Genomic DNA, 57,610 nt, shown 5'->3' on the forward strand with positions numbered 1-57,610 from the left:
CTATCTGTCAGATGCAGAAACCTAGGTTCAGAGAGTGTAAGTAATTTGATGAAGGTTACACAGCTAGTAAGTGGTAGTGACCACATTGAAAGCCAGGTTTGTTAGACTTTAAACCTCATGTCCACTACGGCCAAGTTATTGTCAGAAATGGTGCTAGAGAAGCAAAGAAACTTCACTTGGGTCCTGGGGAGAGAAAGACAGACTTTGACTTTGAATAGACACAAGGAGAAAGAGAGGAAAGGAGATCATGCCAGATTCTGAGGGGGTGCAGTTGATGTGTGAGGGATAGAAAGTATTTTGAGTTATTAGAGGGCAGGAGCAAAACCTTATACATCACATTTGCCTTCAGTCCTAGCACAGAGACGGGAGCAGAGGGCTGGGAGGACTTCTATTCCCTACCTCTCTTTTTTCCATATCAAGGGAGTAGAATGAGTTTCTGACTGGTGAGCTTGAAAGAGGAACTAAATATGTGTCGCTCTGACCCCTCAAGTTTGGGGAGCTCGCCTGCCCTAGAAATCATGTGTTTTCTGCTTTTCCAAAAACTGCAAAACTGCAGTCAATTTTATAAGAGCAGATTTTCACAAAAGGGGTCCCTCTGCATCTCCAGGCTTCTATCAGTCATGAGGAAGTTGGGGGGCAGTTCTAGCTTCCCAGTGTTACACAGCAAATCGTCCAATCCCTCTTGGGACTGCCAGGTACTATGAGATCCATTTAACATGTCTTATTTCATTTAATTCTGGGGCAAAGTACATGCAGATCCATTGTCCTCCTAGATCCAAGCCATGGTCACCCTTCCAGTGCCTGCCCCCAGGACAAAGCTGAGATTTTCCCTTTGGTGAGTCTGACTCCAATGGCTATCTCAATGAGTTGCAAACCCGCACGGGGAACATGGGTGCTATCTGAAACCCCCTAAATCACAACAGTAAGCAATCAAGAAACCGATGCATATGAAAAGTTCAGAGGTGGGTGACAATACCGGCCTGATTTGAGCAAAGGGACTGTATTAAGTAGCTGAAGTACAGTTACATAAATAGGTTGGCCCGGGTGATGGGAGCCTTTCAGGAAAGGGGGAGAGTGAATGCGATGTGTGGAAGAAGAGTGCTAAAAGTTTCTGAGGAGAGGAAGAGCCTGAGGAGTACAGTTGAAATTAGGTAGTGAAAACACCGCAATGGGTTGTAGTGGAGACTAGGGGAGGAGAGTCTGGAGCCAAAAAGCAACCAGAGGTGGTTTCCAGAATTCCCGAACGAGGGAGGATAAAGGTCTGGCCCAGGGAAGTGGAAATGTGAATGGCCGTGAAGAGATGCACGTGAGATCTCGAAGGGAAACCTGCCAGCACGCGTTGAAACCAGGGTCTAGGGAATGGGGAAACGTTTTGATGGCGCTCCACTCCTTGGAAAGAAGTAGGTGAGCAGGCCCGGGAGCTGATGAGAAGGGGGAGCTCAGCCTCGGGCATGATAAATCTGTCAGGTGTCAAGGGGATTTGTTTCGGTACCAGGGACACGAGGCACAAAGTGGGAAAGACGCCGCAGCCAGGAGTTTGGGGAGTTAACATCTTCAAAGAGGCAGCGTAGGATCCTGGGAAGAAGTTGGTGGAGATGGGAAGCAAGAATAGGGAGGGGACCTGGGATGACGGGGGTGGGAGTAAGGGCACAGGTAATGGGGGGCAGACAGAAGAAAGAAGGGGGTCACCACTCTTGGACCAGAGGAAAGGACGGGATGAGGTTGCTGGCAAACGCTGGAGTCCATATCTTTTTAGCAGAGGGGGCCGGCTCCCAGCTCTCCCCCAAGGAAACTGACGGTTGAACCCAAAGCAGCCTTCCCCTGGCTGGCTGGTCTCCCGGCCTCTGCACCCACTTCCTCACACTCTGTCTGCCGTGACGCCCTGGTCCCTGGGCTGTGAGGGGGTCCCTCTGCACCTCTTTCCATCAGTCGTGGGGGGCGGCTCCGGCTCCCCAGGCCGCAAGGATCCCTTTCCTGCACACTGCCGCCCCAGACCCGGCCGGGAGCCCCCTGCAGCACCGCCCACCTGGCCATCGCCGCAGCCCGCGCCCACGGCCCGCCAGAGCTGCAGCAAGCCAGAGGGCCCTCCCGGGGGTGGGGTTTCGGCCCCCCATCCCTCTTCGCCTTTGTTGCAGCGCCCCCCGGATACCCCGTCTCTGCCTCTGCCCCCAGGTCCCCGCGGCCTGAGGAGAGAGGGGTTTGTTCGGTCGGAGCCAGGACGCACGCGGGCTCCCCAGAGCGAGGGGCGGGGAGGACCAAGCGGAGCCGCGAGCCGCGGGGGCCGCTGCTGCAGAAGGGGAGGAGAATGGGGAGGAGCTGGGGGCCAGGCAGTCGGGGAAGGAGGGGTCTTAAGGGGCGGTGAGCGCAGGTCGGATTTCCTCGGAGGCTGCCGAGCGGCGGAGCTCCCACCTTCCCTCAGAGCTCGCTGCGGCCGCCCTGCCCCGCGCCCTCAGAAGACCGGGACCGGACCATGGTGAGAGCTGGACGCGCGGCGCGGGGCGCGGTGGTCCAACCCCCTTCGCGCGGACGAGGGTGACCGGGCGGAGGGGGCGAGTCCGCGGGACCCCGCGAAGTTTCCCGGGTGGGCGCGGGGCCCGGCGCCTTCAGTCTCGTTCTTCTCTCTTCCGCAGATGTGGACACGCTGGCTCGCGCTCGCGCTGGTGGCGGTCGCCTGGGTCCACGCCGAGGTAGGTGAGCGGCCGAGGAGGTCCGAACTCGGGCTCCGGAGCCACTTGGGTGTGCGCGCCGGACGGGCGGGGAGTGCGTCCTGGGGATGTTCTCCCGGGGTGGGACTGGGAGTTTCCATGCGTGGGGCGAGGGGGCGCTCCGAGCAGAAATGCTACTTGCGAAACTTAAACCTCCAGATCAGGAAAAGTAGTTTGGGCCATAAGCGGGAGCCCCAACGCGGCTAATATGGAGGGAGAGTGAGGAGGGGGAAAGAGGACGAGCTGGGCGGATTGGGACGGAGGCGGTGACGAGAGCCGCCCTTGAGTTCAAAAAGGCGACTTTGAGTTCTTTCCTTTAGTTAAGAGGAAATTAAAAATAGTTGGGGGCTTTTTCCTAACTCCTCGGGGAAAGGGGAGGGGAGAGATTCTTCTTTAGGGCGGAATGCTTTTTTCTTTTTTTATAAAGTAAGATTGTGATTCGCAGCCCTTTATTTATTTATTTATTTATTTATTTATTTACTTTGTAAAGTGCCCTCGGATTTTGTGTTAATATCAGGGCCATATAACAGTCTTTTAAAAGCTCAATTTTCCCGTAATCCAGCGTTGCGCAAGTGTAAGAGATCCGTTGCTCTGCTCTTTGGGGGCTCCACGTTTCCAAAGTATTTCAGCGCTTTTTTGGTAATGTTTTCCTTTCAACTCCAGTGACCTTCCTGAGATACTACAAACAAACCAACAAACCCTTCACTCACAAGCCCCTCCATTAACTCAAAGGTTTATGGACAGAAAATAAACAATTCCAAATTCCCTGGGCTCTAGTCTCCAGAAGAGTGAGGTCAGAAACCAAACATTTGATAATTATGGCAGGAAATGTGGAAGGAATTAAAAAGCATGAGGGAGAAGAAATGGAATGTACATTACAAAAGAAATAGCTCCCTGGTGGGTGGTTATTCCCCCTCTTTGAATTTTTTCTTCGAGTTACAGTTTAGCCCCACCCTTTGCATCACAGATTGACTCTGCCCAGCAAAAAAAATCACAAAAGCATGCAAGGTCTTCATGAGTTTAAAAAAAAAAAAAAGCATATATTACTCTCACTTAATTCATCCATAAACTCTCACTTAATTCATTACTGTGTTATTGGTTGCACTGGAAACACAAACTCACAATGAAATTTTAAAAATAGCTAATATTTACTGGATATCTACTTTGTGTTGTAATGAAACCCCATTTTAATGATGGGGAAACTGAGTCAGAGGTTATGTATTTTATCCAGTGCCCTAAGATGTTACATGGTAGGGATAGGGATCTGAACCCCAACAGTCTGGCATCATACCCCTGGTTCTTAACCACTACCCCACAGAAGGTGTTCACATTTGGGGCATTGGACTGCATGTGTCTTTTCTTTTAAATCTTCACCAACCTTATGAGGTCAATTTTTTTATCCCCATTTTACAGAAGAGGAAACACTTTTAGGAGATTAGATAATGTGCCCAGGGTCACACAGCTAATTAGTTCTGAAGAAGGATCTGAATCCAGCTCCCTCAGTGTTTGGGGCCCATCTTGAACTCCAGATCTGCTTCTCATGCATTTTGTTTTCCAGGGTTTGAATTTGAGGGAGGATTGCTCTTCACTGGCTGATTTGGCCCTGGCTAGGGAACACCCTTCCATCCCTGCTATGGCCCTCAAAAGGCAGCTGCAGTCCAATGATGGATGAGGTGAATCCCTGGTTGGTTTTACGGGAGGCTTAGGAATTGCCAGCTAGTGTGTGAAATCACTCAGTGAACTGTAATGCAGATGTGAGGTACGAGGAAGCTGTTGGTTCCTGCACCAGAAGACTGAAAGCTGAAGGCCCTATAATACAAGGTCCAGTATCTATTCTAGGCAGGCTGCACTATTCCCCCACCCCACCCCCCCCCACCTCCCCCACCCCCCGCACCAACTAGCATTGACTAGCATTGCAGGGAAAAGTTTTGTTCTCATAGGAAACTCCCCCAGCAGCAATTTCCTGCTTTGGGTGGAAAACCAGAGAGTTCTCCCACCAAATTCCCAGACAAAATCAAGGAGCCAAGGCATGAAAACTGAGAGAGTTGGTGCAGAAAGTAGACACGAACTCAGAGTACCTGAGGAGTAAGGAGGAGTAGGTATGATCCTGGTTACATTTCATACCTCCAGATTATTAAGGATTATCCTTTTTTTTTTTTTTTAAGATTTTATGTATTTATTCGAGAGGGTGGGGAGAGTAAGCAGAAGGGAGAGGGAGAGAGAATCTGAAGTAGACCCTATGCCGAGTACAGAGCCTGACGTGGGGCTCGATCCCACCATCACGATATCATGACCTGAACTGAAACCAAGAGTTGGACACTTAACTGACTGAGCCACCTAGGTGCCCCAAGTGAACTTTTAATCAATCCAGTCTCTTGATGTCTGGCCTGAGTAACATGTGGCAAGTTTTTAATCCATGTTAGCAATTTGTATATTATTTTAAGTCTTTTATAATTGTGCTTGGGATAGAACTTTTTTCCTTACCAGCTATAAGAACATACAGCAAATAAAGCCAAATAATGATATTTACAACCTTTATTGACATGAATCCCTGTTAGTAGACCTTAGGGCTAAAGGTATACAAATACTGTTGAATTTTTTCAAAAAACAAAATTTTAAAAATCAACTTAGTTTTCTTGGTGCTTTTTGGTTTAATACAAGTGCGAGTACTTAATATATGTGATTCCTTGACAAATCATGTTGCTGTTGGAAGGAGCCAAGACTTCAGAATCAGAGGTGTCCCAGGCTTGGGAAAAGGGGGTTGTCATTATTAATGCCAGTCTGTAAATCCTGTTTGGTTAGATTTGGGAAACTATTAACAAATCTCATTAAGGGAAGTGTTCTATTTCAAATGTTTTCTATAGTCTCTTACTCACTTGGTACTACTTGCTTTTTTGATTGCTTCCTCTCTTTTACTTTCTCCTTTCTTAATACTCTTTTATCACCAATGTATGCCTTCTGGCAGCTTCCCCACATTCTGCTCCCTCCACCTGAGCTCACTCTTTGCAGTCTATGCTTGAGAGGGGATATTGGCGAGGGTAGCACAGGTCTGCTGAAGAGTATATGTTAGCATCTATATGGGTGAGGAAATGGGGGGGGGTTGGCAGCAGCTTGAGGGAATGCTTCAACTAACAGTGACAAGGCTACCCCTTTTCTAGATTCTGTTGGGAGGGGGGTATGTGGGCTTGCTCATTCTTCACCCATTCCCCTCCCACAGAGAATTACTGCAGTTAAGTGAGAGGTGTGGACAGAGGCTAGGAAAGTTGGACAGTCCAGGCATGAAAACATGTGCCCTTGGGCCTCAGTGGGTGGATCCAAGTCCACTCTAACATGGCAGGCTGGAAGGGACCCTGTGGCCCAGCTGCCTGCTTCTGAAAGACAGCCTTGGCAAGCACCCAAGCACACTTCCGCTCTCCCTCAGCGGCTGTGTCTGCTAATGCTCTGATTGCCAGCATCCCAGGTCTCTAAAATCACCATGATAAGTCACATGTGCAAGGGAGTGATGCACCAATCAGAGCACTCACTACATTAAGGCATAACTTGACCCATGAACTGTGAGTGCATCACTTCAGATAATAGTAACAATAATAATTACCCAGACAAAGGATTATTAGGTCCTTGTCCTGTTGAAGCCAGATTTCTCATTTATAGCCCATTATCAACGTACAAGTTAATCAATCACTAGTGGGGTTTTATTGGCTGATGTGGGATCTTCTCTATATCCTTCAGAATTATTCTAATGGTGGATTCATGGAGGTCCAGAGTCTGACGCACTTTCTCTGACTCCTCCTTAGAGCCGCAGCAGAACTAGGATTTTAATATTCATCTTGTACATTAACCTCTAAAATAATATCTTGTTTATCCATTCACAAATAAACTACTTGCTGTGATTCTAAAGACCATTATTGGAAATCAGAATGTTAAAACATAGCAGGGCTTCTGCTGAATAACCAGAACGGAAGGGCAAGCACCCTGCACACTGAGGCCTGGCCACTGAAGCTGTCTTTAGAAAAAGGACATGTTAAAGTTCCCATGCAAGCCTCTGGATTGAGTGATGGAAAGCAGGAGTCAGTTCCCAACCTCAAAGGAGCTAGTTGGGAAGGAGCGGTGAGGTGGCAATCAGTGGACATGAGGCTGCGATTGATGTAATGTCCAGGAGAAGAAAATAAAGTCTTCAAAGTCAGTGGGTCAGAAAGATGTGTTTCTAGGAAAACAGAGAAAACGATGAACTGTAAATACCAGTGGTCACACACAATGAATTGAAAATGTCAGTGTCATTTTCCTACTCCTCTTCAAATAACTGGACATCAAGATAAAATTCCTAGTAGCCATAAACAGAATGAATGTAATGACACCAGATATTATAGGACTGAAAAAAACCTTATACTTAGATGGATTAATTTTGTAAGCCAGGTGGTTAATGTCACGCAAGTCACTGCATAATTTTCTCTAAAGTTGCTGTCTTCTGGTGCCTGTGACTTTGGCGTGGGGTGCTTTCTGTGGGAGCGAGTCATTACCAGCACAGACCTTCTCTTCACAGAGCCCATCAGGCAGTACTGCAACGGGCTGAGCACGCCCTGCACACAGGGCAGAGTCATGCCTGAAGTGTAGACATGGTCTCTGCCCTCAGGTTGCTTTCAGTCTAAAGATGGGCCAGGTACTTAAAACTGTGGCAGCTATAATATTGTTATACCTACAAGATGAACAAGTGTCTTTATAATTGTAATTATTGCTCTTTTATTTTACATTAATGTAGGGCTTCCCTGGTTTTTAAAGTTTTGTGGTTTTTTATTTGTTTGTTTAACGTTAGTATAATGCACAAACCCTTAAGGTACAGCTTGATGAATTTTACAGATAGATACATCCAAGTAGCCACCACCCAATCAAGAGTGAGGGAATAGGTGCAGAAAGCAGGCTGTGAACTCAAGGTATGTGGAAACAGTTACAATGAAAAGAGTGAGGGGTTGATATGATCAGTTACATTTTATCACTCATCATTTAATTAGTCCAGGCTCTTCATGTTTGGCCCTAGTAATATTTGGCAAGCTTTTAATTCATGTTTTAACAGTAAACCTTTAATAATTATGAAAAGGTAAATTGACCCTTTCCATATGATAATTGCAATTTGGATATTATTGTAAGCATTTTAGCTTGTAGTTAACAGTGTTTATACTAGAAAATTTATTTTCTTGTTAACTACACAGGCGTAGAGCAAACACAGTTAAATACAGTCTTTATTGACATGAATCCATTTTAGCAGACTTTGGATCAGCTTTGGGGGAGCTGACTTGGCTATTTTGCAGCTGGAAATTCCGAGGCTCAATATAATCTACACTGAGAAACTAAATCAAGGAAGGAAACTAAAATAATTCTTTTTGACCACTTTGCCCTGGCCATTATTACTTTCAGAGGAACTACATAAGGTGTCCATTACATTATTTATGATGGCAGAAAACTTAAAATCTACTGCATATCCAACAATAGGAGAAGAGTTAAGGGTTAACAACAATACGTGCCACTAAAAGTTGTGTTTACAAAAATTTATAAGGCTCTGGCAAATGATTACAATTTAAATTAAAAAGCAGAACACTTGCCACTCTGCATTATCCTCACAACTGCATACAGATTTATAGAGAAGTATAGCAAAGTGCTTTAAAATTCATCTTGAGTATTCTTGTGACCCCTCTTTTTCAGGAGGAATTTACCCTCCTAATATATGCTATTCTATTTAAATTTTAAAAATGAGCTATTTTCTGATAAAATATGAAAATGTAATATGCTCCTGAAAAGCTTAGAGAATATAGAAAAGACTAGAAGAAAGAATGAAATTACCATGATTCTACTACCTAAAGATAAATCAGCCCTTTATCACTCCTTTCAGAGAAATTGTCAATCAACAGGGGTATGTGGTGAGCCTACTAGACACTGTAGGCAATAAAATTAAGTATCTCACAACACTGTGAGATAAATGGCCTACAGTGATGGTACGAAGATGGCATGCATGTCACAACTACCCTCTCCCTAACCCATGACAGACATTGCTAATCAGTCATAGAATACTGTCCTCCTGAGTCTGGAGAAGCTTTGAAAATCCTCAGCGAGGTTCTGGGTAGCCACTAGCAATTAGTTATTCTGTGTGTGATATAAAAGATACTTGCCATTCCTTCTAGAAACATCAATCCAATCTGACAGACCCTGGTATATCTTTAAGCAAAATTAAGGTGATTAGAAGGCAGAGGTCAGGACTATGTGAAACAAAGAAAACATGGGGTAATAGATGGTGTGACTAGGGTAACGAATAGATGAAAATGTCAAAAAAAGAAAAGGGGGGGCACTTTATTCCTTCCCAAGCTTTTGACTTCTTAAGACAAATTCAAACACCTTGAAGGGAGCCAAACCCTCTAATGCTGGCCATCAACAAGAATATGATAATGAGAATTTTCTTGGCTGTTCTGATGGAGTAAACAGTTGTTCTTGCTAAGGCTCTACGAGCTGCTGCTGTCATAGATAACAGCTCCTGCATTAGCAGCCATCTGGCAATAACTTGCTAATAGAAAGCTCTTTGGGTAGTTGGAGTACAAAATATACCCTATAAATCTGCATTTTCTGCTGTGGTTGGAGGAGTTCCATGAAATCTCTTCACAGACTTTTTATGTGCTCATTTGGAAACCATCACCAAGAAGCTATTCCCAGAATTAAGTCTGAATTTATGACCCTTAAAATGTTCCCTGAATAATCCCGGACACTATTTTTGACCAGCTTAACTGGTGCCAAAACAAGTCATGTGACACATGGCAAAAGCCATGGCATGTTACAGGCCCGGATTTATACATGTGTGTGTGTGTCATGGGATATTGGCTTCAATTGATAGAAGGAAACTACCTCTTTGTCGTTACTTTTTATCTTGTTCAAGACTTAAAATTTTTGTGTCTGAGGCAAAATTTGTCTTTTCCTCCTCAGTCTTTGACTCTGTCATGCAGTAATAGTAAATGAATGTAATTTATTGATCTATGGACATGCCAGGCATTATGCCAGTCCCTTTGCCCATATGCTGCTACTGAGAAGAGTGTGGAACTACAAGGCAGTACCGGGTAGATCCCTGTTCTGAAGGAGTTGCTATTACCATAGCTCCTGTGCAGCTCAATTGGATCTGGCCAAATTTAGGGGGCCAGATTTATGGCTTTCTCAGAAAGTACCACCCCCTTCTTCAACTCTGGCTGCTGGTCCAGAAACGCTGAAATGCAGCAGGATTTTCTGAGAAAATCAGAAAATCCTGTTGTATCCTTCTGAGAAGGATGCCTTCTCAGAACTTGGGAGGCCCTGTTTGAGTCACTGGGGCCATTTGCTGCCTGTCCACGTGGACTACGTGACCAACCTGTCCAGTAGGCGGCAGCTTTCTGTGTGGAAATTGTGTCTATTCCACGTGCTCATCTTTTCTCTTACATTCACATCCCTCAAGCCTTCCACGGAGTCCCTTTCTTCATCCTCTTCTCTTGTTTGCGTATCTGGGTGTTGCCAACTTTTATCTTTTACACGGAGCCTGCTACAGCTCCTTCTTATCACTAAGAAGGATGTTATAAAATAAGGAGAGTCCTTGACTTTGAAGTCCTGCTCTGCCCCTTTCTTAAGCCACCTAATATCTGACTTGCAGCTTCAGTTAATAGCAAGGGCTCTGGGTAATGGGCTGGTTTGAATGCTGCCCTTGTCTGGCTGTGAGACCTTGTATAAGTTACTTAACCTCCATGAGCTCACTTTGCTTATCTGTAAAATGGGGATAATGGCCATCTCTGCATATCTCCAGTTAGATAATGGATAAGGTTTCCTCTACTCATGGAACATAGTCAACACCTGCAAGAGATAAGTGCCTGTTACCAGCTCCTACAATGCACTGACAAAGGCTGTTTTTGACTCTGTAACGATTTCAGTAAGAGAATTCTCAATTTATGTATGAACATCCACTAGGCATGGTCTGTATTTGTACAACCTGTGTGCTGGTTCAAGGTCACTGTATTTCATTTCTGATTTATCTTTGAGAGGAAGGACAGCATAATTGTTCAGTGCTAGGCCCTTGAAGCTGGATTACCTCAATTCAGTACTGGCCCTATGACCTTGGGGGAGTTACTTAACCTCTCTCCACCTGTATCCTCATCTATAAAATGGGTTTTACTAGAGAGTTTTTGCTCCATAGGCTAGTTGTGAGCATCAAAAAAGCTCTTACATGTAAAGCAGTTAGAAGAGTGGCTCAGCCCATAGAATGTGGTATTAGCTACTAGTATCGTTCTTGTGGTGTCTATTTATTGGAAGAGCTCCAGAACTCTTGGGGTGTGGGAGTGGGTGAGGGTGTACACGCCCATGGCTTGCAGAAAACTCTCCTTGCCTCTTTTACTCTCTCCAGAGATTAAGGATCACCTGTTTTTGAAATGACAATAAACGACAAGTAGGATATTTATTTCAGTGGATGATTTGATGCCCAGAATTTGTATCAGAGCCCTTGCTTCTACTGAGCCAATCTTGCTTTCAGACTTCTAGATAGTATTTCCTATCCTGCAGGAAAAGAATTAGGTGCTCATTGAGCACCTCCTGTGCACAGGCAGTGGGCTGTGCCAACCAGCAGAGGTTCTCCCTAAAGGCAGTGAATGAGGGAGAATAGCAGAAAAGGAAGAAGAGGGAGAAGAAGCAAAGAGAGACTAAAGCTCCTGGAGTTTTTCCACATTCAGTTTTTCTCTCCCCTGGGCCCCTCCTTCTTACATATGGAGATGGCCTCCAATAGATTGGATTTTTTGTGGGATGGTCATTTTCATATTTTCTTGCTGTCATCCCTATAGCACACCTGTTAGTGGGACACGAATTCTAAATTTGGGGTTTGGAAACTATGATCAGGCAAAGGACTAGAACCCTTTAGGTTTCATTGCTCGAAACATAAATACCTACTCTCAAAGACAGGGTAGGGGAGTATTCCTGGAACAGGCTGCGATTTGTCCCTTTGGGAACCAAGGCAACGCTCTAGGTGTTTTGCACACAAACCTTAAGTCCTCTGTCTGGGCACTGCTGTGTCTGGCAGCGAGCCCTGACTGCAGCCCCACGTGGTCACTGATCCCAGGACCTGGAGCTGGGTCTTTATTGCTGCCCGTGTTGCTCTTTCCTCTTCATCTCTCCCTTCTACCTCCTTGTCTTTCCTCTTCTTTCTCGTTTTCCTCCAACACCGTTATGGAGAGGTCATCCTGGAGGGTTCAGGCTGCCTTGGGAGCTGCCAAAACATACACCGACCACCAGGTTCACGTTTTATTCAGAGACAAACCTACGCAAAGTGTTCCTGCAGTGTTTTGCTTCACCCCTCCAGGACAAAGTAAAATTTCACAAAGGTACAGAGTTAACTCAAGGAAAAAAGTAAAAAGTACCACAACCCTGTTCTCTGTCAGACACTAAGGTAGTGCTGGTCACTAAGATGTAGACCGTGTTCCTCAGGAGCCTGCCGTCCAGTGGGGAAGACAGACAGGGACAGAGGCTCAGAGTGACCCAGTGTGGGAAGTACCAGGATGGGCCTGAGAATCTACCCCATTACCGGGGGATCTGGGAAGGCTTCCAAAAGGTCTCCCAAAGCTGCACCGCCAAAGATGAGTGGTAGTTAGCCAGACAACTGCAGGAGAAGAGGGAAAGAGCCTTGTCTTATTTAATTCTCACAACCTGATAAGAAGATATTATAATCTTCATTACTTCATCAATGAAGAAACCGTAGCTCAGAGAATTCAGTTAGTTACTCACAATCAGCCACCTAGTAAAGAGTAAAGCTAGGATATAAATTCACACTTCAGCTCTTGAAGCAGTTGCCCTCTGTGCTAGGCCCATCATGTCTTAATTTTGAAAGGGACTCTGAAAACAAATGAAAAACATTTTTTGCCAGGTCACATGGACATGATAAAAACCAACCAACAAAACCCCAGACCAAAAACCTGTACAGGCCTCCTCGTGTTTTTAAATTTTTTAAAAAGATTTTATTTATTTGACAGAGATCACAAGTAGGCAGAAAGGCAGGCAGAGAGAGGAGGAAGCAGGCTCCCCACTGAGCAGAGAGCCCGATGCAGGGCTCGATCCCAGGACCCTGAGATCATAACCTGAGCTGAAGGCAGGGGCTTTAACCCACTGAGCCATCCGGGTGCCCCACTGGCCTCCTTGTGTTTTGTTCGTAAGTGTCTGGATCCAAATTTCTGTGGACCACATAGGCAGGGTATGACCTCCACCTGGTTCAGGTTCAGTGGCTTCTTTAACGTTAGGGCACCTGCTGCATTGTTTTCAGTGGTTTAAGGGATGTTTTAAGACAGTGTATTTGTGCTTCAGATGCATTCACCAGTGTTCCACATTGAGTCAGACCAATTTGAAGACCACTCCAAAGCTCCAGCTGAGCTGCTGTGGGTATGGTCGTTTGGAGCCAGTGCAACTGGCCAAGGAGAATGGGGTGACTCCATCCTGCACTCTCTGTGCCCTGGCATAGAGCTTGTCTTTATGCCCAGAGGAGGGGGTATTTTCTTTCTAACCGATACTCAGACTCTCCAAACCCAGCATTTTCTCTCAGATGTGCGAGGCTTATTGGACCATGGTGGCCATTTCTCCATCTGTACATTTTATAAATTGTTATCAGTAGTCATAAAATTTTTGTAACAGGCCTCCATTAAAAGCCAGTTCTATATCTTTGTGGGGTTTCCTCATGGATTTGGCTAAGATGATACAAATGAGAATTTTTTTTTTAAAGATTTTATTTATTTGACAGAGAGAGAGATCACAAGTAGGCAGAGAAGCAGGCAGAGAGAGAGAGAGGAGGAAGCAGGCTGAGCTCCCCGCTAAGCAGAGAGCCCGATGTGGGGCTCGATCCCAGGACCCTGGGACCATGACCTGTTCTTTTGTACCCACAAATGTGCTCCTTTGGGCTGCTGCTCAATTCCATCTAGTTTGGGGAACTATGATTCCACAGGAACTAGGAAAAGCATTCCCAGCTTCTCTCTGATTGCTGGATTAGCACAACTTCCTTCAGCCCACAGCTGAATTCCAGCCCCCAGGAAGAAATGTCTTAGATTGAGTGAACTCCCAGCCCGGAGCATGTCAGAGGCTGTGTCATGTGTTTGCATTAGCTGAACAAAAAGAAAGCAGGATTTCTGGCCCCGCTCCCCCACCTCCCGTAGCCCCCTCTGGAGGGGCCGGTTAAAGTCTAGACAGTGTCTGCTTGGCACCATGCCTTTCTAGCACGATCTGCACAGTTCTGTAACTCTGACTTGTGTTGCCTCTCCTCTCTCACTTTCCCAGTTTTCTTAGTCTGTCTCACACTGTCTCAGGGGGAGAGGGGGCTTACTGGCCTGAGCTGCATGCATAAGAAGCAGGTTAGTGAATTTATGAGACTGTCAGGTTTCAGCTGTCTTGAGACGGTGGGAGTCACGGAAATGCCAGCAGTGCTGGCCAAATCTGTAGCTGAGCTCCCAGAGATTCCTGATGTGAGCCAGCTTCAGACAAGCCTCCTCTTATTGGCCAGAGATGGACTGGAGTGAATGACTCACGTCAGACCGTGGCACCCGGGTCAGAAGCCTTGTGCCTTCCGCTGGTCGTATGACCTTGGGTAAGTCACCAGGCTCCTCATCTGCAAAATACTGGAGTTGGAGCAGGGGAGCTCTAGAACCCGGCCGACAAATCCTATCCATAGGAGAGGAGGCAGACAGTTAGGTTGGATTGTCAAAATATTCTTAATGAAATTAAGATATTGATTAGCTCCTATCTTAGGGGATGACCCAAGGGGGAGCAGTTTGAAAAGAGAAGCTGGCCAGGAATGGGAAGAAAAGAGCAACTAAAAGCAGTAGGCCTTTTGTGTCTCTTGGTTCCTCCCGCGTGTGCCGAGTGCCCTGTGAATAGTACAGCATGAGGCCCTTGAACAGTCTGCGTGCCTGAGAATCCCAAATGCTGGTTGCCCTATAGAGAGGAATCACTTGATTTTCCACTTCAGAAACCAGATGCTCAACATCACTGGGAAAGAAATGAAGGATGCTGGGTCTGCTTGGGGTTGAGCAAATAATTTTTTCAAAAAAGGAAAACAATTCAGAGTTCTAAAGTGTGCAACTTGAGCTTCTATTGAGCTTATTTTAAAAAAAAAAAAAACTACTTTCCTCTGATCTTTGTAAATGTTCTTTTAAAGCTAATGGTGCAGTATTGAAATGGCTTACAAAAATAGTTGTCTGGAATTGCTGTGTGGACCCCAGTTTTGTTTTTCTGGAATGCATCTTGCCTTCTCACCATGCCACCTGGCCATGACCAAGGTCCTAGGTTTCCTGACTAGGTATTGATGAAGTTGATGCCCTGGTCCCCAGGCCCTTCTCCAAATCAGTTCAAGGCTATTAACAGCTGAGGCCTTGACCTTGACCTCTTTGGTGTTGACTTCACCAGGTAAATCAAGTGACCTGTGAGGGTGAACTCAGTAAGGAAACAGAGGCCAACACAGATGTTTTAGTCCTACTGAAAGACTTGATGACTTAACTGCACTCCAAATCCTAAACCCTGCTGGATGACCCCAGTATGCTATATTATCAGTCCTGTGTGGGGACACAGCCCAATGTTGCCTGTGGCTTTCCTAATAAATCTACTTGTACAGTGTCAGAATTGAGTTAAAATTGGCTGTGCCCTAGAATAGACTGTATATACAGACATACACATAAATTTCACTACTTAATTGACTTAACTGATATTACTTAATTGAATTCGATTTCACTACTCAGAGAATAGGACTGTCAACCTGTAGCTCTATATACTTCCACCACAAAAAGAACCCCAAATTCCTATTGGAACTTATGAAGAGAAGCATGTATGTTATTAAATTTCCCTTAATGTGACCCTTCTAATTTAGTTTAGTATGTGACCTCCATTATACTGTCCTGATTCCTTCCTAAACCAAGGCACATAGAAAACAGTGATGAGGAGGGATTATTTTTGTGCGCGGGAAGTTGGCTTGTTAATGAACATTACGTAATCAATGTATGGTATTCATTTGTTCATTCATTCATGTCCTACCTCATTTTGAAAATTAGAAGTACATACTGTTTTTCCAGTCAAATCCCATAGCTAGCAAGTCCTGCTAACTTCTGTTAGTGTTAGGCTAACTATTTTCAGCTATGGAGAGGGACCCAAGTTTGTGGCATATTTGCAAGAGAGGAAAATAAAATACATAAGGAACTCAGCAACAGAAAAATTTCTGGTGACTCTCACGGGGATACCTGGCTCATCTAAAGCTTAGTAAGAAATTGATAAATGTGCAGAGTTTCTCTTAGAGCAGCTAAATCTATTGAACGGAGCACAGACTCAGACATGCCTGAGTTCCCTTCATGGCCGGGGTCCTTATCAGGAGAACCCAGGTAGGGTTTCTGAGGTAGCCCACTCAGCTCACAAAAGCCTGCTTTGGAATGCAGGCAGATTCACAAATGCTCAGAATGCTTAGCTTCACTTCTCCAAGGGCGGCCTTATCCACAGGTCTTCCCTATATGCTATCATTATGATGCTACAGTTGATTAGGGGCAGGCTAAGGTCTATGTCAGAAGCAAGAAATTCAGCTGGCTTCCCCTCAGAGTCCTAAGAACTGTTCTGGACTGTGTCCATTTGTGCTTTGTTCCCCTACCCATCCTCTAGTCTTCTATCCTTGGCATTTTCTGTTTTCTTTCCTTTCTCAGCCTGTGTGACCTTGGCCTTGCTGACAGCCAGATGCAAAGAAGCAGACTTCCTGGTTTAGCTATGTTATTTTAAGGGTAAAGACTTCTACTTTATGCATTAATTGGTGTTTGCATCATGTTCAACAGAAGCATAATTTTCTGCATGGCATGAACAGCTGGCTAATGATCAAAGAAAACCCCGGCACAAGGACCCCTACTTCAGGTGTGAGTTCATTAGGGGTTTCTCAACCTCCTTTCTTGAGGGGACGGGACTTGAAGGGAGAATGGCTTTGGGAAGTGTTTTGAGTAAAGAGGCCAGACACTGAAGTCTTTGCTAAATGTGGGATATAATAAATTCAGTACCCACTGCAGACTTTTTTTTTTTTTTAAGATTTTTATTTATTTATTTGACAGAGAGAGATCACAAGTAGGCAGAGAGGCAGGCAGAGAGAGAGGAGGAAGCAGGCTCCCCGCTCAGCAGAGAGCCCGATGCGGGACTCGATCCCAGGACCCTAGGATCATGACCTGAGCCGAAGGCAGTGGCTTAACCCACTGAGCCACCCAGGTGCCCCTGTAGACTTACTTATTAATAAATTTCCTGAACTACTTGTGGGCCATATTGTTTAAGGAACAAGTACAAAGTTAATACCATTTATGTCTGAGAGATACAACTGGGCAACTGTCCCTTATATGTAACAATATATATGGGTAATGAGTCTTACTGTAGGGATTATTTTGTAATGTATAAAAATATCAAATCACAATGATGAACACCTGAAACTTAAATTATGTGAGTTAAACATCAGTAAAATATTAATTAAAGAAAAAAGCATGTAGCATACAACCTGGATAATAAGGAAATATAAAAGTTGGGTTTTGGGGCGCCTGGGTGGCTCAGTGGGTTAAAGCCTCTGCCTTCAGCTCAGGTCATGATCCCAGGGTCCTGGGATCGAGTCCGGCATCAGGCTCTCTGCTCTGCAGGGAGCCTGCTTCCTCCTCTCTCTCTGCCTGCCTCTCTGCCTACTTGCCATCTCTGTCTGTCAAATAAATAAATAAAATCTTTAAAAAAAAAAAAGTTGGGTTTTTGTGTGTGTTCATTACATGCCTTATATGGGCATTCCCTTTGCTTAGACTAAAATAAGGAAGCCGTAAAGATTTGAAATCCTCTAAGAACAGCCAAGGCTGAAGGGTGTTCATCCACAGTGTTGGTCATTTTACAGCTAGGAAATTGCATTTCCCCACTAATTTCTCTTTACACATTGATCAAATAGAGGGCTGCTCATTTCCTGCCTAAGCTGTATCCTTGAATTGCTGGTGGATTAGAGTAGAGCAAGCTGCAGTCTTCCCCAGTGGCTATATTTCAGTTGGTGGTTGGGTTATTTTTCTAGGTAATGCTACAATTATTTTGCCCAGTGTAAAATAAATAGATTTGTCATTTAGTAACCATAATGACTCATGTTACAGTAGCCTGGAATGTCTAAAGACCTCCCCACTCCCCAGTTATCTATTATTTGAGTCCAGGAAAGGTCTTCTTTGTGCTGAAGTTGGTGAAGTGTGTGTGGTGTTTGGGTGTGTGGTATTTGTCTCCCAGATGATTGAAGGTGGGGCAAGGGGAGAGAGAGACAGACCTCCTGCTGAGTAGGGGGCCCCACGTGGGGCTCAATCCCAGGACCCTGGGATCCATGACCTAAGCGGAAGGCAGACACTTAACTGACTGAGCCACCAAGGCACTCCCAATCTGAGGGTTGAGATGGGACAACAGCCACATTCTGAAAGTTATGATATTTTCTTTGAGAAATAGAAAGTAGGGAAACCTAAGCCCAACAGTGTTCAAAGCAGGTGTGAACTGCTCGTCAAATGGTTCTTATCTTAGAAATAAGTGAGATATTTAAGAAGAAGGAAACTAGTGAAGAGGAGGGCTGAAGGAAGAGGGAGGCAGTGATAAGGGGTGAGAAGTTCTTACTCTTAATTTTCGTGGGGTAAGTAAATAAAGATAGGGCGATAAAGTGAAGAATTTTGGGTCTTTATATTAAGCACTGCAGGAGGAAGTACAGTGAATGAACACTACTGATCTATATGATCAGAGACGATATGTCTTCTTTTGCTAAGTGAACGCGCGGTCCGTAAAGTGAAACTCACAAGAACGAATGATAATGTAAAAGCTATATATTTAAATGGCACCTGTATATAGTGTCCTTAGCAAGGGAGATATTGATACACAGTACCTTCCACAAAGTAAGTGCTCAGTAAAAACGAGCTGCTCTTCTTGTTTTTGCTTGAATTTCAGGGGACATAAAAATACAGGGAGAGACCTACAGAGCCTAGACCCGTGTTTCTCAAACTGTAGTGAGTCATGTTAATCTATGTGCTAGGTTAAGTGGTTCTTTAGTTGCGGAAGTTTTTAGAACTTGACAATGTTCATGTGCATCATTTATTTTCTTTTCTGGGAGGAGAGTATTATAAGCAGTGTCTCCCAGACATTTCACCATAGGACACCATTTCAAAAAATACTATAAATACTTCAGTGCTGTGTTCCATGTAACAGTTGGGAACACGGGTCAACTCTGGAAAGATTTTCATAAGCAGAGTCTATTTACATCTGACACCAGGTCTTAGCAGGCTTGATGAACTCACTTCCTAAAATAATACAGTTTCATTGAGAAGGCATGAGACATATCTGGACCTCAGGGTCAGTCCAAGGGAAGATCCTTCTGGAAGTAACTCCATACTAGCCCATTGTCATGGCCATGTCCATACCTACCAAGAACTGGCTGCAGTATTTTTTGGTTATCAACTCAAAGTACCCAGGAATCTTCTTCAGGTGTTTTCACTCTTCCTATCCCTTTCCAGTCCATCAGCAAGTCATGTTGGCTCAACTGACAGAATATATTATCTCTCCTTTGACTGTTTTCAGTTTCCATCACCACAAACCCAATCTCTGCCATCATTTTATACTGGGCAATTGCAGTAGCCTCTAAGCTGCTCACCCCCTTTTCCTTCTTGCCTCTCTCCATGACACATATCTGATCACATCAGTCTCCTCTAGTGTTCCATTTCAGTAAGAATAAAATACAAAGTTCTTATCAGGCAAACAAGGTCCTATGCCTTGCCTGCTTTTCCCAGCTAACCTCTCACTGCTCTCCCTGATAGACCCTTTGTAGCAGCCACACTAGCCTTTTCCTGTTCCAGGAACATAACAAATTCTGCCCTGTATCACAACCTTTGCATTTTTCTTCCAATTGTGTGAATTGCTCCTTTCATCCTTGGGTCTTAGCTCAAGAGAGCATTCCCTTATTCAGTCTAAGTGGTTGTCACCTCTCCCAGATTTCTCTGTCAAACATATGCCATGTTCTTCTAAATGTACATCATACTCTGAAATGATCTTGTTAATTGTATTTTCACTCTCCTCTCTCTAGAATATGTACTTCTTCAAGATGTAGTCCTTCACTGTCTCATTCACCAGTGAATCCCCAGCACCTCAAACTGAGCTTAGCATATACTAGGTGCTCAGTAAATTCTTTGTTGAATTGATCCACTGATCAAATGGGTTAATTAATGAATCCAAGTGTCTCATATGTAATATGAAGAGATGCACAGTATCCTGCCTATAATCTCTGATCTCTATGTCAGATTCTGCAAGTATTTGTGTACCTGGGAAGATGGTTGACAGCATTTGCCCATCAACACTTTGCTTAACCTTGGACGTGGTAGTAATGCTGAGCTTGCTTTGTCTAACTCCTGGATTCTGCCTCTCTCAGCTCCAGGTGAAGTTGGAATCTAAGCAGAGGCTTACTAAATAGTAAATATTTTTATTCTTTCCTTCCATGAACAGCAGTTCTGATTTAACTGGGCTTCATTCCCAGAGTAAGCTAATATCCAAAGGACTATAACATAAAGCACTAAATTAAATTCTGTTGTTGGTAGGGACACTTGGATGGCTCAGTCGGTTAAGTGTTTGCCTTAGGCTCAGGTCATGATCCTAGGGTCTTGGGACTGAGTCCCACATCGGTCTCTTCTCTCAGAGGGAAACCTGCTTCTCCCTCTGCCTGCTGCTCCCCCTGCTTGTACACACTCTCTCTCTCCCTCTCCATTTCTCTCTCTGACAAATAAATAAATAAAACCTTTAAAAAATATATTTGAAAGAAATTCTGTTGTTGGTGATTTTTTGCCTCAAATTCTCTGGTTACTCTGTCTTCTGGCATCACCATATACTGAGACCTTTATTTTGGGGGGATTCTTTCTGCTCTTGCTCTCTCTCCTGTTCATTTGAATAGCACCTTTGATGTCCCCAGTATGGGCAAAACAGTGTCACTAGATTTGCACACTGGATCTTAGAGGTATCTTTCATACTGGGGAAGGTTCCACCAATGGCCCAGTCATCAGCAGTGGGTGGGTTGATGAACAGCCTTACTCCAAAACTCCCTTATTGTTGACCCACAGACCAGTTTGTTGATTCCATAGCATTTTGCTCCACTTTCCAGTGGAGTCAAGGTAATCAAAAGAGGTTAAATATGTGGCATTTCTCTAGTGTTTAGTCAAAGAACAGAGCTTTGAGAACTAAATAGCTACATAATACTAAGAAAGTGTTTTTACTGCAAATGATAATCTGTCTGTAGCAACTAAGCTAGTAGGTTTTTGTGTAGAGTTTCTAATGTAGTCCTTGGGGGAAAGCACAAATTGAACAGAAAAAGAGGTCTTTGTGCATTGTTGGTACAGTTTGAAGGTCTCACAGGATTTTAATCTTTGCAAAAATTGGGAGTTTTGCTACTGCAGTGGAGCAGAATACCTGGTAGTCTCTCATTGGTGGTTCTCCTGACACAGATAAGGCCTGATTGGCCAGCCCATGTACGTTTAACAGCTCCTTCCCCCACCCCCTGTGACTTCCCAACTACTCCAAGAAAAGAATGCAAGGCAGGAATGTCTCAAGAAGAATAGAATGTGCATATTTTCATTGACTTTAATCTCAAGGCACTAAAATTGTGTGTGTGTGTGTGTGTGTGTGTGTGTAATATTATTGAAAGTTGGCAGCGAGAGTGTAACAGTTGAGCCAAGAAATGGGAGGAAGAAAAGGTTTTAAGAAATATTCACTACATTGCCAAATTTGTCCATGGACTTTTATGCAAAAAAAGTAGAAGTATTGTTAAGAGAAGTTTCAAAATATGTAGTTTAATTAGGCCCTTAATTGTTTTATGAGATAAGCCATACAAAGTACTAAAGGAGGTGGCACCTCCTTTATCTTAAAGAGGAGACTAGAAGGGTGACTTGTCCACAGGCATTAAAAGCAGAACCAGAATTAGGCGTAAGTGCCCAGAACTGCCTGTTTTCAAAGGCCTGGATGTTCATTACCTCGGTATCCCTGTCCATGCAGCCCAGCATGCTGCCTTATGGAGGTGTTCAAATGTCTGTTGACCTCAATTATATACACCGCTCATAAAACATTCCTAGTTAAAGAAAGTCTTTCTCTTTCTACCTCAAGTCTCTTCCTCAATTCAGCCCTCAGTAAGGTGTCAGCATCCAGAACTTATTAGAGCTGGGCTGTTCTGTAGGAAAAGCCACAAGCCACAAGTGAACATTGAGCTGTTGCAGTGTGGCTGGTCTCATTGAGATGTGCTGTAAGTGAAAAATGCATGCCAGGTATCAGATACTCACTGTGAAAAAAGCGTGTAAAACATCTCACTAATGCTGTTGGTTACAAGCTAAAAAGGTCATATTTTGGCTATATTGTCTTATGTAAACAAATTATTAAACTAATTGTTTCTTTTGACTTTCTAAAATGTTATTAGAAATTTTCACATCCTCTGTGAAACTGATATTATATTGCTATTGGACAGGGCAGCCTAGACACTTGTCACTTAACCACAAACTACATTTAGCTACACATTGTCTTGAGTTTTCGCTTATTAGATTGTGTTGTTATTTAAAATTACACATATTGGGGGACCTGGGTGGCTCAGTTGGTTAAGCAGTTGCCTTCCGCTCAGGACCTGATCTCAGTATCCCGGGCTCAAGCGCCATGCCAGGCTCCCCGCTCAGCAGTAAGTCTGCTTCACCCTCTGCCCCTCCCCTGCTCCTGCTCTCTCTCCCTTTCAAACAAATAAAGAAAATCTCAAACAAAATAAAAATAAACAAAAAAAAATTTCATGTATTGGGGCGCCTGGATGGCTCAGTCAGTTAAGTGATGGACTCTTGATTTTGGCTCAGGTCATGATCTCATGTTTGTGAGATCATATATCTTGCTGGGTGTGGAGCCTGCTTGGGATTTTCTCTCTCCCTCCTCCACTTCCTATTCCCCTCCTACCCCCTCTCCCCCTCTCAATAAATAAATAAATAAATAAACAATTGAATGAATTATTTATTTATTTGCTTATTTATTTATTTCCATGTATTTGTATCCCATCTCCTCAACTCCTCGACTAAACTGTCAGCAGCTTAGGGACATGGACTGTGCTTGATTCTTCCTTGAGTCCCCACATCTAGCTCGATGGTTAGTATTCTGTTGCTCAATTACTTGCTTGGAAATAGGTTTTGTCCAGTTCCACTCTGGACAGTGATAAGGAAATGCAGATTAATTTGTATCTGCAGTGTTTTTGTTCTTGTTTTCCCCCCAAAGGGATTGATTTTATCAAGTTCTTAATTTGTTCCAGAAAGGTTAATGTTCCTCTAAATTGGACTATTAAAATGCAGGGGAGGTGCAGTAGGTGTTAGGACTTCCCACCATACACGCCTAGCAGAGAGCAGTGGTGGTAACTGCTGATTACAGGTTGTAAGTAGTCTTTTATTGCCATCCAAAAATCTTGGGGAAGCTCCACATTAAGTTCAGAGTTTGGCACTCTAGTCTAGAACCTGTCTGCATTTAGGTGCAGGTAAATAAGGCAAATTGGTCCCAGTGGTTTCCCAGCCTTGAGCCAGGGTTGAGAGAAGAGGCCCATTACTAGTCACGGTTGTCCAGGAACTGCCAGAAACTTTTTTATCGAATGGCTGTGATTCCCACAGTCCCTGAGAAAATGCTAGGGGATGCACCCTGGGTGGGCCTTACCCTCTGAACATCCCACAGTTCTGTAACTGAGCTTGTGGGTGAACCACATTCTCATAATTTCTGGGCTGGTTATATTGTGCCGAAAATACAACCATTTCTGCTGGTTCCCTGGGAGAGTCTAACCTTTCCTTGGGTTTTGTTACCACAGAATCCCTGAGCCACTGTTTCCGGTTCAGTTGTCAAGGAATGTGTAAGAACGTACACCTGGAAACCTCCACTCTTCAGCGGGAGATTTATTAGGTTTCTCTGCTGTGGAATGATCCCACTCTACTGACCACATTAGTGCCATAAATCCATAGAGAATCATCCCTCTTTGGCAACAATGTGTAAAATGAAGGTTTTTCTCTTTAGAGAAGCAGCTAGAAGGATTTGTAAGACAAAGAGATTTTAAAGAAAAGCAGTCCCGTCTGCTCAGGCTCCCCAGCTTTGCAACAGCAGAACCCCATGAATAGCCTCAGGTTGCCGACGAATTGAGAGATTAAGGCAGTTCATACCCAGAGTAGTACTTTCTTTGAGTTTTCTCATCTTTTCTAGAAACCCATAGCTGGGTTTCTGGGGACTCATAGACAAGGTTAAAATTTCCACTCCGTAAAATAAAAGTAGTAATTTCCCCCTTAGGTGGCCTGTTAGTTGAGGTGACCAGATGTCACAGTCTATGCCCGTTGTCCAAGTAGATCTATTTTAAAGGTCCCCCTTTACTCTCAAAATGTTCCAGTTTGGCTGATAAAATGCAGGGTTGCCTACTAAGAGCAGACATTCCCCGGCTCAAACTCACGTACCCCTACTTGTCCTGTGGTACCCATCCAGCCTCTGCCTCATAGAGGAGCTGGGTTCCAGAGTGATATGTAAATTAAGCTTTCAGCTTCTCTTAGCGATCCCCACACTCAGATCTAGAAAGCCCCTGGGACCAGAGACTGCCCAGAGAACAATGTCACCTGTACAAACTCTCCCAAGATTCGACTTCTCCTTAATTGCTGCCTTTGGATGCCATCTGAAGGGAATGCTTCATCTGCATTTGAAGTTGCTCTGGGTGCCTATCTGGGGCCTAGGAAGTGGGGATGAAAAGGAATTGGAGAGGGAGGGTCCCCAAGAGTGTAGGACTGTGCAAGGGTAGGGAAACAGGGGCAGGGGGGTGGGGGTAGAGAGGCCCTGCCTGTGGAACCGGAGGATGATGAACACCACCCGCCTCTGGTATTTCCTTGGAAGACTGTATTCCTTGGACTCCAGGTTCTCCTGGCCGACAGTTGCCATGGCAACACAGTGTCTTAAGAACTTCTAATTACATCTGTCTGCTTCTCCTAGAACCATACGGAGCCACACATATGGTGACTTCATTTAGCGTGGAGTTTCTTGCTGTGTTTTAACCCTTATGCATTCCACGAGCTGGAGAATAATTGCCAGGATGCTAGAAACTTGACAGCTGCCTTGGAGCCACACTGCCCCCTGAGTCCCAGGACTTTGTCTATGTTTTTAAAGTAGAGATTCACACTGGTCTCTGGGGTCTCTCTGCTCCATTTTGTTCCAGTCAACCCTCACCTCCTTGCTATCTTTCCCCTTGACCCCTGCCCATCTGTCACATGGTCTCAGCTCTCGGTTGGACAGCACAGTTCCTTTCAAGATGCCCAGCACCCTGGAAAATAAAACGGTTGGGCACAGCAAAGGTCTAGCCCTTCCCTGGCCACTCCCATTTCAGTGTATTCCAGCCCACAGTAAAGTCAGCCTAGCAGATGGGCCAGAAGGGAGTGCTTGGAGACCCTCAGAACCTTCTGCACATGGGGGAGAGGTAAGGCAACAGCAATTTATTCTTTTTCCTGTCTAGGCAGACTGACCATCTTGCCTCCCTACTACTACAGGACAATGTAAGAGCAGTGTTCCTGAGAAGCGTTAACACAAAACAGTTGCCTTGGGTAATAGGCCCGTTTTCACAATTTCTCTTGGCTCCTCTTACTTATCTTTGTCTCTGCTTCTCCCTTGTACAGGTCACCAAGGTGGCAGTCAGCTCTTCGTCAATCTCTGCCCTACACTCTGAAGTCCCACCCACTTTTGCCTTCCTTCGAAGTATCCTGCGTTCCCACATTGTCTCCTCTTCCATTCTTTTCCCTTTTCCCATTCTCAGTCCCTCAGCACAACTGCTAGATTTTGCATTAATTGTGGACAAAGGAAATGACTGAAAGCCTTTTCCACCCCACATTGCTCTCCTATCTACATCACCCCCCCCACACACACACACATACCCCAGTGTGTTTCCGTTGGTCAAAAACAATCTCTCATTAGGGAGATTACAGGCTGAATATTTATGGCCTGTGGAGAAGGGTGGGTTCTTTAGGTTATTTCCCCCCTCCCCCTGCCAAGAAAACCCCGATTCTGAAAGGAGGAAGCCCTAGGAGAGGAATTGGCCCAGGGGCTGTCTTTCTGCCCTGCTCTAGGTCCTTAGGGCAGTGTGGCTCAGTTGCTCTTGGATACTTTCAGCAAAAGTAGATGGCATGGCACCGTGTACTATGCCTGGACCTATGAAAGACTTTAGAACATAAGCCTTGTCCTCTAAGAACTTAGAGTTCAGCTGGGAAGACAAAGTCTGCATAATCAATTACATTTTTTAGAAAGTGATCAAATGAGTTCGTGCAGGGAAGAATGAAAATTTAGAGATGGAAGGAGGAGCTCATAACACTCCGAGGGAAAGGTCACCGAGGATAGAGTTGTGTAACTTGAGCTGAGCCTTGAAGGACAGGAAGAATTCGTGTAATTCAGACAATAAATCAGACTTCCCAGATGGTGACATTGTTTTTTTAGCTGGTCCTTTGGGACATTCTCTGCCCATTTGAAGGTTAGAGAGGCATCTAACAATACTTCACGGTGCTGACATTTTCAAAGGGTAATGAATTTTCATTTCAAAATGTAGGACCTCAGGAGCCCTGTACCCTTTATTTTAGTCTGCTACTGTTACCTGCTGTACTCACAAACACTTCCTGAAGCTCCCCATAGCCAGAGGACCTCAGAAGTGAGGCTTACTGGAGGTGAGGAGGTCAAGGATCTTGAGGCCCCAGAAACAATGAAATCACCCAGGAGACAGGAATAAGACTGAGTCACTGCCAAAGGCCTTGTTAAATACAGCCAAGTAGATATCAGTAGATGACAATGTCAGGCATCTGAATCAGTGCCAGTTCACGTGCACCACCTTGGGAAACAATGGGTTAACTTCCGGTTAGTTTTAACAGAAGCCATTTGCAAATTGGGATCATGGAAAGGAGCTGAAGATGTGGGGACTGTTCTCCCGCTTGGGGAAGAAGCTACCACTGTTCTCCACCCCCTGGATTTCTTCCCTAGTCTGTGATATCAGGAACTACCCAGGGTCTACCTAAATTCAGTAGAGCCCAGGGCAAAAGGGGTGAAGAGAACCTGTAGCTCTTAGCCTATGTCCATCTCTTGGGCCTTCCACCAAAGCAGGAATAAATCCTACATTCCACTCAGAAGTTCAAAGAATATGAATTGTGTTTGGTTCAGTGCTTGGGGAAGCTTGGAGAGGTGAAGGATTGGCTTGGGATGGAGTGCTGGGAATGTATGGGGGGATGTGTGGGGATGTTGGTGTGATGTGGCTGGCTCTACAGGGGACACTTGCAAAACGTTCTCTCAGCAACCTCTTGGAGCTACTCTGGAGCTCCTCCCCCATCTTCTTAGTGGAGGGTACTGGGATTTAGGTGTGTGGGTGGTTTTTTGTTGTTGTTGTTTTGTTTTAACTTTTAATCAACCATTTGCCTTGAGATACATGTGGAAATAATTATGAGCATGGATGCTGAGTAAATGTGAGCCCTGGCAGTCCCAGACATACTTCAGTGACAGGTTCTTGGCAGGAATGAAGAATTGTGAATCTCATGTGAATTTCCTTTAGCTATTCTCTCCCTTTTCTTCTTGCAAGGCAAACACAAATAGAATAAAAATGTCATTAATGGCATTCAAAGGGAGTAGAGAGTTTCAACCAGTCAACTAAGAGTGAAATCAGGCCACTCAACTGGGATCCCATTATTGTTCCTCTGATTTCCTCTGTCATGACCCAGGAGGGAATGAAAAAGACATTGCTTATGAAAATCCTTGGACTATAAACTCAACTTTAATTCTACCACCGAAAACCAGAAAAACCCTGAAATACTCACAGGAGGCTCTGTACATAACCAGTCTCTAGTCTGGGCTTCTAGGTTAACCTTTTTAGGAGATTAAAGTTTGAGATTAAGAATATCTGAAATGGCAAATGTCTGTGTTTTCTAGTTAAGAGAATCTTAACAGTTTAAGGGACTTGGGCATCATCTACAATTCTTTTATGGATGGGGAAACTGAGGCCCAGAGAAATCGGGCACCTTGCCCTAAGTCACCCAGTATTGGAGGCAGAGAGAGGTATGTTCAGGGCCTCTCTCCAGGTTCCTGTGTAGGTTCTCCTTACGTAGGACCTCACCACCTCTGTCTGGTCTGGCTTCTGGTTCAGGTTTCAGCAGAAGTTTCAAAGTTGTTTTGTAGTTTTTTGTTTGTTTTGTTTTGTTTTTGCTGATTCATCCCAACATTTGCCAAATCATCTCTCCTACAATGGCATTCCTCATCCATTTCTTGGAGCTCTCTAGACATCCTGATTTTGCTCCCAGTTTTCTCAATGTGCCTGCTCTGCCTTCTTGGCTGCTTTGCCCTCAGAGTCCTCCTGACAGTCATACATGCTGTTCACTGCATGGGGAGGGGAAGGCAGCTGAAATCCAACCTGCGTTGCTTGCTGAGCCCTGTAACCTGGTCCAGGGTCACATCTGCTTCGATGGGAAGGCACCTTTTCTTTGCAGAACCCCCCCAGGTGGAGCGGGGGTGGCAGCCTCTTCCTGTTCCTTGGCCACCTCAGGCCTCCATGCGCACCCTTGCTTCCTGAGCTCATTTGTTCCCTTGGCCCCATTTCTCACTCCTACCTGGATCATGTCCAGATGGGCTTCTCTAATCCTTTATTCTCAGCTGTCAGGGGGATGCTGTATTGTCCTCTTAGACTTAAGTCCATAACTGACTCATCCTCACCGACCCCTCCCCTCCTCAGTCTCTGCCTCGTCTCTGATTCTGGAAGACACGCTGCCAAACTTCAGCCTCTCAAAGCCAAGGATCTTGGCAGTTCCCTAGATTCTCACCTTCCTCTCTTCTATCTGCTTTGTTGCCAGATCTCTGTTCTTTAGAATTTTCTCCCGAATTCCCGCCTTTCTCTGTATCCGTGCCACCACCATACATGAGACTTTCATCATTCCCGGCACTTTCTACCCAGTTTCCTGTGCCCCCAATTTTGCCTCACCCACTTCCTCCTGTGTACCACTGCCAAACTAGACTTAAGACCCTCTTGCTCAAAAACCTACAGTTTTTCCATCTAGATCCTACCATTTTTTAGGGCTCAGCTCATGTCCCCTCTCATCCAGGAAGCCCCATCTCCTGGAGTCAGCAGCCCCCTTTACTCAGGACTGCACTTTGTTCTGTGTTTGTGAGTTTCATTGCCCCAAACCAAGGTTAGAAACTCCTGAGAAGGTGGAGGCCATGTCCTGCCCTCCTTTCGGGTTTATGACATGGAGCTTGCATCACACCGGTCACAGGCTCTTATCATTCGTGGGTTTTTTTAATAGGCACTTATCAAATATGCTCTCTAGTGGATTTGAATTCTTTGTCCCTGTCTTTACTGAAGAAGACTGTAGGACTATCCATACCCCAACCTTGTCCTTTGAAGTGGACAGGTCCTAGGCAAATGATTGGAGAATGGAAAATGAGTACCATGATCAAACCTAACAAACTAATTCAGGGCAAAAAGTGGTTTGGCTTAAAAGGTCCAAGGAATTGTAAAGAAACTGAAGGGTACAATTGTACAACTAGGGGCCTTACTGAAAACGCTTCTTAGGAAGACTGACAGGATATCTTGGAAACTCCCAGGAATCACTCTGAGAACTATAGAAGGATACCGGGGAGCTTGGTAGACTCTTTCAGTCAGAGTGGAGTCACTGATGTGCCTAAGTTGGGGAGACAGCGTGGCACTCCACAGGGACACCCCAGTGCATCACTGTGACCCATGCTATGAGGGCATGAGAGCAGAAGCGCCCTCCGGGGGTGCTAGAGTCAGAGCCTCCTCACTGCCAACAGGGATGAATCCTCAGACCTCATAGATCCATGTGGGATTTTTCTCAGTCCTGGGTGAAAGAACCTAACATAGTTCCAACTCTGTGTTTACTAAATGCGACTATATTTCTACTAGGACTAAACAAGGCCATCGCAGAAAATGGAATTTAGGATTGTATAGAAACCAAGCATCTAGGCTGCCATACTGGAGCTGGGTCATGTCAAGAAAGACCTAAGAATATGAAGTGGGAGTCATTCCAGGGATGGGGAATGTGCCACTAGGAGAATGAGGAAGCTTCCCTAGGAGCAGTTTAGATCCTTGAGTCTGACAAGACAGACAGAGAATGTGACAGAATCCATAAGATAATGGTTAAGGTAAACAGCCTGTCCCTTTGGAAATTTGAAAGTAGTAATTTCTAGACACACAATACATTATCACATAATGAGATGAAAATGTCAGAAACATATTAATCCCATACACTGTGATAGAAGCTAAACATAGAAATTATACAAAGGGGCGCTTGGGTGGCTCAGTCAGTTAAGCATTTGCCTTCAGCTCAGGTCATGATCCCAGGCTCCTGGGATCGAGTCCCTCATGGGGCTCCTTGCTCTTCGGGAAGCCTGCTTCTCCCTCTGCCTGCCGCTCACCCTGCTCATGCTCTCTCTCAGACAATTCAATAAATAAGATCTTTTTTAAAAGAAGAAATTAATAAAAAGGAGAATTAGTGGTTCTTAAATGACAGGTTCATAATAGACTTTTTATTATTATTTTTTTAATCCTAAAGCTAATCCTCTTGGGGTGATACATCCCTTATTTTGATGTCACGAAGGCCAGCCACACTTTCCCCCAAATATCCTGAGTGCCACTGTCACTGGCCGCTGACATTGGCACTAACTTGGACCCCTCCCCCCTGCCAGTGAAATTTAATGTAAAAAACATTTATTGTGGATTTTCTCAGGCAGGGCACTGTGGTGGGTGTGTCAGAAGCCAAAATGTGCAGACACTTGGAGTTCACTTGAGATAAGCTATACATGGATAAAATATTAAAGAGGGTTCTAATAGACTAAAGGCCCCAAGACCTTCTTGTTTATGAAGAAAATAATAGGGTAGGTAGAGAGTCAGATTTATTGTGAGCTAATTAAGCTTTAGTTTCAGACCTTACTTACAAGGCCCCAAGCCCAATTTTGCATAATTGTGTATTCTATTCCTCAGGGAGAGCCCCTCAAATTGTTTAAGCTTCAGGATCCCTCAAACCCGGATCTGGCCCTGGTGCATTCACCTAGAGGTGAGAGGCTGGTTGTGACCACAGATGCAGATGCAGATGCAGAGCTCCTGCCCCGTGCCTCAGAACAGCTGCTAGAAATCGATTTCCACCTCTTTCCTTAGCATAGGTGGGATGCAGCAAGATATTCCTTTTCAGAGCAAAAGAATCGGAGAGACTTGAGCAAGGTCACATGGCGCTCCAGCTAGATTTCAAGGTCCTGAAGAGGTTTGGCTCTCTCAAGCCTGTGCTACTGGGTTCCATGCCAGAACGCCTGAGAGCAGCCAGCGACCCACCCTGTGCCCGACCCAGGCCTCCCCCAGGCTCTCCCCAGTTCTGTGAATTCCTTTGTCCCAAACTCCATGGTGCTCCATGTATCCGAGGGGCCCTGGTGTTCCTGTGAAGTTTCCATGACTAATTCTGGCAAAGCAAGGAGAGCCTTTCTCACGTCAACAAAGCTGCTCTGTCACAAAATAGTGGCCAGTGGAGCCAAAATTCCACCTTGGCGCAAGTAGGGTTTTTTTTTTTTTTTTTCCCCAAAAAAGAAAGTTGGGAAGGAGGAAAGGGATGGGGGTTTCAGAGCTGACCGAGTTCGCTTTCGTGAAATGATGATCTATTGGGCTGACAGTTTTATGGTTTTGCTTACAAGCTTCCTCCCCTGCCAAAGCACACTGTTCTTCCAGAAACTGTTTGACTTCAGGCTTTTTTTTTTTCTAAACATTCAAAGTATAGTTTGCCTTCGGATGTAATGCTGGTCGGCCCGGCAACTCAGACGCACCATCACCTTTTCTGGCGGTTTTGCAAATAAGTTGCTTTGGACTTTGTTTGCAAAGGATCTTTTTTAATTGCAAAACTAATTTGTGTTTTTAGACCTTGGACCCACAGCAACACCTTTTCTAGCTTTGATTTGTAAGGAGGCAAAGTGGTTTGTGGAAAGTTTGCTGGAATTAAAGTCTGGAGACCTTAGGCCAGGACCCAGCTTTGCAACTGTGAGGGCTCGGACCAGTCACAGGTAGCCCCAAGCCTCAGTTTCTTCTTCGTCATTGGATGTTGAGTCTGGAAGTGCCTTAGAAGTAACCCCTGCCCACCTATCCTCAAGGGTTTTGAGAATTAAAAATGATAGTGAAAATTACAGACTAGTTGAAATTGCTGTGCTAGAATAAAGTATTATTGTCATGGAATGGCTAACAGTTGCTCAGAGAGTGAAATGTTCGCAATGTTCCCAGTCAGTCTTTTACCAAGGGGGCTACACAGAAGCAGGTCAGGGCGATGATGCAGAACATCAAAGCTAGAAATCCAGTGTTTCTCCGCTTGGAGTAAGTATTCTGTTGACTTTAATTAACATATTAGTGTCCACACTTTCAGAACATGCCCCCCTTCCCAGCCCCATTCCTAGAGCAAATTCATATGCCAGTGTGGTTATCTAGTCATAGATGAAATTCTCACATAGCCTTGGGACCTAATTCCTAAAGGAACTGCCTTGTGCTCTGTGGCCTCTCATTGTGCCAGCCCTTGTAGCTGTCCCCTCTGCTCACAGCTGCCTTCCTTGACTCGTCCCTGAGGTTCCGGAGTCAGGCTGACCTGCCTTCCGGTCCTGACTCCGCTCTCCTTCATCATGTGGCCTCTGTATATCACAGAGATTTTCTGACTCTTGGATTCCTCCCCATCTGTTAGATGGGACTAAAATTATGGAAACTTGCACAGACATTGTGAGGACAGAGATCGCTATGAAGAGTCTCACTCAGTTGTTAGTGCTCTAATTAATATTAGCATTGGACTTTAGGCCCTTGTCACCCCCACTAGATCACGACCTTCCACCTGGCAGGTTCCCCTGCCTCCAGCCTCTCTCCATTGAGGCTGCCCTGTGCTTTGAGTCAGAATTTCTGAGGTGGAAGGGACCAGACACAAATTAATATTCCAAAGCACCACATTCTCCCTGTCACCTGCTGCCCTGCCTCATTTCTGGGTCTCTCACCCCACATCTCCCCAAAAGACAGCCATCAATTGCCCTGTCCCTGGAGCCTGTTTATGCCATATGTATCTCCTCTCAAGATGCTCTTCCCCTCTGCTTAGCAGAGGGGTAGGGCCACCCACCATGCTAAAGGACTTCCTAGGAGCCTCAGGGGTGCTCCTGAAAACCTGTTCCCCCCAGAAGAGAGGGCTTGAAGGGCTTTCTATGGTACAAAGAGGCCCCCTCTAGGTAGAAAATTTTCATTGTTGTTTTCTGCATTGGAAGCATGCCTGTGAATGGGAAGAACTGGGGAGGATGGAAGACTTCAGGTAGAACCTTCTTTCCCAGGCCGGCAAAAATCCAGTTCTTTGTACCTGCTGCCTGTGGCTGTAGGGTGCTCGCCCCACCCTGCTCTCCCGCCTCCTGCCCCAGAGCTCCCTGGCTGGGAGGCTGGAGCTGCAGGAGCCAAGGCTGCATCTCTGCATTGCGGCGGCGGGTTCTGCAAGACAAAGAGGGAGATTGCCACCTATTGACAGATGTGCCACCTGCAAAGAAGAATGCCTGTGTGACTAGAGCCGGAGGGGGGTCCCCTCTTCTCTCTGGTCTTAACCGGGCAAGGAGGCGGATGGTTAGCCCTTGGTTTTTTCCATTCAGTCAGTCCTCCCACTCTCAGTATTATCATTTCAGGGTAACCGCAGCTGGGTGGGGGACATGGCAGCCAAGGTGGGAACAGCACTCAGCAGGGAAATTGTCTGAGAGTCAGGAACCATGGCAACTCTCAGCTATGTGGCAGGCACGCTACTGCAGGCGGTATCTCTCCTTTACTGCTCACACACCCCTCGCGGGGATGAGAGGTCCCCTTTCACAAGTGAGGAAACTGAGGTCTAAAGGAAGTACCTTGCCCATGGCTGTGGCAAGGAAGGAGCAGAGGTGGGATGTGGGAATTCAAATCTAGCTCTCTGACGCACCTGTAAGTGCTTTCTCACAGGTGCTAATTATGCAAGTCACATCGTTATCACAATCTCCTTAACCTTAAATTTTCTAGCTATGAAGGTCAATCAAATAGAAAAAAACTGCTTTCTCTTTTGTTGGGTAGGAGTTTAGCTCTGTCATGTTCTAGTTATTTAACCTACTCATCTGTTGTCTGAAGTTCCAGGTTGGAATCCTCGCTCCTCTCAGTTATAGCTCTGGGACCTTTGGGCAAGTCACTTGACCTTTCTGATCTTCAGTTTCCTCTCCTATAAAATGAGGTTAATAATAGACATGTTCTTGCAGGGTTGTTCATTCAGTGAGATGAAATCGTATGTGTGAAAACAGTTTGTAAATTTGAACTGGACTGTTCAAATATGAGGCTTTATATTTTAAATAGAGACTATCTGTTTCTTCAAATGATTTTGGAGATCTGTTTCTGAAAAAATGACTTAGGTTGAATTCAACTTGGAAGGAAAAGCGTTTCTCTATTCACTAAAAGCAGCAACAGAAGGTAAAAGGAGCTCTGTGCGTGCCGCAGGCTATTCTGCAGGAATCTGCTTGCTTTTCAGTTTATGATGCCCTTCCAAATACACTGTTTCATCTTCGCAAGACAGGGCTGGTATTTACCCCTATTTTACAGATGAGGAAACTGAGGTTCAAAGAATTAAAGCGACTAGTTACAGACGTACAGCCGAGTATAAAAGGTCTGCCCGTGCAGCTGGATACTGGTGTCTTTTGAGTGCAGGCCTATGTCAGGGCATGCCTTTTCATGAATTTATTTGTCTGAATCTCTTGGTTAGAGTGTTGTTTCATGAAGGAGCGAGAAGGTGGTCTTATCTGAGATTTTTTACACTGGTCAGCGATAGCCTTTTCCTCTTCCTTTTTTAGAGCTGCTTTCCCTTCCCAGGCACAGTTAGGGCCTGCCCAGAGAATATGCTTGATTTTATCTCCACTCCTGGTTTAGGAAACAACAGCTCTCCAGTCATCCCAGCAGTCTGGGAATTACTTCCTCTTTTCTTCCCTGCTTGCCAGCTTTATTGAATTCCCCTTAGCAACATCCAAAAAAGAATGGGTTTAGCAACAGCCTATGAACCAATGAAATGTGAGCATGGCGCGAGTTTCTGGACCAATGGGATCCCTGCAAGACAGGCAAGATGGCTGAGGGGAGACAATAATAACCTGGAGTTTGCAAAGCAGCCTCCAGGTGGCAGCAGACCAGCTGTATTGGGCACAGCCCTCAGCTCTCAGTATCTACTTTGGTTTTTGTTTTCTTTGACCTCTTCTTAGATACGAAACATTTACCGACCACAAGAATTTTAGTATTACGAGCTTTGTGAGTGTGAGTTGCATGGTTTGAAGGGTGGAATCTGAGGTTTCTCCTCTGCCTTTCTGGACACCTCCCTCAGCTCCTGCCATGTTTGTTGGTTTTGTCACAGTCATTGCTACAGGGGGGGGGGGTGGCGGGAGGCCTGTGGTGACTGCCTGCTCAGCAGTCAGACAGAGGCTGGAGGAATCACATTCTCCTTTCTTCAACCACCACTGCTGCCGGCCTGCATGGCAAATGAGGTGGGGCTGCTTTTTAGCCACCAATTAATGTGAGAGAAGGAATGTGTCACCGACAGATTAGTGCCTACAGACACTCTCATTTTCCGTGGCGTAGACTGGGACCATTCCCTGCCTGCAGGTTCTGCTGAGCATGTCCAAACAGGAATGTGTGACCACAAGTGGTTTGAGGATAATTCTGTCTGTCGGCCGAGTTGGCCCTCTTGGTCTTGAAGCCAGAGGCAGATATGGACAGGGGCTGAATAAGACCATACTGAATAATAGCAAACCCACGTTCCCAATGGTTTAGCTGTCTTTCTTTTGCCTTTTGAAATGATATGACCTTGAATACCACTCACTGAGATTTTGGTCCTTCAGATAGCTGTATTTTTCTCACATGTCTCTATTTCTGTCTAGTTTACTCTTCTCATCCTTTAGGAATTAGTTAAGGCATCCTCTCTTCAGAAAGCCCCATTTGATTCTTGCCCTCCTTCTGCCCTCTGACTCCTAGTGTTCCTGTTCCTGCATCTCCATGTTTCTAAGTCTCTGTTTGGGAGTTTCCTCGGGGAGCCGTGGAGCTTCTGAGGACGGAGACTGCCTTTATGGCTCTTTACTGTAGTGTTCACATAGAAGGGGTGTTCAGTAACCATTTCCAAAAGAAAGGAAGCACGTAAGAAAGCATCTCTTGCTCTTTGAGAAACAATCTGAGGGACTTCGGAGTAGCTGGTCCTAGGCTGGAGCAGTGCCAGCACGTCTGGGGCTGGCTCTTGGGGATGGCTTCTAGCTGTTTCAGGACCCTCCAACAACCCTGAGCTGCAACTCCAGACCATGACCTAAGTATGGAAAGTAACTGCCACAACCACTCGCTTACACCCTGACAGTCTCATCTCCGTGACATGGTTTCCTTTATGATTTTGTGTTTCAGGAAGAACTAAGGAGCAAATCCAAGATCTGTGCCAATGTGTTTTGTGGAGCTGGCCGGGAATGTGCAGTCACAGAGAAGGGAGAGCCCACCTGCCTCTGCATTGAGGTAAGTCCTGAGCTCGGGAGCCAGACAACAATAGCCAAGGTCAAATGGTGACCTTGCTGGAGCCACTAGTCACCACGGCAGAGCCAACAATTTCATCACCTTTATAAAAGCATACTGTGTCTCTCTGAAGGACAAGGGATTTTGGTCCCAGAAGTTAAAAACCAGATGCAAATGCAGGGATATTCTTTCTTTTTTTAAAAGATGTTTAGTTTTATAAGATTTTAATGCTTTATAAATAAGATTTCATATTTTATAAGATTAATAATGCTTTATATATGTCAAGTAATACAGACATTTATATAAACATAAAATTAATCATCTTCCCAATAACTTTCAAATCCTATTAGTCTGAGATGACCAGTGTTCACAGTTCAGTATATATTATTCCACTTGCTTTTCTATGCCCCTATAAACATACAGGGTCCCCCCCCATTTTATACAAAAATGGGATCATAATAAATACTTTGTAATGGCATATTTACGCAATAATTTTCCCACAGGTGGACATTAGGTTGTTTCCTGAGTTGTTTGCCACTGGAAACAATAACACCCTTGTGCAAATATCCTTACATGCTGCAGCCTTTATTTCTATAGGATTGAGTCCCACTAGGGCTTGCCAAGTCAAAGGATATGCACATTTTTAGGAAACTACTAGATGAAATGAAGGTTTTTGTTTTTTTTTTTTTTAGGGGTTTTCATTTATTTGTTTTTAATGAGGTTTAAAAAGCAATGTGAGCTTTTGAAGACTACTTCTTTTGTAAGCAGGATTCTGACAAGTTCTCACTCTTCAGACAAACATAAATCCCATCCTTCCCCTTTCTGTTAAGTCAACACAAGCCTAGAAATATATCTGCCTTTCTGCAAATAAATATACCTAATTTAGTCCCCAGGTGAAGGATCAGATTCATTGTCTCAGAAAGGAAGTCCCCCAACTTAGAAATGTGTTAGCCAGATCCATTGGGAACCTTAGGAGGCCCTCCCCAGAATGTAGCTGGCCACGGTGTGGTGATGTAGGCCTGTACTTGGAGTCAGGAAACCTGATTTCTAGTCTCACCTTAACCACATACATTTGTGTGATTTCGAACAAGTTAGTTGCCGCTGGATGCTGTGAAGACAGAGACCGTGTTTGCCCAGCCTGTAGAATATTTAATAAGAACTCCCTAATAAATACTGGTTAAATAGTTTGTCATCCCAGACTTTGGTATTTTTATCTAAAATTTGGAGAAGCAGGACCGCCTTCCATCTCCAGTATTCTGTGTTTCTTCTTCCCGCTTCTGCTCTTTCTGGCTTTGGTGCCTTCATTAGGGCTGAGCTGAACTTGCTTGCCCCTTACCATCTTTCAAAATCCACAAAATTCTAAAGAAACCAAGCTTGCCTGTGACCATGGCCCTTTAAATAGCCAATGTAGCCAAGTTGCCAAGTGAACTTGAGTCCATTTCCCTGTTCATAACGATTTTCTGCAGTACTTCACAGAGACCCAGTGTCCCCAGCCTTGCCTCACAACAGCCCTTGCAAGATCAAGAGGAAAACAAAGTGGCCCCCAAATACTACACAAAGCAAGAGAGCAAAGATCCTTCTAGTTAAACCCCTGAAGAATTGGAGCATTGGGCTGTGTGTGTGTGTGTGTGTGTGTGTGCGCACGCACACACGTGCCTTTCTGTGCACCTGTCTTTCAGTTTCCACATCCCCCACTCTCAGCTCTGGCTCTTGTGCCATAGAATGTTGGTGTTTTAAGGGATCTGAGATCATCCAAAGACATCGAGTGACTTTCCCCAAAGAAGCAGAGTGTCCATATTCCTGGCTTCTAATAAAATGCCCTTCCTGCTGATTTGAAAGGGTCAGGGTTGTCCATTCCTTCACTGAATAGAAGAGATGGCCATGAACCAGCATTAGCATGGGGGGCTGTGCAGGGCTGCAGAGTGAGGGGGTGCTTCCAACGCTGAGTGGGATATCACTGATGGCCAGAGCTGAGGCTCTCTACCAGGGTGTACTCACAGGCTGCACGTGTGTGCATGTGCGTGCTTGCATGCGTGGGTTGGCACCCTGACTGCACAGACCTCCTTCGGGTCTATTTCAGCAATGCAAACCTCACAAGAGGCCTGTGTGCGGCAGCAACGGCAAGACCTACCTCAACCACTGTGAGCTGCATCGAGACGCCTGCCTCACTGGGTCCAAAATCCAGGTGGATTACGATGGACACTGCAAAGGTAAAGAGTGCTGTTACCACCATCTCCCAGGTCCAGCAGAGGAGCCAGGGGATGTCCCACACTGCTTTCCACTAGGGCCACGGACACCACCCAGCTACTTAGAGATGTGTCCTCTTGGCGCTCATGAGCCTACTGGCTTTGCCCTGGATACTGGCTTTGCGGGGGTTTCCTGCATCAACCTCCCAGGGGAGCATCCAGTACTGTCTGAGTGGGTAGGGAACCACATCAATAATCAACAGAATAAGGAAGTGTTTAAACGAACTCTATGCTTTTTCAAAAAGCAGGCAAATTTCACTTTTTATTTATTTTTTAAAGATTTATTTATTTTAGAGAGAGAGTACGGTGGGGGTGGGGTGTGAGCAAAGCGAGAGGGAGAAAGAGAAGATCAAGCAGACCTCACGCTGAGCACAGAGCCCCACGCAGGGCTCGATCTCATGACTGTGATATCACAACCTGAGCCAAAACGAAGACTCCGATGCTTAACCAACTGAACCACCCAGGCAACCTGAATTTCACTTTTTAAATTTGGGCACCTCTCAGCCCTGGTATATATATTTCCTCTATTTTGTACTCAAACCATTGCCATTAGGATAAGAGGGAGGGGGTCCCAAGCTCATTGCTAATTAGACACCAGCACCCTGCCAAGCCGCAGCCCCACTCAGCCCCTCCCAGCCTTGAACTGCCCTGGTGAAACAAAAAACTGTTTCCACATGTGTGTCTCCACTCCACTACCTTCTATATAATGATTCCATGGGAATTCTCAAAGTCCTAGTAACCCATCCCCACCCCTCAACCTGAAAGGAGGAGGAATGAGACCAGGAAGGCAACTTAGTAGCCCAAAAAGGTCAAATAAAGCAGAGGAGAAGAGAGCTCCATACTTAGGCCCTAGAAGAAGGAAGGGAGACAGGAAACTAGGACAAAATGATGAAAAGATTGTAAGTGGTCCCCTGAACATGGGATGAATTTAATCCCAGTGATACATGGATGTGTTCTTTGGTCCTCACTTGGCCTTATGCATTTTCTCCTTTTTGTCTTGCAGAGAAGAAATCCGTAAGTCCATCTGCCAGCCCAGGTGAGAGCCTGTTTTTTCTCCAGGGTGCCTTTAGGGAAGCAATTCTTTTTCTGACAGAATTTTGTGTTTCATATTCCTTGCTGAAGCTCACAAGATCTGTGTGTCAGAATTTGTGACCCAGAACTGGTCATTCCTCAACACAGCTCAGAAAAGCTGCAAAACTGCCTTTTAGTGTGTGTGTGTGTGTGTGTGGTGCTTGATGTTCGAAGTGGCTAGTTGGGTTCGAATGTTGGCTGTGTTTTCAGTTTTTGTTGAGTAGTGACTGCATTAAAAGAACAGGAAAGCCACTGAATCTTTCCTTCAATGCTCTGTAACATAGGCTGTTGTCACAGACGGCACAGAATCAGAAGGCACAACTTTTTTTGTAAAGAGATAATGGAAATGCCAACAGGAGTTTTTCCATGGTTTTCTATGAATTGAAATTAAAATTTCATCATTATAGTTATAGAACCTTTATCATATGCTTTTCCTTAGATCTTTACAGTAATCTTGGGAGGCAGACCTTATTGTAATGACCTCATTGTAATGACCTCATAGATGATGAAATCGAGGCTCAGGTTAAGTGAATTTCCCTGCATTACACAGCTTGAATGTGGCAGCCCAGATTTCCGTTCCCCTGGCTCAGGGCCCTTAGCACATCCCAGTGTGTGTTGTCTTCCAGGAATTTCCTCTTGCCAAGGCTCTCCCTCCCCTGTCCCCCATCTACCCAACTGGTATTGCCAACTGCACCTGGCATTGCCATGTGTCTTGCAACAGCTGTCCAGAGCAGAGTTTCAGCATGGCCCTTTCTTGACCTTGTCTTCTGTGGTTTAGAATAAGGGGTAATGCAGACAGGGTAAAATTTTAAGTGGGAGAGTTTTGATATACCCAATTGTTAAGGGGAAAACGCTATAGAGAATTTAAGATCTGGTGGCATGAAAAATTATAATGTGCTCCTTCATTCTCTTATTAGTTCAGCTCATCTTTGAGCCGAGAGAGCTGTTTATCGATTGATTTTTTTTCCCCCTCAGCTTCCTAAAGTTAATGAAAATGTCCTTTATTTTTCTGCTGATGTTTTTCTCACCGAAGCAACATAGTCTCTCTCTTTCAATATTCTCAATTCTTTTAAGTGTTTTAGAAACATAAGCTTGAATCCTGGTTTAGTCGCTTCCCAGTTGTCTACCCTGCGTTGACTTCTATAAAATATGTGTGATAATTGTGTGTCCCTGGAACACTATGAAAGTTCAATGCAATGTTGCATGCAGGGCCCCAGCACAGAACCTCCCATGTAGTGGATGCTGGGTGACATTGGGGTCCTCACTGCTCAGCTGACCTCCCTCCCCCTTCCTGCAGTCGTTTGCTATCAGTCCAACCGTGATGAGCTCCGGCGTCGCATCATCCAGTGGCTGGAAGCAGAGATTATTCCAGATGGCTGGTTCTCTAAAGGCAGCAACTACAGTGAAATCCTAGACAAGTACTTTAAGGTAATCCAGAGTTGGGGTCAAATATCTTCAGCCCCAGACAAAGGGGCTGAACTTCTCTCGCATTGCCTGATCACATCTTCCCATCATCCCACGAAGCTATGATGAGTTTGATAAGTGAGATTCCAGCAGTAGAGGCTTTGGGATCTACTGCTCCTGTATATGGCCAGGTTCTATCCCCCTAGCCTGTATGTATCCCCTACACTCTACCTCACAGAGCTTGCTGTTGATATAGTATACCTTCTGACTGCACCCAGATCCAGGCGTTTCCCACCCAGTTTGACATTTCTTTAAGTCATTAACTTGATCGTCCCTGGCCTGTAGAGCTCCTCAGCATCTAAGAAGAGTCCATGGACCGGCATTCCATGGGTCCAGGATTCTTTACGAAGTCTACATACTGCTTGTCCCATCGCTTAGTTTAAGAGACAGGTTGTTCCAATGGGAGACAGGAGAGATGCTTCCTTGAAAAAGGTCGGAATTAGTGGTTAGTGATGATTAGGGCTCCCATGGCTTGGAGATTTTTCAGAGAGCCTGAGACATTGTGAATGAAGCAGTTAAAGATACTCTTCCAGCTAATTGACAAGAACACAGACACACACATATATACAGCACACCCAGAGATAAATACCACAAGCAGAAGCATGCATACCACACATACACATCCCACATACAGAGATGCACACCCCACACAGACACAGCCTCCTCCCAGACACACATTCACGTGCTCACTCTGCCATCTAAGCAGAAAGCCCCCTGTACTGACAAGCACACATCTCTAGGTAGATGCTGTCAGATGGATATGTTCTCACGTGTCTCCAGGGCCTGCTGTCCAAGGCCATAACCAGCCTGGACTCAGAAGCAACCCCAGGCACATGAGCGATTTCTCCGTGGCTCTGTGGCCACCACGTGTGGTTAAAACTAGCCTAGTCTAGGGATTCCTCTTCCTAACTGACTTTATGGACCCCACAGATGGAGAAATATTGGATTGCATATTTGGTCACCTAAGACTTTGCTTGTGTTTCTTTCTTCAGTGAGTTGTCTCTCCCATGGCAGAAAGTATGTCTCTCTGGGTTCCAAGTGTTTGAGATCATGCCTGGCTGGGAGAGCCCAGCCCTTCTCAGTCGACCCTCGCTCTCAATCCACCAGCATTACAAGGCCTTTGGGGCAGAGGGTGGCTCCTTATCTCCAGAGAAACACACAATTGTGCAAAGACAGGACAGTCACACAGGAACAGAAAGTAACTTGAGGGAAATGATTTTGTAGAAGCTGAGTGAGCAACACCTGCCAGGTCGTTGCATGCAGTGACTTGGCCATGGCCACGAAGGCCTAGGAGACCCCAGAACACTCTTTCCGAAGCTCCCCTTCAGACCCTGTAGTCATTCTTAGTGGCCCCTTTGTGTCCATCAATGGCACCTGCTATTAATTTGATTCCCGAGTAGCTGGGTCCCATACCCTGCCCCCAACACCTCTCCACCTGCTCTGGCAGTAATTTCTCCAGTAGGCTCCCTTGGGGACCCCTTGAGAAAGTAGCTTCCTCTAGGGCCTTCTCGCTCCTGACCACGAAAGCTTGATCATGACTGACACACGCAACAAGGCTTGCTTTTCCCAGATATTCTGGCAGTGTCCTCTGAGAAACTAGGGGATTCAGTATCTACCTTTTGATAGTAATAGCCATCTAATAAGAGTCCTGTTTATGTAGTCTTCAAAGGGACATGCGTTCCACTAGGCACATAACTGCCTGTTGGTGAGAGAGTGGATATCTCACAGAAACAGTTACTGAACCAGGAACTGCGCTCGAGCCCAGCTGGTATTCCTAACATCAAAGTTAGTTGAAAAGAAAATTTAATGAGAATTTGATTAAGACCAAAACCAGACTCTCACTTCACCTAGTGATTCATTCATGATTTCTCCAGTGAAAGTGTAACAGACCCAGGTAGAGAGAGCTGGTCATGGTCCATATCATAGACACACGCTGGACTTCTGGTGGCACATCCCTGGTGGCCAGGGCCACAGCTGAAGCCGGACTTCTTACCTCTATTACCCAGGTATCATGTCCCCCGTCACCATAGCAGCTGTGTGTGAGCAAGTGCCTGTCCTAGCCCATCCTCTGAATGTTCTCCAGACTTGGCAATAAGCCCCAAACATGGGTTTTGTATCACACACCTTCTTGCCTTGCTAGAACCCTGGAGTTACACAGAAGAAAAGGGTGCTACCTCAAGTATACATAAAGCTGGGAGAGCAGGCACGTGAGGTACTGTGCCTTCTGTCACTGCTTGGCTGAACAGAGGCCAAGTAAATTAGGTTGGTTCATGGTCCAAGATCACGGCCTCTGAGGCAGGCCCCCAGGCAATCCAGGCTAGTTCTGGGGAAGGTACCAGACCTCTGTTTTCTTTTGGATCCACATGCAGAGTTAACCTGGGAGGCCTGTTTGGTCCTCCTGAGATGAGCTTGCAGGCTGGCTGGCTCTCCCCTCAACTTCAGGCCTGGATTCTGGCCCTGCTGAATGTGGAGTGTGGGCACTTAGCACTGCCTTTTGAGAGCTGCCATAGTGGCAGGTTCCTGGTGCCCCCAGCGGTCACGTGGCCCCAGGTCTGCAGCCATGGCTGTGCAGCTCCTCATCAGGCTCACTCTCTTATTAGGCTGTGAACTCTGTTGGGGTCTGTGAGGGCTGCTTCTGTCTCTCCAGCACTGGGACCATTTGGATTCAAGAATGTCCTGTACTGCTTAAGAATGACCCTTGGCCAACTTTATTTCCTTTCTCTCCATTAGTTAATCAAGCCTTCACAAGGTGAATGGCGGTTTCCTCAGGGTGGATGTATAGGGACTAGAGAACATCTGAGACCTCTTGCTGGGAATGGAGACAAGAATGATGAAAAGGCATTAAGCAAGGGCTGGCATGCTTTGTTTTAGACATACCTGGCATTACACATACTATGGAAAGATTTACAACCTTAGAGTAGACTGTATGTGACACATGACAGTCATGGAAGAAGAGACCCTTCTACCTGGGAGCCTGGACAGACTTTTCTTCCAGAAGCCCTTACACCATCTGGGGAGCCATCCTGAAAGTAACATGGGAATGCTGAGTATTTCTTAAGGCAGCAGGACAAGACAGCCTAGGGAAAAAGAATTTTTCAAAAACAATTTTCCCCCACCAGAACTATTTAGGAGAGCAGTGATATCAACTTAAAATTTAGTAAGACCTTGACCTTGACACCCTCCTCCTGTAGTGGGGGCCTGAGCATGTTTAATGGTCCCAAATGGTTTTGGTTTAGGTTTAGCATCTTGCCAAAGAGGGGTAATAACTGAGCTCACTTTACCCTCACCTTACATCGGAAACAGGCTCCCTAGGATCAGGCTTGTGGGATGTCAACTGGGTCATGAGGACAGCCTGCGCTCTGTAAGCCAAGGACCTTGCACACATCTGCAGTGTGGCCCCCAGCCCAGAGCAGAGGGGTGGGGGGGGCGTTGCGCCACCTCTGCCTGCAGGTTATCAATTCAGAGCCTTTACTTGTGACTTCTCACTGATGTGCTTGGTTAGGGGTACCAGTGTGAACGTTAGGTGTGAGAGCATGCCAGGGAAGTCAAGCAGCAAAAAGTGGTCTTGTGACTCCCAGAGTGAGCTCAGAGGGTCACCTGCATTGCTGTTCTCAAGCAGCTGGTTAGAAACACACATCCTGGGCTCTGCCACAGATTCTGATTCAGAATGTTGTTACATTTCCACTGAGGTTTGAGGACAGGGTATGGTGGCTGCCTGAACCCAGATGTTCCCTGGAGAATGTCTGCAGGACAGTGTCAGGGATGAGGCCACAGAGCGTCCTCAAGCCCCCCAGGCCGCTTGGGCAAACACAGGCCTGTGTCCCAGCTGCTGCTCTGAGCAGAGTCTGGGTTTGAAAGGCCCTCGGTGGCCTCTGCCTTCACACCTCCACTCTCTCATCTTAGAGTGCAGGTGCCATCTCACATCTCCAAGCCTGTGTTGCTAGAGGCCAGGGCAGGGTTGGAATGAGCAGGATGAACCAAAGATGGGTCAAGCTGAATGGGAGACAGTTGTACAAAGTGTTCCTTCTTCTCCTTTCTAGAACGTCGATAATGGTGACTCTCGCTTGGACTCTAGCGAATTACTGAAATTTGTGGAGCAGAATGAAACTGCCATCAACATCACCACATATGCAGACCAGGAGAACAACAAACTGCTTAGGTGAGTAAAGTTGAGGGCTCAGGGGTGGTCCACGAGGCAAAGGCTGGATAGCAACGGGAATTTGAGCTCCTTCCTACCTGCAAGGAGCCGCCAGGGCAAATAAAAAGTAAAAAGCAAAAATAGGGATTCCGTCCTGGTCTATTTTGTGAACATTATGAACTAACATGTTGAGCACACCTGGCATCTGATCAAGGAGTTAGTTTTTGGCCAGAACTTGCAAGCAATAGAATGTAATCTTAAAATAAATTATCAAGGTCAGATCAGAGCAAAAGCATTCCTGAGTATCATGTGTAATGGTTTAATGGTTAATTTTCTAATGGAATTACATTACTGTATTATTTAACCACAAGTCTAAAATAGCTTTAGTTCTGACTTTTAAGATAATTGGTGCTATTTCACATAGAGAACCCTAATTGTCACAAATGAGAGCCTGTCCCTGTCCTTTTCTGACATTATTCCAGAGTAAATATTAATCAAAATGAACCCCTCAGAAACTTCCAGTGTGATTCTAATACATCCGCGAGAATTAAAAATAGGAACAGCACCTCTTTTGTTCAGAAGAAATCGAAAGCATGAAGCCCAGATTCTGCAATTCATGACCTTAGCAGTTCATGACCTTATAGTATAATACCTGAAAATCCTTCAGATTTTGATAACTTGAAATTAGATAATATTTTACAAGTTCAATGTTTGATCTTCCTAACATCCCAGTGAAGAAGGGCTCCCTGTCCTCGTTTTACAGATGAGAAAACAGGCTCAGAAAAGTTGAAGAGCTAGCTCAAGGCCATTTGGGTAGGAAGTGATTGAACCAGGGCTCAAATCCAGGCCAAGGGGAGCATGAGGGAATTGGAGTTCTGTAAAACTTTTCTGAACATACGTTTCTCTTTTTGGAGTAGTGATGGTGATGATGCCTACTTGAACTCCATCGCACATTCCATTCCTGTCATCTATTCATCTCCCTTCTGTTTTGACTTCCCTAGTGTGGCTGACCTGACCAATACTGTGGGGAAAGGCAGTTGCTCATGGAAGGTGCTGCATAGGCAGTAAGAACATTTGTCAGTCAAAGTGGACAAAACCTTTCAGCAAACTTCAGTCTTCTTGGGCAGAACATTTGAACCATGTGAATGATCTGACAAGTATACAAAATAAATGTTGGATGCTCACAGGAGCCAGGATGGATGATGCTTGTGGAAAGGCAGTGCAGAAAGTTCTTCAGTTAACAGTTGCCCCCTTGGCCTCCTCTGGAGGCCCCAGGAGTATGTGATTCCGATGTTTTGTTGCTTTCTGTGGGAGTGAAGCTGAGGTCTTGCTGACACATTTCTCCTGTGTTTTGTTCCAGAGGACTCTGTGTTGATGCTCTCATCGAACTGTCTGATGAAAATGCTGACTGGAAACTCAGCTTCCAAGAGTTCCTCAAGTGCCTCAACCCGACCTTCAATCCTCCAGAGAAGAGTATGCTTCACCTAAGAAATATAAAGCTGTAGGGAATGGGGGCCTTTGGGGAGGGCCAAGAGAGAGAGACTTGATGAAATTTTGCAGAGATTGCTAAGAAAATTCCCTCCCACAATTTCAGACTGGGCCCTAGCCCATCATCAACAAGCTGAGCATGTTTGTTGATCCAAAAATCTTTGGATCGATGATGTCATTTATCCAGTTATGTTGCCTCTGAAGGATAAGCAGAAGCAGGTCTTGTCTGGGAGAGGGGTAAAGTGCATAGAGAGTAGCCAGCATGTCTTGTTCCATCCTCACCCTAAACCATTGCCCCTTATTTTCGGTCCCAACAGAGTGTGCCTTGGAGGATGAAACCTATGCAGACGGAGCAGAGACCGAAGTGGACTGTAACCGTTGTGTCTGTGCCTGCGGAAACTGGGTCTGCACAGCCATGACCTGTGACGGTGAGCTGTCCCTCAGGCAGAAGGAAGGCATGGCAAGGAGAGAGCTTCCTTTGTGAACTCAACATAGGAGAAGTCCAAGTGGGGATGACAGAGAAGAGTCATCCTAGCAGGGACTAGGAACAAGGAACAGACTCCAGTTGTCCAGTAGTGTCTGAAAGCCCCGTGGGCAGCATCGAGGGCAAAACACTTCTGCCAGATGCATTATGTTCAATACTCGTTCCAGAGGTGTGGCAGCAGAGAGGCTTAAGATGCCAGGCAAGATCAAATGTTGATATGAGACTGGCCTAATCATGATAGAAATAGTAATAATAATGATGATGAAAGCAAATACTTAGTGAGAGCTGTGTGCCAGGCACTCTTCTACGCACTTTACATATTAACCCACTTAATCCTTAGGACAGCTTAGGAAATCCTCTGTGTAAAAGACTCATGTGGTTGGAAGACAGAATGTCTCCTCCTTGCCATCCACACCCAGCAGAAAAAGGAGAACTGTTTACAGGCCTTCTTTGAATTAACAGACTTGGGTAATCCCTAAGAAAAAAAACTTGAGTATGGTCAGGGTGAGTTGAAGAGATAGAGACATCAGAGAGTTTGAGGGACCAGAGCAGAAACCCCATGGCGTGATGGAATGATGCCAAAGATCAAAAGAAATGCTTAAATGGGAGCCAGGTCATAGGGAAAAACAAGCACCATTCAGATTAGAGGAAAGAGAGTGAGGGTGAAGCCAGTTCTAGACTGAAGAGTCACACTAGGTTTGAGAAGAAAGGGCAGTTGGTAGGAACCAAGCCCAAAATTTACACCAGATGGGGTGAATTTAAAATTATATCTTTAAAAAACTGAGACAAAAAAGAACAGGCTGGTCTTAGGATCATATTCAGAAAGGTCAGGAAAGACGGTAACCAGGAGAGAGGTCAAGGACCCAGAAAAGGTGGTTCTAGATAAGAAGCCTAGGCAGCAGCAACAGTACAAAATGAGCTCAGACCTGCCAGGGGATCCCTAGTCTGTCATTGCCCGAGACCAAGTCTCTTCTCCATGTGGGAAAGCAAGAAGCCAACACAATTCCAGAAACAAATGGAAGAGTGGGAAGAGGCTGCTTAGAAACTAGAAATCCTAGAAGTTGCTGGAAGTCAAAACTAATTCAGCATAGCCAGGCTAAGCACACTGTAGCTATTGAAGCTAAGAGAGAATGTCTCAAAACTCTACCCAGCATGCCTCAATCAAGAAGCATCCTACACTTATCTTCCCAAAACCCCTGCGGTAGCTCTCAACACTAACTGTGCCTGCTCTGGTTTTGGAAGGGTAGCCATCCATTTCCAGGACACAGGCAATTGTTAAATAGCTAGCTGTCATACAGAATAAGCTTGATCATCTGGATAATAAGCCCCATCACACATATCAGACAAAACCCAAATGACCGTCTCCATGGGACAATGCCTATTTCCACAGCCACACTGGACAGTTCATCCTCCCTCTCCAAATGGCCCAGGTACACGGCTCTCTATGGGTATAAACAGCACTGGAAATGGGGGTGCCCCAAGGTGAGCCTCTCTTGGTGTGTGGGCCATGGATCTGAGAGCACACTGCAGAGGCAGCATTCCAAAGTCAGTACCCGAAAGGCAATCTGGTCTTAAATCACAAATTCCAATGGAGCAAAGAGAAAGGTGGCATCAAGATGTGAAACCAGGGGGAGCCAGAGGGAAACTGCCATGAGGGGCAGATTAATGCCAGACTCGAGAAGCATGGCGGTGTGGTGTTTCCTCACCACAAACACTGCTCGGTAAAAACATATAGATTCCATCCCAAACCTACAGAATCAGAATCCACAAAAGGGTAGCTTGGGAACCTACATTTTTAGGATGTATTCTATGATTTATTATTTATTTATTTATTTATTTTAGCCACCCTGTAAATTTGGGAAACATTGCTTGTTATAGTGCTTATCAGCCCGGGCTGCACATTAGAATCACCTAGAGCCTTATAAAATCCTGGTGCCCAACAACAGTTAAACCAGAATCTAAAAGTAGAATTTAAACAATGGTATCTTGAAAAGTTCTGCAGGACATTTTGCAGGTGTGGGAATGGTTGAGAATCACTGGTCTGTAGTATCTCCTGAGTCAGGACCCAGGTAACTCCCCATAGCTTTCCCTTCCAGCCTGCCCTAGCATGACTGCCCCGGAAGTGGGGGAAGAAGACACCAGGTGCAGAGGCCAGGGGAAAGTGAAAGAGATTGATTTGTTCATTGTTCCTCTGAAGGTGTCCGTTGCACTGGGACACTTCATATTCACAGAAATGCAGGCAGTTCACCCTTCCATAGGTTAATGGGAGAGGAAATCAAGACCCTAAAAGGTAGCTCTTGGTGGGATTCTGAACTGGCTTCTCTCAGTGTTACCAGCTCTGAGCTTTGGTTCTTCTTACAGGAAAGAATCAGAAGGGGGCCCAGAGCCAGACAGAAGAGGAGATGACCAGATATGTCCAGGAGCTCCAAAAGCACCAGGTGAGTGGCTGCCTCCATGCTGAGTTGGGTTCTGCTGCTGCCATTCGGCCCTTCCACCATTCAGGTATTGCCTAATGCTACTGGAGACCAAGGAGCCACTCTGGTGCATGCAGTAAGTCCTGAATGGTAAACCCACAGTATCAAATCATGATCTAGATAGTTCCCTGATAGAGTCCCTCCAGGGTCCCGCAGGTCTCAGCAGATATAGGCTACAACTTGGTAAATTGCTTTATAGGTAAGAATTAGGCAGGTAGTGATCTGTAAGTTGGTTGACAGTGGTTTGCAAATAAGTAGTGTTACTGTTTCCTATCACGAGCAGTGCCCAAACCCAAAGACTAGGAACTCCTTGGGGGCAGTGAACAGAAAATTAGTGAACATGGACCACAGCAGAAAGGATTTGTTAAATGCCAAGCTATCTAGAGAACAGCCTGGGATTGACAAGGCCAAAGTACTCAGAGGTTCTGCTTCCTGGAGACTTGAGAAGATAATAAATAAAAATTCTGCTCAGGTGCTGTGTCATTAAGTTGAAGGACTTCCTGGGAAAAAGGCTCTTGGCAGAATAGGGATTCACTGACATACTTTGGTAAGGGCTGGAGGGAAAACGTGAATATGTGGCCTCTAATGGCCTGTCTTCCCGCTGGCTTATAGGATATAGGTCACCTATTTGCAGACTGGGTCTGGTATACAAGCCTTCTGTCTGACTTAAGTTCTGAGCGAATGTAACAGTCGCAAGAACTGCTGTTGTGATGAAGTATTTGACTTGGAAATAATTATTAGGTGCTCAAAAATAATAATTGCTCATATTAGTGGCTTTTAACACACATTTTGTCACCATTGTCACTGATAATGTAGAATCTTCATGTCAGTTTTTTAAGCCAAAGCAGAAGCTCCTGGCCTTCTATTTTTCCATATTTCATCAGCCTTGAGTCTCCAGACAAGTCCAACCACATAAAAGAAAAAAAGAACTTAATAGGAATTCCTTTCCTCTGGGGTGGGGAAATGATCAGAGTAGACAGTGGGGAGTGAATTATAATAGCTCACATTTTTATGCCTTTTATGTGAGTTCCCTCAGAAAGTAGACGCTAAGTCAAGGACTCGAGTACAAATAGTTGATTTAGCAATCCTAAGAGACACCAGAAGGGGAGTTGGGAAGCAAGCCCAGGAAAGGAAGGAAGCAATAAAGAGTGTATATCCAGGCATGTTACCACTGTGGGCGGGTGGCGCTTAGTCCTCCTGCGGAGGGCTGGGACCAGAGCTCCCGAGCCTGAGAGGGAAGGGAGCAGGAGTATTCCTCCACAAACTCCCCAGCCGCCGTTGGCGAGGGCCGCCACCAGCAGCATGAATTCCCGAGCATCTCTGGCCCGCCAGCATGTGTGGGCAGAGCAGGCTCCAGCAGCCAGAGAAAGTCTCAGGCAGAGAGGTGCAGGTGCTGGCAGGAAGAAGCCATGCCAGTACTGAAACACTAAAGGGGCTACAGATGGGAAGCCAACAGTGTCTGCTAGATGCCAGGCACTGTTGTTTTTTATTGCCTAATTAGTTTTTTATTGAGATATAATTTATATACCATAAAATTCACCCTTTTGAAGTATACAATCCAGTGGTTTTTAGTATATTCACTAGATGATCAACCATCACTACTATTTCCGGAACATTTTCATCAGCCCAGAAACCCCAGGCCCATCAGAAGTGACTCCCCATTCTCTCTTCTCCCAGCCCCTGGCAGCCACTCATCTACATTCCAGCTCTACAACTTTGCCTATTCTGGACATAGACAGACAAATGGAATCATACACTATATGTCATTTTTGGTGTGACTTCCTTCACCCAGCATAATGCGTTCAAGGCTTATCCTTGTTTTAGCATCAGTCAGTACTTCACTCCTCTTCATGGCTACATAAGATTCCATTGTATGGATAAGCCACATTTGGTGGGTCTGTTCACCAGCTGACAGATATTTTGGTTGTTATCCCTTTTCGGCAATGATGAATAGTGCTGCGGTGAACATTCTTGTTCAAGTCTCTGTGTGGACATACATTTTCAGGTCTCTTGGTTCTGTGGGGTACAACTGCTGGGTCATATGGTAACTCTGTGTTTCATCTTTCGAGGAACCACCAGACTGTTTTCCAAGCGGCTGTACCATTTTACGTCCTCGCCAGCAGTGTTCCTGTTTTTCCACAATGACAAATTTGTCATTGTCCCTTATGTTCTCTTTTAGCCAGCCCAGTGGGTGTGAAGTGGCATCTCATTGTAGTTTTGACTCGTGTTCCCCTAACAACTAATGATGTTGAACATTTTCTCATGTGCTTACTGGCCATAAGTAAGAATGGCTTCTTTGGAGGAATGTGACATGTTGTAAGAGGTGGTCCTTTACTACCCTCGTCTTGTAGATGAAGACACTAAGACACAGTTTTTATAATTTGCCCAAAGTCCCCCAGAAAGGAGTACATCCCTGACTGAAGTTCAGACCATCTGCCTCCAGAGCCTGTTGTCCTTAACCCCTCTCTGGACAGGGATTTTGGCACATCTTGTAGCACTTGCATTTAGCATCCTTTTCTTCATATTTAAGATGGGGATAATCGTGTCTGACCTGTGATTTCATAGGCATTCAAATGGGCTCAGCTCTTAATGACAGCCCCTATGCGACCATGTCAAAAAGAACACATGATCTTTGCCCTAAAAGATTTATATGGTATATAAATTATATCTTTGTTCTCATCCACGGAAGAGACAGACAAGTAACAGAACAAAAATTTAGCAGAAGCATGTCTCTGTCAATGCTGTATAAAATCTTGAGGACTAGATAGGTGCCTGTGATTTCTTTTTTTTATAATTCACAATGCTTATTTTCTCCTGCTTCTCAAAGGAAACAGCTGAAAAGACCAAGAAAATGAGCGCCAAAGAGATCTAAAGAGGTGGCACCTGGGAAGGGTGTCCAGAGCCTGGCACCTTCTCTTCCACTTCCTCGCTGAGTCCAGTATATGCAAGTGTCTGCTACAATCGCCCAATCACCAGTATTTGCTTGTATAGCGATGAGTTTTTATTTTGTCTACTTGTTTTGCAATAAAGGAAATGGGGGTGGCTGGCTAGGAGGGGCAGGGCCATAGCCTTCATTTCTAGGAGTGCTTTGAGAGAAACTGTAAATGGTGCTCAGGGGCTGGAGACAAGTAAGGAAACTGCATCAGGGTTGGGAGAGGAGCGGACCCAGATCTGAACCCCAATCTGCCACAGCAGTAAACACGCTACGGGGAGTGCAGGCAATGCTGGCCAGAACTTCAGGCTGCCCTAGAGCAGAGGCAGGGGTAGGGGTGGTTGGAGGCTCAGTGGAGAGGAAGGCATTCTGCATCCAGCCCCTCTCTGTCACCATCAGCCTAACAGACCTCCAGCCATCTGTGCTTCTCACAGCCCCAACCACTGCCTTTAGATAACGCAGCCATCCTTCCAGGTACCCTGTGTCCTTTAGACTTGGGAATTGGGGGGGGGGGGGGGGAGTACATGCAAATGATGCAGATATTTGTCCACTTTGAACCCCTTAGAGACCAAACCAAATTTTTAAAATACTATTTACCAAAGGTGCTATTTTTCTGTAATACTTTTGTTGGCAAGTTGACTTCATTCTTCAGTTATTATCATTATATTATTGTTGCTGTTTAGTATTTTATTTTCTTGACTAGAAATGGAGCTTCTGTAATTATTTTTCAGTAGTCTTACCATTTCAGGGGTGGGAGAGTTTGGGGTTCTTTCTGGTGCAGGGACCGCTATAACCCAGACCCCACCAACCCTGCTACATATTTAGACGCAGCCCAGAGATCTGTCCCCCTGGCTTCCAGTGGATCGGCAGTCTGCCAGTGGGTGCCTCAGACAAGAAGCCAGGGGAATACGAAGCATCTCCATACAAAGTTTTTAAGGTCCAAAAAGCTAGTTTGTTTCCATTTTTTTCTAATACATTCATGCAAATCAGCATTCCAAAGGATGGAGACAAGTGCAGCCAAGCAAGGCTTAGCCTATCAATATACTCTTTGATCTACCACTAGCTAGGAGGGGGGACTTTGGCCCAGTCTCTTCCTATTTTGGAGCCTCAGTTTCCTCAGTGAACAAGTAGGATTAACCTTTCAATCTGATAAATTATAAATTCTGTGGTTCTGATAATTGGCCCAGAAGGATACAGGTTCCTATGATTTCCCTTCTCCTTAGGATAAATGAAACTTTACTGTTAAAACAAAAGGGTCTGACAGCTAAAAACAAGATGACCAAATCTGACCTCTGTCTCAGAGGCTGTGCTGTGATGTAGAGCTCTCTCGGATAAAGTCTATCCGGGAAGAGAATGGGAAAAAGAACCCCTCCACTTACTTTGCCCTCACTTTTGTGCTCCATTCTTAACCTTCTTGGAAACAGAAATATCTTTCCCTTTCAAGATGAGGACAGAAGAATTTCACATTTTAAGGAGGCAGGAGGGAATGGAAATGGAGTCTTCAAACCATGATTGGGAGGAGGTCCATCATTCTTATCTTTTGGACTCTGATTATTAACCTCACTATTTACCATATATAAGATGCACTTGGAACAACAAAGATTAAACACTTGACTTGAGAGCTCATTTTCAGAAAGTAGATTACAGACTATGAGAGGGAAATTAGGTAGATCGCACTGCCCAGGTGACTCTGAGAAGGTTGCGCTTGAATGTGGAATTCCTTCTAAAGTTTCTTTGTTCTCCTTTGAAAGGACAGCATTCCATTTTGTTTAGAATTCTGAGCTTTTATACACATCCCATTTAAAAGGTCTTTTTGAGCCCCACTTGTGCACTCTGAAATGCACCTTCCTGTCCAGTCACCTCGGAGAACTCCCAACAGCACAACTTGACTGAGTTTTGCCAGCCCCTGGACACTGAGGGCAAGGGCAGGAGTACCAATTTGTTTAAAGCAAGAAGCCAGAGTGTCTCCTCCCCAATTACATTCAGGACAGTGGTTGCAATCTAAGACTACCCTACCCTGCAACATGGAATCGCCAAGAATAACTCTGCATTCCACCTGTAAGTAGGGCCGCTATTGTCTGCGCCATAGAATCACAGTATCTGATGACCCTTCATGGAAAGCTGCTAAGTAGCCTAGTTTGGGGAGCGTTGCATAGAGCTTTGCATGGAGCAAATAGGATTAAACCAGGTTCAGTTCCTCCAGCTCTCTACAAGCACGGGGCTTAGACTGCAATCTTCCCAGGGCTTTTTCGGTGTGTATGTGATTTTATTAACATATTACAGCATCTGTTAAGATTCAGTGTTCATGGAAACCTTTTCACGTGCCATGACTCTGGATTCCATCACTGTTTTTTAGAAAGCAGGTCTCCTCCACCTGCTAATAAGCCCATGTAGACAAATCTGAATGTCTTTCCTTTACACATAAATTTTTAAATAATCAAATCTCCAGAAGCAAATCTGAACAGGTTTCCGTTGCTTATGTGTTTGTGAAATGTATTTGTATTAGTAGGCTTCCATATTGCATTTAATTTGTTTTTGTAACTCTTGATTCTTTGTTGTTGTTGTTGTTCCTTTTTTCTTTTTTTTGGATACTATTGGTAAATAAAGAAATTAAAATAGTCACTGTATTGTTTTCCTCCCGTCTCCCCCACCCTCGGTCAAGACCAAATAAAGTTGTGAGAACATTAACCATTTACCTCATAAAAGCAGATTTGGCCTTCAGGAGCCTTAAAAGAGGCCTGAAGAGTTTCTCCTAATAAAATGTGGGAGGGAAGCCTGGGTGGCTCAGTGGGTTAAAGCCTCTGCCTTCGGTTCGGGTCATGATCCCAGAGTTCTGGGATCGAGCCCCGCATCGGGCTCTCTGCTCAGCGGGGAGCCTGCTTCCTCCTCTCTCTCTGCCTGCCTCTCTGCCTACTTGTGATCTCTCTCTGTCAAATAAATAAAATCTGAAAAAAAAAAAAAAAAAAAAAAACATGTGGGAATGCTGCTGGGAGGGCAAGTTTACTCAAGGACCAATAGAACAAGTTTATTTAAACAAATCCTGGACCGCGTATCTGAAGTAAGAAGGGATGAGAAGTCAGGGAGCGCTCCTATCCTGGGAAGAGGTTAAAGTAAATAGCTCCTAAAGCCCTTGAAGGTCTTATGAGACTGGAATGACACGCCGTGAGACTGGCTGCGGGTGAAACTGAGAGGCCAAGTAAACCTGGGAAAGTGACCCAGGGAGCCAGTCTCTGACTAGACAGCCTTAATGGCTTTCGTCTGATACATACCCCATAAGGGTAAACATTTCCAAGTGAACTGACTGTTGGCTCGTTAAAACCTTCTGTTCTGCTTCATCTTGGGGGTCACATGACCAATACTTGCTTTCCACCTCCCTGTGTAAGTCTTACAGCTATGGTCTACTCCATAATCCCAATAATTCTGTCTTCCAAAATCGCTCATTCTGGCTGATGAGGCTTAAGCTTTCTTCATTTTAGTCCTATGTGGAGAATGCTTGCTGCTCTAAAATCAGTCAGATCACCTTGATTGGATTTGGGGTATCACTCAAGTGTTAATCAAATATTAAACACGGGAATCTCTGATTGTTTTTGCTACAGATTACTGGTCTCACTAATCAATTTGGTTCTTCAAAGTTTTATTCTCAGAAGGGAATTTAAAACCCAATTTGAAAAGTACCTTGTCCACCACTACTTGTAAATCCTGGCTGGCCTCTCACAATCTTCCTCCATGTTCTGGGAACACTCCTATTACAGTATGTGTGTGCTAGCAAGTGAAAAATGAGTTAAAAATACCCTGGGGGCGCTTGGGTGGTTCAGCCAGTAAGCATCTGCCTTCAGCTCAGGTCATGATCTCAGGGTCTTGGGATCCAGTCCTGCCTTGGGCTCCTTGCTCAGCAGGGAGTCTGCTTCTCCCTCTCCCTGCAGCTCCCCCTGCTTGTACTCTCTCTCTCTGTCAAATAAGTAAATAAAATCTCTTAAAAAAGTAAAAATAGCCTAAAAAGCTTAATTCAAATGGTTTCTTATCATCAAAATGTAATACTATGAATTGTGCAAATTAATACAAATTACTTTGATTAGCTTTAGTTTTAGAGCACCTGTATGAACCCCCATCAGTCCTCTCGAATTATCTCTGAAATAAGGGGGAGGTGGGAGGAAAGAAAAAGAATGAACAAGTGGATCGCTCCAAGCAGATGTCATCAGAGCTCCGGAGGAGACGCAGCATGGATGTGTGATGTGAAGGTAGGAACCCATGGGTGCTGCTGGGGGCTGTGCCATGATTAAAACACAGGAGGCATTCATGTTGCTGCCCTAATGAGAGGGTCTTCCTGTCAACAGAAGTCAATTTTTTAACACATTTCTTATTGAGAAAGTAATCTATGCACATGGCAAAACAAAAAAACAAACAAACAAAAAAAAAGTTGTGTCAAAGAAAATACAATTAAAGATCCATCCTCTTAGAGGGTGTGTACATTTATTGCTTGGAATTACCAACTGTCCTTCAAAGAAGTTGCACCCATTTACATTCCCACCAAATATATGGACACTGGTATCTATTTACCTACATTTTTGTAAACACTGTGTCTTTAAACTTTGGGCCTCTTATAGAGCAAACTTGTTTTATTTTAAATTTATTTTATTACTCCCTTTGTGAGAAAATCTCAACTTTCTGTGGATTATTGGCTCTTGCTTTTTTCTTTCATACCTTTTATTCATTTTTCTATTGGCTTTTGGTCTTTTCTAAGTGGTTTATAATAATCCTTCATATATTGTTATTAACCTTTTGTCTGTCACAAGGGTGGCAAGACATGGCAGTGGTACAGTCTCCAAACTATGGAAAGAACCACGATGCCCTTCAATGGAGGAATGGATAAGGAAGATGTGGTCCATATACACTATGGAGTATTATGCCTCCATCAGAAAGGATGAATACTCACCTTTTGTAGCAACATGGATGGGACTGGGAGAGATTATGCTGAGTGAAATAAGTCAAGCAGAGAGAGTCAATTATCATATAGTTCACTTATTTGTGGAGCATAAG

General features: G+C 45.1%; 1 protein-coding gene across 1 annotated transcript; it reads left to right on the top strand.

Moving 5' to 3' along the window:
- Positions 1-2,331: 2,331 nt before the first annotated feature.
- FSTL1 (follistatin like 1) lies at positions 2,332-55,195 on the top strand. The gene is made up of 11 exons (XM_059391868.1): positions 2,332-2,473; positions 2,631-2,687; positions 36,175-36,279; positions 38,357-38,486; positions 39,526-39,558; positions 40,891-41,021; positions 45,098-45,216; positions 46,556-46,668; positions 47,001-47,111; positions 49,529-49,605; positions 52,469-55,195. The coding sequence occupies exons 1-11, from the start codon at positions 2,471-2,473 to the stop codon at positions 52,511-52,513; spliced, it is 924 nt and encodes a 307-aa protein (XP_059247851.1). The 5' UTR covers positions 2,332-2,470; the 3' UTR covers positions 52,514-55,195.
- Positions 55,196-57,610: the final 2,415 nt, after the last annotated feature.

The sequence above is a fragment of the Mustela nigripes genome, chromosome 2 (genome assembly GCF_022355385.1).
Source record: "Mustela nigripes isolate SB6536 chromosome 2, MUSNIG.SB6536, whole genome shotgun sequence".
In the NCBI taxonomy this organism is placed as follows: Eukaryota; Metazoa; Chordata; class Mammalia; order Carnivora; family Mustelidae; genus Mustela; species Mustela nigripes.

What these genes read in the sequence shown, in the direction of transcription:
- FSTL1 (XM_059391868.1), top strand. An exon ending in TCGCCTGGGTCCACGCCGAG is followed by an intron (nt 2,688 to 36,174) that starts GTAGGTGAGCGG and finishes TTTGTGTTTCAG; the next exon opens with GAAGAACTAAGGAGCAAATC. An exon ending in AAGTCCATCTGCCAGCCCAG is followed by an intron (nt 39,559 to 40,890) that starts GTGAGAGCCTGT and finishes CCCTTCCTGCAG; the next exon opens with TCGTTTGCTATCAGTCCAAC.